Source organism: Zosterops lateralis (assembly GCF_965231275.1).
Source record: "Zosterops lateralis genome assembly, chromosome: 4".
In the NCBI taxonomy this organism is placed as follows: domain Eukaryota; kingdom Metazoa; phylum Chordata; class Aves; order Passeriformes; family Zosteropidae; genus Zosterops; species Zosterops lateralis.
Genome location: NC_139765.1, coordinates 43,232,199 through 43,304,287, shown reverse-complemented (window position 1 = coordinate 43,304,287; position 72,089 = coordinate 43,232,199). Strand labels below are relative to the sequence as shown.

The 72,089-nt window shown below is 38.3% G+C and overlaps 2 protein-coding genes across 3 annotated transcripts; one reads left to right on the top strand and one right to left on the bottom strand.

Annotated features, from left to right (window-relative positions):
* Positions 1 to 37,655: 37,655 nt before the first annotated feature.
* Positions 37,656 to 56,525, bottom strand: RPAP3 (RNA polymerase II associated protein 3). 2 transcript variants are annotated; one of them, XM_083858899.1, is made up of 17 exons: positions 56,471 to 56,525; positions 54,491 to 54,649; positions 53,775 to 53,915; positions 53,239 to 53,361; positions 51,929 to 52,056; positions 51,233 to 51,354; positions 50,836 to 50,906; positions 49,700 to 49,831; positions 48,191 to 48,318; positions 46,449 to 46,570; positions 44,985 to 45,055; positions 44,705 to 44,821; positions 42,779 to 42,987; positions 41,441 to 41,636; positions 40,727 to 40,824; positions 39,221 to 39,321; positions 37,656 to 38,144 (listed from the first exon to the last, which is right to left on the bottom strand). In XM_083858899.1, exons 2-17 carry the CDS (start codon positions 54,644 to 54,646, stop codon positions 38,053 to 38,055), a joined length of 2,007 nt encoding a protein of 668 aa, XP_083715025.1. In that variant the 5' UTR covers positions 54,647 to 54,649; positions 56,471 to 56,525; the 3' UTR covers positions 37,656 to 38,052. The 2 variants fall into 2 exon arrangements, with proteins under 2 accessions (XP_083715025.1, XP_083715026.1); XM_083858900.1 differs by lacking the exon at positions 56,471 to 56,525 and adding an exon at positions 56,085 to 56,148.
* Positions 56,526 to 56,594: 69 nt separating this feature from the next.
* Positions 56,595 to 62,700, top strand: ATP23 (ATP23 metallopeptidase and ATP synthase assembly factor homolog). Its single transcript, XM_083859517.1, has 6 exons — positions 56,595 to 56,817; positions 58,084 to 58,129; positions 58,237 to 58,318; positions 58,607 to 58,744; positions 61,122 to 61,205; positions 62,151 to 62,700. Exons 1-6 carry the CDS (start codon positions 56,634 to 56,636, stop codon positions 62,352 to 62,354), a joined length of 738 nt encoding a protein of 245 aa, XP_083715643.1. The 5' UTR covers positions 56,595 to 56,633; the 3' UTR covers positions 62,355 to 62,700.
* The last annotated feature ends 9,389 nt before the right edge of the window (positions 62,701 to 72,089 follow it).

Sequence of the window (72,089 nt, the reverse complement as noted above, 5' to 3'; positions counted from 1 at the left end):
AGGAAAAATGACTGTAGGGATCAAAAAGGCTCAGTTCCATAAACATTCTCGAAAGTTTAAAGAAAAAAAGCAGACATAGGAGATCTGGTTTCAGGGACTTTCATATACCCTCTGCATATATGCACTTAAGATTTTCCACATCTACTGGTTTAGTTCCTCTATATCTGTGTCAAATTTAAGCCACTTGGACATGTGATTCACTCTCACAATTAGAAAGCAGCTTTTTAAAGCTGCTTAATTATTAATGATCCAAAAATTCATAGAATAATAGCAATCTGAGTCAACACTCAGATTAATTACTCAGTTTAGTAATTTTTCATTCTTTAAAACAGAGGAGTGTGTGAAGGAATTACTCAGTGTGTTCTTTAGGACTGATAATAGACATCTCTATAATCCAATAAGCAGGCTTTGAATATGTGTCTGAACCTCTAATATTCAAGTCACTTTCTATTTGGTTTTGGCAGGACCATTGCTCAATTATGAGATGGATCTATGTCAGGAACTGTCCTCTCTTCCTGCCACTCCAAAATCAGAGTAGATGCTTCAGAAAATTTTTCCCACGCTGGAGTTTCTCTTTGTCAAAACAATTTTGAAAGAGTAGGAGGCAGAAGAAGTTTTGCTTGTGCTCAAATGCATTTTTCAATAATGAGAAGAGAGAGACAAGGAGAAGCATGTGTGATAAATATAGTTGGAAGACAAGTAAGAAAACATTAACCACCATTATGATGACATTTTATAGTGAACAGTGTAGGTAATGTATCCTTTCCTCACTGGACTCTTAGTTGGAGGAGTAAGGGTCACACAAGGGGAACTGCTGCTTTGTCAAGTTCTCCAAGTGTCAGCAATCCCAAAATACTGCATTTCAGTCTAGGATTCACCCCACTTAAATAAATTTGTTTAACTGGAAAGTGTTAAACCTTATCTAATTGCTTGCCACCGGTAGTTAATGAGGAGAGACAAACACTTTCAGTATGTGACCCATCGCATCCTACACCCAAGGGTCCAATGTAGAAGAGCTAAGTTTCATTCAAGAGTTGCCTGTCTCTCTAAATTGGAGACTTTCTAGAACATGTATGACTGTCTTAACCTCGACCACTCAATTTTAGAACTATAGCATTATATAGGATCCATGTTTGGTGTGCAAGTCAACAGACTGAAAAGTGTGGCACTGGAATTGTTGAAGCATTAAACATCAAACTGATTCCTTCAATTTTCCTTAGATTTTCTCAGAGCTTCAGTTTTATGGGTCATACATGGTTAAACAGATAAGAGCAAATTCACATGCCAGCAACTACTGTTTTCTTCATAGAACTGCTCCTCCCAGCATATGCTAGTGTCCCTTCAGGTTTCTAAACTATTTATTTTGAGTGTCTTGTTAACTCATGGCAACTACTTTGAAAGCTGAACTGTTATCACCCAACCTTTCAACCAGTCCATTTTAACTTTGTCCCATGATCCAACAGAATATCTCTATTTTGAAAACTTTTCAGATTTGTTTCCCACATTTGTGTGGGGTCATCTCCACGGGCCGCATTTTCCTTTAGGGTGTATCTGCCTGCTGCAGTATAGGGTCTTCCACAGGGTGCAATGGGGATATCAGCTACTGCCTTCCATGGGCTGCAGGGAGACAACCTGCATCACCCATAGTATTCTCTGTGGGCTGCAGGGGAATCTCTGCTCTGGCGTCTGGAGCACATCCTTGGTCACTGACCTTGGTGCCTGCAGGGTTGTTTCTCTAGCATTTCCTCACTCCTCTCTCTCACAACTGTTGCATAGCAATTTTAGTCTTTCCCATGTTATCCCAGAGGCACCATCAACATTTTTGATGGTCTCAGCTTTGGCCAACAGTGGGCCCATCTTGGAGATGCCTGAAACTGGTTCTGTGTGATGTGGGGGAAGCCACTTGTCTCTCTTCACCAAACCCACTTCTGCTGTTCTCCTTCACCCTCCTCCCCTGCCACACCAGGACAAGTAAACCCAATATAACTTCTAATATTATAAGGCTCTTGTGCTGGAAGTTAAGAGCAGCTGAGTATCTCTAAGATGTTAGATGGAAGTACTTTTCTGTGTTAGAATGATTCTGTGTTAGATTGATTGTAGCAGTCCTCACACTATATGCTGAAGAATATAGGGGAGTATTTGGTACCTGCTTTGAGAAACTTCAGTGTTAACACTGCCCACTGATTATTTTGCATACAGAAAATTGTTTTCAACAAGTCTGAATAAGTATTGTAAAATGATTTATTGCCTTCTCTCTGCACAAAAAACAAATGATCTCTCTTCTCTGGAAATCATCCCAGTCTTCTTCTTTGGCAGAAATTTTCACAAATAAACTTTAAGAAGGTGATAAGTGTTATTCCTTAGCAGGTAATGTTCTGGACTGCCTTATAGTAGTACTGGTAGATACGAGCTGATGTCCATGTGGGCCCTTATATTTACCATCCCTCAATGATAAGAACTTTCAGTTCAGTTGTAACAAATCTTAAAGAGGTCAAAGTAGGTGTCATTAGCTTATCCCATAGTATATCTAAGCATGACCTTGAACAAAGATGCAATTTGGGTCAAAATGATATTAAGATTTTTTACAAGACAAATTTGTCTTTTTTTTTTTTTTTTTTTTTTTTTTTTTTTTTTTATCTGCTAAAAATTTACAAATTTTAAATGCATGCTTGATTATAACATAGCTGATGATCATTACTGCTGGTGATGGTCATTAACTATACAACATTTTCTGGCTTACTCATAATTTTGGCATTCCCTATCTATTTGCAGGTACCAATTACTTTCTTAATGTAGTATCTTATTTTGCTGGTCAAGTGAATGTTGCACATTAGTGATCTGAATATAAGGATAAGTTAGGTGGTTTTGGTTTCCATTAGAATGTTTGTAGTCAACTGGTCATCAGGCAGTTCCTTGTGCGTAGTTAAAAAGTTCTATCTTCCTTGATTGAATAATACCATAACAATTGACAGCCCAAAATCAATGAAACCAATTAATATATACATAAATAGGTAAAATATTAAACATTAATTATTATTATTGTTGTTGATGATGTTATTATTATTTAATATAAATAAATAAATAAACAAACAAAAAATTCCAGCAGTTCATTTGCGTTTTTTTTTTTTTACCTTGGATATGCCTGCTTACATCATTATCACTCCATAAAGTCTCATATGCTAAATACCTTTTTACATAATAAAAAATAAATATTTACTTCTTCCTCAAGTTTGCACAGCTACTTTCTCTGACTGAAACCAACCAGTATGTAAGTATTGGTACTGTTTCTAGATAAGGCTGTGGAACCTGATGGACAAATTAATCTAGTTTAATGTAATGCAATTTGTAAAACTACAGTTGATGTAAATTAAAATTGCTTTGAAATCATGGGTTGATTACAAAAATATGGGATATTTTGCCTCCTTATGGAATTTCATAGAAAGATGTGAATTTTAGTTAATTCAAAGGTATAGCTCAAAATTATTTCCTAATGTAAAGCTGTATAGGATATTTTCATAATCTGTGACAAATGAAATACATCTTCCAGATCAATCAGACCTAATTCTGTATAAAAGTCAGAATATATTATCCTTTTTTATTGTTTGTTTGGATAAGTTGTATATTCAAAGATGTTGAATATACTTAGACTGAGCTCTTCTATCACTTGAATATAAGTGACAGACGTGCGCAGTTTTGTTTTGTCATGTGATGTCTTTGTAATTACTAATAAAGTAGTGTTTATTTATTCAGATTTGAATGAATAAACACTTATATTCAAGTTCTGTATTTCACTGATATGCCACAAATGCATAATGCATACACAGCATGAATTATCATCTGTGTTTGAGAGGGAGAAGTTTCATGATATTAATCTACTTTCTCTGAGTAAGAAGCTTTGCAATGTATACTATGCATAATCAGACCACTGTTTATCCTGCTGTGCATACCATCAGCAGTTTTAAAAGTTGCCAGTCAATGAGGTTTTCATTTGCCTCAAATATTTCATCTGCCTGTGTAGCCAGGAGACAAAAGGAAAGGAATATTTTGAGCAGCTCCATGTGTTTCCCTGTTCTTCTCACCCCACTTTTCAGCAGATAGATGGAATGGAACTATTCTTTGTCTAGTTATATTGTAGAAAAAGGCAGACTTGGGACTGGGCTGAGGGAGCTATGACTTTGCTAGCATTGAGCTTGTGAATGGATTATGGTGTCAGGAAATAGGAAAATGTTACCATTCCCACCCTTCACATTTTACTGACAGGAGTGTTTCACAGCACTCAAACTGTTCACAATGTGCTGAGGCTTGCAGGTCTAGATTGAAAATATTAGGGTTTTTTAACATCTAGATGGTTCCATAAATCTTGATGGGTTTTCATTTGCATGAAAATTCTAAAGAACCATCTAAATGATTTGTTATCAAATATTTCCATTTGCGCTCTACGGACTTGAATTTTGTGTTGTCACTCCAAGGGGAAGTCACCAGCCCCAGCAGCCCTGCAGCCAAGCTTTCTCGCAAAGATCACCAGCTACTGTTTTCTACCAGGAGGCCAAGAGTGCACATGGACACAGCACACCACTGAGGCACTGACTCTGATGATGAACCTGTCAGTAAGTGTTACTGGGTCAGATTATGACAAAGTAGTTGTGCCAGAAGGCAATAGCAGTTTGTGCTTCAGAATTCACAGGATCAACACATTTCTGTCCTGGATATTTGAATACTTATTTTGTATGTAAGAATTTCAGCATTTTTGTTTTGTTTCCACTTAGTGCATACTTATCATCATTAAAAATACTGTGAATAAGTGATTTGCCTTTAATAGAAAAGAATGTTGGAGTTGAGGCATTTAGGAGTTCTGCCAGGAGTGTGGATGCATGAAAAACACATTTCTAGCTGGTATATTTGTGATAATTACAGTTATGGTCCTACAATCTTATATCATGTAATTCTCCATGGAAAGTCAGTGATGAAATATTGTCAGTTAAAATTTCATTCATTTTTTTAAAAAGAAAAAAATCTTCCCCATGAAAAAATTCTGAATTTCTGAAAATATAAAATAAATCCCAAACTCTTTATAACAGTAAGCTTTTATTTTATATTCCTCAAGAGCACCAGCACTTTCTTGCACCTTTTGAAGTTAATGTTTAAAATGGTACTAAATATTCTTTTCTTTAGATTTTTTTTCATCCTGGATGTAGATAAACAGGTTTTACAATATCTCCTTTATCAGTACCTACATATCCTGGTGGATTTGACCCTATTGCCAAGTCTGATCCCTGGTGTAGAAAATTCTGTGTATTTGTACCATTACAATAGCCAGGAAATTAATGGAATTCAGATCTCCTATGTTCATCTTCTAAGCCTACAATACTAACTGTACCATACTCAACAATAATAATACAAAAAAGACAACCTATTTATCATTCTCTGAGATTTCTTTTTAGCAACCAAGCTCCTATACTAATAAATACAGCAAAATTTATTTGTTTCATTCCAGTGCTTCCATAATACAATTGTTTTTCTGAGCACATAGTGCAGCTATTGACTGGGCCTTAGGTTCCTATTGCATTTCTTGTCTGTCTTCATTGTTATCCAGTGCTGAGCTATATAGACACACGTACGGTTTCCTCCAAAGAAAAAAAGCTCTAAGGACTTAAATGGTAAGCCAAAGCTTGGTGTCAAATTATTTCTCCATGCCCCATCTCTATTACAGATGTACATGGTGTAGACTCAGTCTCAGCTCTGATTGCCTCTAGTGTCCTAGTGTAGGTCCAGGTTCCTGTTCAGGGAGCAGGTCACTCTGATCAGATCATTTACAACTGATCTTGTAAAACATGCACAGATTTATCCTGGAGGACCTATCCTCTTCTGGGGTTTTCCTAAGCCAAATACCCTGAAAATCAATTCCAGCAAACAGGCAGTAATAGAGATGGAAAATGACTGGGAGATAGCATTACACTCTTGTGACTGTTTTTAATTTTGTGCAGACAAGGCCAACTTGTGAGTGCAGTCAGTGTTTCAAAACATGCTTGAATATAAAGGTCTTGATATTCAGCACTCCTCCCTCTAACATGACAAGAAAAAAGACCTTGAACATCAAGGTCTTTGACTGAGAGAATGATTTTCATTCTTTTTAAAGAACTCCAGGTTTGAATCATCTGCTTGGAAAGCTCTCGTGAGCTCTCATGATAATTTTAGTGATTCTACTGAAGGTAAATAGTTCATGAGCACTGTTAAACTGACCTTTCTTATTAAGAAGAGATATTAACCCACTGTTTGATGGGTAGCATTATAGTGAGATTCTGTCTGGGAAAGTGTGTACATTTTGGAGACTGGTTGAAGTTTTTGGAAGGTTAGTATACCCACTCTCAAATTCAATAAACTTCAGTAATTTAGGTGTCTATCATAGTATGCCAATTTGGCAAAAATCATGCCTAGTCCATTATGCAAGCAAAACAATTTTTTTTGAAAGGTGAAAAAGCATTCACAAATAATACCCTATGAAAACGAACCATTGAAAAGCTGTCATGACAAAAAGCAGCCAGCCTGCCCTTTTTCTACCAGCTACTCTAACAAGGGGTAAAGGCTATGTTTAATGATGTGGAAAGTAGTTCTTAGTACCTCAGCATCACTGCCTTGGCTGTCAAAATAACCATTCATTTCTGTGGCTTGAAATGGACTCCATACAGCTTTTTATGAAAATGCTTTGAAAGCCAAGCATTGTTGCCTTGTGAGTTTATGGAATTCACATGGTAGCTTCAAAGAAGAATTATTTGAATTTGAACTGCATGAAACCCAATCTGGAATGAACATGATTCAGATAATCATAATCGTGATGATATAGAGAATTGGACATTACATACATTCTTGTACAACAAAACCACCCTGTTACTGCTATTCTTCCAGTATTAATCTGCAGCAGAGCAGTTTTTGCTGTAAGCACTGCTGTACTCTAGGGCTGACAATTTGGATGTGATTACAGTGTACAGGTCTTTAACACCATAATTGTCACGTGGTGCTTTGTGCTCCTGTAGCAGGCCTGCATGATACTGGCAGTGAGTAGAGACAATGGATATCCCATGGAAACTGAGTAACCTACCTATGTTATGCTGCTCCTACCGAATTCAGTGGCAGTGTTTCCATTGCCAATTATATCATTGTGAGCAGTATTGTGCCTGTCGGTGTGGGAAAAAAATGAGAGGCAAAGAAGAAAAGATCTGCATGAATCACAGACAAATTAGCTTCACAGTGTTTGATTTTAATAAAAGGTTGTTGGAAAAGGGAAGAAAGGTAAGGAATGTAATTTCACTGTGGTTAAACTGTTCTTGTCAATATAATTCCATCACATGAACTTCCTTTTGTATTAGAACATTAACAATTGTCTTGCTTGAGGTCTGCCTTCCTCTCCCTCTGGAACATCTGGCTCATCAGCTTAGGGATTGTGGCCTTTTGTGTCTGGCTTTGTGAAAAGCTACCTGGTGCTTCTGTGTTTGTTATTGCTGCTGTGTGAGCTGAGAAATGCCGTTGTCTCCACCTGTCATCCTCATTACCAGAGATCTGCCAGGTCAGACTTTCCTCATTAAGATACATCCCTTTCTTCCCCACTCTCTTCAAACTTTCCTTTCCTCAGATTTACAAATCTATGTACTCTCTCACACAGACAATATGTTTTCATATTTTGGTTCCTATTCTTTTACTGCAGTGATCTGCTGTCTGCTTTTGGCATCTGCCTTCCATCTGGGGGAACTGCTATTTTCGACGATGTACCTTTCAGGAATACAGAAGAGCTTACATGTACGACAGGACCATTTGTAAACCTATAGTTTTCTGTACTTATGATAAGCTGCTCCATATAATATGTGTGGAATTCCTATCTCATGCTAAATTAATGTAAAATGTAACTAAAAAGTAGAAATCAAGTCAGTGTTAGCGTTCAAGCTGGACTCATGTTTTGCATCTTTAGTTTCAGAGTTCCTTAATAACAAAATATCACAAAGGGAAGTTCAAAAGTACAGAGATAGCAGAAGTACAGTGATGTAGGAACTCAGAACAGATGAGATTTTAAAGAAGAACAAGATGCAATTCAAATGTGATTCTAATTCATGAAAATGGAAATTGCAACTCAAAAAGAATAGGCCAAAAGGTCAGAAATTCTTGGAGTTTCCTTTCCTACCTTCCTAGCTGTCAAGGTGTAGCACTTTAGAAATTTCTAGAACTTCTGGATATGAAGTATTATAAAAGAACAAAACAAGTATTTAATCTAATTTAATTAACTTTGAAGTGTTGATAAGGTACTATAGAGTCAAGATATGAAATATGGGATAATATTTTTAAAATACAATGTAATAGGTGCTATTATTTTCTTTTATTTCGTAATAGATTCCTAAATTTTATTGTAAATTTTGTATAGTCTATTTAGTAATTCAAATATTTGACTATCAAACGGGAAAAAATGAAGGAAAAAGAAAGGGAGAAATTGAAATTATTTATTTTATCTGAACTGTATGAAATTTCCATTTTAAAATATTCATTATAATAAAAATGTGACTTTGGAGATTTTTTGTACTTATTAAAAAATACAGATTAAGACAAATTCAGTAAAATCACTATGTTTAACATCATTTGTGCAATACTGTGTTATATAAAAACCAGTTATTTCTTTATGAAACTAAGTTAAAAGAAACATTCATCAAAACCACAAAGGTGCATGTTCTTATTCAAACCAAAGTCATGCACAGACTAAGGATTTTCCTGCATACTTGCTTGTGGGGGGCTTTGCCTTATTTCAGGAGTGTCTATTATTGCAGTTACATAATTTAACTCCAGGATTAAATTATTTCTCATGTTTTTTCTGAATTCCCTGGGATAGCCTTTTCTCTTGAAGACAAGTAGAAATGCCCACTAAGGCATGTTTACAGTAGTAGAAGTAAAATGGGAGTTTGGAGTAGGATGAACAGTAGTGAGCAAAGAGCTGTGTAAGTCCTGTAGGTGATGCTGTGGGGGAGAGAACAATGCAAAATGAACCACAAGAAGGGCAGACAGCTGCTAATAGGGACAATGAATGAAAAAAAACCAGGAGCGTGAGGGCTGGGGCTTCAGACATGGGTGTCAGAGGAGCCGGTGAACGATACTCAGCAAAGCACATCTGAGAACACCCACTCGTCCTAGAAGGCATCCATGGAGCTGGGGACATTGTACTGCTTGAAGGCATGACTAGCAAGAGAGAACAATTTTCTTTTAGAAAACCCCCTTCTGCATTGTGTTTCCTCCTCCAGGTGGCAGGAATGGCCAGTATAGACAAATCCAGGATGAGAAGATGGATTGTGTTGATTGGGCCTCTGATAGAGGAAAAAAGAGGTGAGAAGAAATGTTCCACCAAAGGCTCAGCAAGAGGATCTGGAGCAGTTGGAAGAGTGACAGTGACCAGAAACACTTGGAATACAAGTCTCTCATGGTCTACCTTTTGCCACAGAAGGCTCATGAGCCCATGGCGAGGGGGATGTGCCCGTGGCCACCCACCTTTGAAGGAAATTCCTGTATGTGCCACCCATGGCCTGAGGTCCAAGTAGAGGACGGCTCTGATGGGTCCATCACGCATGCCCCACACCTCTCCTCTCCTCCTCAGATGTCCCATCTCTTGGTGACTGGCAAAATATAAGGGTGAGAAAATGGAGGGACTGGAAGACTGTCGTCTTGATTTTTCAGCCTTCTGATGTTTACATTCTTGGACTGGAGCCTTCTCACGCATTGTAACATAAACAAAGTAGATTGTTTTCGCATTCCTCTCTGTGATGGACTTCTGGCTTGACCAGTGGGGTCAGAGAGGTGTCAGCCTCATCCCCCAATTGCTGGTATAAGTCCAAACCCTATTTAAACCCTAAACCCAAAATAAACTTCCTTCTTTCTTGTCTGACAACCTGAAGGTGTTTCATGTCTGTCTGGCAACAGAGGACAGACAGGAACAGATGATTATGGAGCCCAGTTTTGAGATGGTTGGGCTCTAAGTGAGACTGGCAAATTGAGGGGTATGCAGGACAGTGGACTGAGGAGAAGGTCTGGAGAACAAGGGCTGCCCTTTGACAGGACAGGGGGAAGCACAGGAGGCTCCTACAGCAGCAAACAAGGGGGCAGGCTACCGTGTGCACCAGTGGAGAGACAGAAAGCAAATACACTCTTTACCAAGGTGAAGGAAGAGATGAGGTCATTAGGAAGACAAGGCTGCCAAAGCTATCAAAAAATGTAGGATAGAGAGAAACAGAAACTCAGGACAAGTCTAGTGGGAATCTTTCAAGTTTCACAACTTTCATCCTGACCAAGAGTTGTGACAGAGCAGGACTTGGCTGGTTTTTATCGTGAGGGAAAACCAACTGAGCCCAGTGGTGTAACCTGAGATCAGAACAGTCAGAGCCTTCGCTCTTTAAGATGGGTTGCCTTTGTTCCAATGTTTTGCCTGAACATGAAACACAATCAAAATTCAAAATAAGCAGAAGCCCAAAAGCCTGCAAGGCTAATCCCAGGCTTTGACAATTTGTCCAGAGCAAATTCTCCCCAGACAATTCATGTGTTACCTCTCTGATTTAGTGACAAAACATGTTCAGCAGGATCCCCTCTGCTCCAAAATTAAATCCAAAGAGTGCAAAGATCATTCTTTCATCCCCTGCAAGGATCAGAGAATTGGCTGATGGCAAAATCTTTTTGAAGCAGGAGTTGGATGCAGCTGCACTGTGGACAGAGGAAGGGAAATTGTAATGATACAGCATGTTCATTAGCTTGTGAAAGAAAATGTAGGCCATGTTCTTAAACACTGTGGCAAAATCCAAGCATTCTCCATATCGGGGTTTCAAATTTTCATACCTACTCATGATTCACTGATGTAGAACTGACAGATAGATGCCTCTAGAAAGAGGCTTCAATTGCATCTATTCTCTCTCCCCTGAATAAATACATCTAGCAGCCACCACATGCTTCCTGAATCCACTTTTCCTATTTCTTTATTATACCGAGAACATAAAACAATACAGAGCATATTCTGTCACCAATAAGTGCTTTTCAGCCTTCAATTGACAGAACCTGACATTTATTTCCCATAAAAACCACTCTTGCATAATAACAAGCGGGCTTGGAAACCGTGACATTTTGTTGTGATTATTGCGGTAACTGCAGTATTTCAGAAAGACAGACTCTGTAACATGACGTGCCTGGCACTTACACTTGTGAACTGAACTGGACCTTCCATGGGAATTGGCTTTAGGTGACATGTAAAACTGGATGGAAACTGGATGTCTCATTTGCTCTGTGGGAGCTGTTATACCCTCAAAATGCTCAGGGAGCTTCTTGGTGCAAGGAGAGGTTCCCAGTGCCTTTAGGTAGAACACTGAGGACTGTTGTTTTCAATCTAGTATCCGAGATAGGATTGTAATTTTGGAGTTGATATCCAAATTGGGTAAATTTTACCTTAACTTTAGCCATTAAAAGTTAACCATCTCGTCTAATGTTTCTTAAGACTCACTTTTACTAGGCCAAGCTCTTCATGCATGGCACACACCATGCAATGCAGTTTAACTGTTTGGCTGCAGCTCTGCTGCTTCTAGAGATAAATTATTCTATGTCTCTCTGGCTGTTATTTCTCTGTGGTCAGATCCTACACAATCTGGAATAAAAATACTCTGCAGAGAAGGATCAAGCTAACATTAAAAAAATGTCCTGAAAAGTCTCACATACAAACTAGATAGGAATCTTGCTATGCTTTGTAAAAAATATATTGACAACCATTCTTAGGCAGATTTTATCTGTGTGATAGCTCAAGGAATCTAGAAACTTCACTTCAGGTTCCAGATGATGAAAGATATTATATTTCTGTTCATGTGGATTCATTTCATTGATTTACAGCATTATTTTTTAATCTCAAAGTTAATGTTCAAACAATTCCTCCTGCTCCCTTAATATCTAGAGTCTGAGAACAGCAATAATGAAAGTTTCATAGGGTCTTAATGAGCTAAATTGACCATTTCTTCTTGATGAGACAGTTCTGCAACCCATTTTATCTTCAGTTTGCAGAAGCTTATTAAACTAACTGGAAGATAGAGAAGACAGCTCCAAAATGCAAAGACAGACATGATTGTTCCCAGAGGAGAAGAGAGAAAATTCACAATATCTTCAGCCAAAATTCAGTGATATTCAGAGTTAGACTTTGATTCAGACCCACCTAGTTATTTCCAGAAAATCTTTGCTGGAATACTGATGAAGGTATCCCTTTGTAAAAAGCACAGTATTTTTCACTTAATTCCTTAGCAATTGATTAGCATTGTAGAAACTGTACACATAGTAACAATGGCTTCACAGAAGGGTAATTTCTATTATTGTGTATTACTTCCTTGGATCGAATGTTCCAGTTGTGTGGGCCACATCAGGCTAACAATACCCCAATTTTCTGAATTCAGTATTTTTTATTTACCATAATTGCCTTACCAGTAATTGATTTCTGTCAAGAACAGACGTCAGCTTCAGAAATTCTCCAGTCGTCATTGGTAGCCATTTCCTCAGAGTAGTCATTATCTTAGCAATAATGATGCTTAGCTCTTGGAAGAAAATTGAAATCTTTCTATGCATGTCAGTAAACTCATCAGATTCCTTTGTGAGTGATGAATAGTGTGGCTATTAAATCAGCATTTTTGCATAATATTGAAGCTTCCACATGTTGCCATAACAATTAACACCTCCTCCTAAAAATTACTTTTGAGGAAATTACCTCAGCACATTCAGTTACTCAAAAAGGAAAGAACATTTTGATGAGTCCAGAGTGTTTCTGTTTGGCACATACGTGATACCACATGCAAAGACAGTGATGGATTCCTTTGCTTTCTCTCTTTTAGAGTTCCCAGAGTCATTAAAATGTTAACTTAATACATGTTTATTCTGTACTCCTATCCACAGCACACAGTAAACTTAAATGCTGAATAGGTGGGAAGGGAAGGTGTTATTTTGGATCCATCTCAAGCAGTCTTCCATGACTGACACAAAGTCCTGTGATTAGTCTGAATAAGAAAATTCACTAGTAATTTTGTCCTTATAAAACAAGTAACTGCAGCTTTCTCCAGTGAGAAAATGCACTCTGAATTTGTACACGTCTTGTTCTCTGAGTCTCTTTGCGCACAGCTATTTAGCTGGTTCCTTCAGGATCCTTTGAGCCTGAGCAAAGCTATCCAACAGAGAGGGTTGCAGAGGTGCAAAGTGAAATCTTCAGCAAAGTCCATCAAATCTGGCTCATCACTTGAAAGGATGTTTATAAAGAGGAGACAAACATTTTTGGGATATTGCTTCAGATTTCTGCCATTACTCCTTGCCTCTTGTTTATTATGATTGACTGCTCCTCAAAAACGGTGGATTCAAACATTTTTCTCCCCCCAGATGCGCATAAGGCAGAATTAAGCTATGAGGCCTGGTAATGGGGTAATTTAGTTTGGAGAACTAGAAACTCTTGGGAATGTAGTTCAGATGTAAAAATGCTGCAGGACAAAATGTCAGAAGAGTTTGCTACTGTTTTGGCTGGGTCTTAGAGACTTCAGTCTCCTCCTGATCATCCATCTAGTTCTTGTACAAGAGACACCTGAGTTTTATGGAGCAAAAAAATCATTATATACAAAGACGTGACAAAATGGATTTCAGAAACATAGAAGCAACTATCTTCCCCTCTCTTTCTCTTCAGGAGTACTCCTAGGTATTTGCACAGCATCAACACAGAAGACAAGGCAAATCTGCAAGCAAAGACATGCTTTTTTCCAATTATGGAAAACATTTCATTTTTAATTTTTTTTTTTTTTTTTTTTTAGTACCATTAAGAACATGATAGCCATATCCAGTAAGTCTCTTGATAATTATTCATACTTTTTGCTGTTCCAATTACATAAATTAAATGCATGACATGACAAAGTCATATATTTGGAAGGTCTTTCAAATTAAGTATTGTTAGCAATGGGAGGTTGTTGATTATATTCCCACAGCTCAGCTAGGTCTAATTAGAGGGTTTTGCTGTTATGAGTATTCAGTCTTATGTAATTTGTTGAACCTCTGCTATGTCTTGAACATTTCTCAACTTCCACTAGCTGAAGAGCTTCTGATTTTTCACTTGTTATTCATAAATTGCTATGAGATTGCAATAACATTCAGTGGCAATTAGAAGGAGTTCGTGGATCAAAAATGATGACAAATGTAGACAAATTAGACATTGTTTACAGTTTTAAAAATGAACATACCAATATTAGTCTAGTCAATATTGTTTATAGAAAAATTATTTGCATACTACAAAAATCCCAATTTACAATAAGAGATGTTTTCCTGGGGCAAATGTATTCTATATAAATAGACAAAATAATTGCATATAAAATATGCCACCAAACAACATTTTCAACATGTGAGAATAAGTCAAGAGTAAACAATTCTCACAGAAGTCTAACAGCAGTGGTTCATTGTAATCAGCAAGTCAATTACTCAACATCACTGATGCTGACAATTAGTCTTTTGTCTTTTTTGCATCTGGTGCTTTTATCAAGATTCATTTAATCAAGAAGTTTGTCTAGATACTAAATTGTTTCCCTTCTTGCTTTATGTTGCAACTTGCATTATGGTCAAAAGATCCTAATTCTTTCATTTTTAAGGAACTCTACTTAAGATTGCATGATTTAAATAAGTATACAGATATATTAAAAATATACATAAATAAAAATTATATGTTTCTGTACACTTACTTTAAAGTAATTGATACTAGGAATATATCCCAGGATGTTATTTTAAATTGTTTTTGCCACAGATCTGAGTAAAATTCAATGCAGATTTGCATGACCAAAACCAAGTAGGTCTTGATTAAGTACCAGGTGTTGATCTCCTTCGTTATTCTGGGAAAGAGCATGACTATGAGTGACAGACTTAAGCTCATTATCAGTCCCAGTATTGTAAATTTTTATTTTCATTTTAATCAATGGCAAAACAGAAGAGCAATCCTTTAACATAAAGAGGTCTCCTCTCTTTTGCTTATAAAATTGTCTTTTCTCCCTGCTTCTTGAAAAATAATGATCACTTAGAAAATTAGTTATCCATGGTAGATTAATCAAAATATCTTTTGAAATTTTCACTAATTATATATAATTAAACGTGATTTTTAAATGCAGTATCAAAAATATTGAATAAAATGTTTTGACTCTAATTTTTTCCTATGGATTAAGAGAACTCAGATTTTGATATGGATTGTATTATACCAAGGAAATTGTTTGTCCAGTCTATTTTGCCAGTTCATAATCTGCAACACTTTTCAAAATAGCTATTTCTCACATCTGTTATTCTTCTAGAAGTGCTCCCTCAGTGCCACATGGCATTACCTTTTCAGTAAAAACATTTTCTGCACTTGGCCAAATTGTTTACAGCAGATGTCCAACAATGGTTGTAACCTGGGCCTCTCAAAATGTAACTTTTGAGTTCATATTGATCTTCACACAAAAAACTACCTTTCATGATCAAAAGTGCTGTGGTTTCCTTTGTAAGAAAGCAATTTATGCAATTTAAGGAGCTCAAGCAAAAATAAGCTTCTTTTAAAATAAACATATTGTTTGTAGGCCATAAAAGAAATAGAAATTGAAAGTCAATATTTTTTTTTTTTCTGTGAAATATCCTTGATGCCTCTTTTGCTAGCAACTGGAATTGTGGACTGAGATAGGAAATAAAAAAAGTGGAAAGAAATAGCTTCTGAGTAAGTCATGTCTCTCCAAATCCTATTTTTGTAGCAGAAAAATAACTTTTCCAGACACACCACATCCTTCTTCTGTTGTGACATTCTTAAGCATATTGGACAGAATAGGTGATATTTTTTTCAAGAGATAACACTCACTTGTAAAAAAAGAAATTAGAATAGAAAACAAAGAGGTCTGATAAGAAGTCTTGTTATTTGGCATTTTCCTATCACCTACCAGAATTCCCAGTAAGGTGCTATGCTGTTTTCGGACAGTATGGCTTGAGTTACCATGGGAAGAGCCATGGGCCATTCCTATAGCTTGGGTCTGTAGCCCTACATCTATAAATCTGCTTTAGTAAAATACCAGCAAGGAGGAAATGCTGTTAGACAGTGCTCCTGGCATGGTTTTAGTATAGACATGGTGATTTGTATTGTCCCAGGACAGCACCGAATGGAGCTGGCAATGGCAGCCTGCCAGTAGCCCCCCTAGGCTACTGGGGAAGAAGAGAATTTAGCTGTCACATTCCAGTGTCATCTGGCTGCATAGCAAACAGCAGTCTCCAGCACTGCAGCAACAGAATCATTGCTTCCACCCCTGGTATGCACCTGGAGTTTTAAACTGGTGGGCTCTGCCCAGTTCCCATTCAAGCTTCTGAATCCTACTCAACATAAATGGACATTTCCTATCCTTCATCATCACTCAAAGACAGTAAAAGTGAATTTTGTTTAATTTTCACCTCAAGAGGTGTACAGTCCTCAAAGGACAGAGCAAAACCCATAAAGTGAAAACACAAACAAACAAACAAAAAACACTGCCACCACCACCAAACAAAAACACCAACAAAAAACCCCAAACAAAAATGAAACCAAACCAAACCAAACAAACAAAAGCACAAACAAATAAACAAAAACACAACACACACACCCCCTGAAAAACCCCAAGACCAAACCAAGCACTTTGGCTATGCCATACTTGATTACAGTCCCTGCTGATGAGGAAGGGTAGATGGAAAGTACATTTCTCTTCCTTTAAGTGCTAAAAGTCCCCATTGGGCACTCTAAGGACCGAAGTATTATTGTGAAACCACCTCATATAGCAAGTGCAATTTTTAAGGGTCCAGAAGATAAAGTCTTGTCTTTTTTCTAAAAAAGATAAAAAAAGGGAAAATAATATTAGTTTTGTACTGACTAGCAGCTGTCAGCTCAAGGGTAACTTCTCATTACTAACTAATGTAACTTACTCTTTCAAAAAAATAGTGTAGCTATCTAGTTTTTTAATTAGGTCTGTGAATTGGGTCTGTGAAGTTTGCATTTGGTATTTCATGTCATTCTTTTCTCAGGCATGATTTTTTATGGAAAAGAGGAAATATCTTATGTATCTTGTGGGTATGGAAATGTGTGCTATTTCTTAGTCATGTTTAGACTAGACACATATCCCACATTAAAAATTTAATTCTTCCAGCATTGACATAAACAAACGTGGGAAATGTATTCCGGGTGATATAAGGAGATATTATTTTCAGGATTGTTCCCTTAAGAAGCTAATATGTGTCACATGAGACTGAAGAGGGTGTATGAAATGACTCATTTTCAGAGTTTGAAGGTTTAAAAATAAAATTATCTGGTTATCTGCGGACTTCATGAATAAAGACAAATACCTTGTAAAGTAGCAAAGCTTCCAAAGAGTGACTCCATTACTTAAAAAACTTCAGTGAAGTGCAGTGAGCTGACTTTATAATAAACAGAGTTTGTAAATTGAAACCTGACAAATGCACTTATAGAAGATGGAGGAAGATTTAAATATGACCTAATGAAATAATGTCTATGTTACAGTATCTCATACTGTATGAAAGCAATAGCCCATTGGGTAATGACAGCCTATTAGGGGAAAAACTGGCATTCTCTTTATCTTCACTTGCTCCAACAGTGTTAAACAAGGAGCTTGTTTAATACTGAGACAAAGCAGCTAAAATAAATCACAGTAGATGAGCATATCTTTGGCTGGAAAGGACTTGGATTTTGAATGAGCATATCTAGCATTAGCTGATACACATTGTGGGAGTGCAAGGATTAATAACTACAATTTTAGATAAAGAATCTTCCCTTAGATCAATCCATCTATTATGTAATGGCTCTTGATTGCTTTTTCAGTAGTTCATGTCATTATATACCAGAATAAATGCAATCCAACCTGCATGCTGATTTAACTCACTGCAAGAGCAACCAGCAAGTTGCACTGGAGTGATGGAGGGTTTCCTTCTCCTCCTCTGCTGCCAGCAGGTCTAGCATGGTACCAGACATTTCCTACCAGATGGGAAATAACTAGGGATCTCACCACTATTTTTCCTCTTTTTCCTTTCACTCTGTGAGTGTGGGTGGTGATTTGCAGGTTACAATGGTATGGCTGTGTTCTGTGGCTGTTTATTCACCGGCCCCTCTCACGGCCATGCCACCTCTATGGCAACGAGTGAACCGTGTGTGTAGCTCCTGACTGTCAGCCCACACAGCCACAGCAAAGCTCCTTATGGGCTGTATGAACATGACATTCTGTGGGCTGAAGAGCTTCAGGAGTTGCTCTGCATATAATGAGATGCTTCTGCTGAAAGGTAACTTAGTCTAATAACTCCTGGACAGCTTGAAGCTGCCCAGCATTATCTCAAGTCTTTTAGAAATAAGTTCTCCATCCTCTCCATACTCACAGGGGTATCACAAATGTTGGTGACATTTGTTTAACAGTTTGACAGGTCTGGTCATCTGGCTGGAAGGAGTTTGATAGCACATATAAGTTTTCTGGCTTCATTTCTCAATTTTACTATACTGACATCCAAATATATTTTGTGTTGGCACAGCAATACATTACTTGGGAGCAAACCTGCTCCCACTGAGACCATTAAAAATTCTAAGTTGTGGGGAATAACTCAGCAATGACATTTACTCCTTCAATAATGTGCTAAAGAAATTGCAATATGAAGACTGAAAATAACTTTCAAAAAGTCAAAGAAATGGCTATGGAATTGCTTAGGTGTTTTTAGCCAATGTTGCAGATTCTCCATCTAGAAAAAACACTGATCTTGCAGACAGTTTAAGGAAATAAGGTTTTAGTTTTAGCAGCATAATATTTCAGAATAATTTCTGTAAGGCTCCTTTCACAATTTTTTTTGTAAGAAATAATTTTGACATGAAAATAATAGACAGAAAAGGTGTCTCTGATATATTTTGAGGGCTGTTTATTTTATTCTGTTGTGTTAAAATTGCTCAAGAAGTGATCTGAAGGCATCACATAAAACACTTCAAATGGGTAAACTGTGTGTTGGTGAAGGGTAAGAGGTAAAAATCAGATCTGGTGACAAATATGAGCCCACTCTCTTGTTTTGTGGTCTGGTTTCTTTTTATACCATTTGATCTATGTCTGCTATTCCAAATTATGTTATTTTAATTAAGCAGAACTGTTCCATCAGAAAGCAGAGGCTTCTTAGCCTGTCTCACAATCCTCAGACCTAAAATAATTGAGGATAGCATGAGGACAGCAGGATGCTCTTCTAAAAATACTCTTATGAATGACTATCCTTGAGTGAGATTTTTCAATAATTACTATATTCCAGCACTAAGCATATGGAGATGTCTTAGTGAGAAATTTGCTCTTGTGAAGAAGGCTTGAACAAATGTATTCAGTTTCAGGTCTGGTTGGGGAGTAATGAATTGTCTGACCAGAGAAAAGATCCAGCCAGGGTGGGAAGTATGCAATGATGACCTTATTTTTTTCTCTATTTTTTTTTTCCTTTTTTTTTTTTTCTTTTACTCAATTGTTCTGAGGTGAGAGGAGTCACACATCACATGAAATCTCTCGACTACTCCCTGTTTCCTCTGAGGAAATTCAGTTTCCATGTCTCGTCTGATCACTGAACTATGAACCACCCTAGCAAACAGGGCAGAGAAACACGTTTCTCATCTCTTTTGTTAACTGCTCGTTTCAAACAGAAATCTCATTTCAGAGTAATTGAAGCTTTATTAAATGAAAGGAGGAGGAACAGTTAGACAGGTAGGATATTGACCTGGAAATTACAAGAAATTATTTTCAATCCCTACCTTCCAGGCCAGAGAAAAGATTTCAGCTTCTTCTCTACACTCCATCCATAGAAGATTGTGTGTTTGTCTTTGGTATGCCTGCGGGAAAACTGCTGTAGGTATCCAAGTCTGAATGAGGCTCATGGTGAGGAAACCAAACCTTCAAATGGAGGAGAAGGGGTGAGAACAGAACAGTTTTCATGGTCTTTTCTGTGGTTCCTGGGTACCCCTACCAACCCTTTCCAAGGTACTGAACAAGAAACCCTGAGTGGAAAAATATTGTAGTTTTTCTGATGCTAGCAGAGAACCCCAGTAAAGTACTGTCTTTTTCTGGGTTTGTTCATGGCATCTGTATGTCCTTTATTTGAAACAGAATGTGTGTGTCTTTCCAGTACTATTTTCCAACAGAGAGACTGAAGACAAACTTCTTGTTATACTGCTTGTTTTGTACTGTTTAGAGTTAGGGTTACTAGACCTGTGCCTGCAGTCTGACCTGTGTCACTTTTGTGCCACACTCAGTTTCCAAAAGATTAAGGAGACTTCCAAGGAGGAACAGAGCTATGCAAACAAAACTGGCTTTTGCAGTGCCCCCAAGAAAGATACAGAAAGGAGCCAAACAAGTCAAGGGTGATAATGGATTACTTGTAACAGCTTACACTTCAGCTTGAGCACTCCAAACTCAGAGTACTCAGCTTTCTCCTGAGCATAGCTGCTGCTATGGACTGTCTCCTGAATCCAGGAGCAGCTATTCAGAAACACCCCAGCCAGCCCCAGTCCAGCTCAACACATCCACATCCACACCCACATCTGTGTGGCACCGTGCAGTCAGATAGATTTCAGTCAGAGGACTGTGCCCATGCTAGTTGGCTGTTCTTGCCAGTGAAGATGATGGTTTGGGATGCAGAGACAATGCTACACATTTTTGGTGTTTGCCTGGTCTCTGCTAACACACTATCTGCTGTCCTGCCCTGCAGCTTGGTGTGGGCAAGGACACCAAGAGGTGGGTCTGGGAGCTAACCCCACCTGGAGAGACATAGCGATGGCTCTTAGTGTGGAGACAAGCCCAACACAGTTTAGATTAAAGGTCCATGATATATGTCAGCCCAAGCATTATGCTGCTGTGCATGGTGTGAACTAAGAGAAGTGTTTATAAAATAGGCCTTGCACTAGTCCTGAGGCTTTTAAGATTGAACACAATCGAATCTGCTTTCAACTTTATACCTTACTTAATTTCTCATCTTGTATTCTCACACAACAAAGTCAGTTATCTCAATAGTCTTTCTCAATCTAAATGATTCTGTGATTTTATGCTCCCTGAGAAGTAAATCTATATGCTAAATATCAAAATGTTGTGAAAATGGTGTTGCATGGAAACACTATAGAGTGCTGTGAAGCTCACCAAACTTGCCAAGACAGTTTAAAAATCACCAATAAGCACTTTGGGGAGATGAAAATAAGAGCTACTTAAGAGTTCATCAACCTACCCTAATAAAAACTAATATCAGCAAGATAAACTGTATTCCAGCTAGAGCTCAAGTACTGCTGGAACACAGGAAGTCATTTCAGAAATGGACTGGAATTTAGGAACCACAACCAAGGAGCAGGCAGTTCTCCCTCTCCTGCCACCTCCAGATCACATCTAGATGCTGTCATCTGCTCTGTCTGAATGTAATTATTGGTCTTGATACAGAGACAGGAATGATAAATCAAGTTTCCTGTATATGGCATGTCTCATGGGGTGATAGGAAAAACAAGGGCAGTCCTGAGGCACACAGCTGCAGCCTCAGTGGCTGAGATTTACTGGAATGAGGTGCAACTGTGGGAGGAAACTGAGAACCAGCTCCAGCCAGGTGTGATGATGGGCAGGTTATGTAATGGTGCACAACACAGAGATACACATATAGGCCTACAGTCAGACTTGCTGAAAGAAATTTGGCAGCTGCCTCCGACTCCCTGGGTCAGAGTGCTGTACTTACACACCTTTAAGAGTCAAGGTAGCACTTTTGGAATGTACTCATGTACCCGGTGACTGGCTTCTTTAAAAAGGTCTTCAAATTCCCCTTATAGTGAAAAAAAAATTAGATTAAACCAATATTGAATTCATATTGTTTATCACATGTAAGTAGAGATTAGAAAAATCAATTTATGTAGCAGTAAGTGAAAGTCCTCTGCCTATTTTTCATACTCAGTTGAAGACTAAATTTCACCCACAATCCCATATGCATTTTTGAAGGTGTGACAAGTAATGGTGGGCAAGGGGAGAAAGAAGCTGGATGTTTCAGTGCAGTGCAGTTTATAACCATTCTCCTCTTCTCACAATGGGTTACAATCAGTGGATGTACACAGAGCAGAGCACGCATTTTAACTGGGAGGGATGTGTTCTTGTTTCAATACATTTGTATGTGATTTTTTTTCAATGTGAACTGCAGTATATACCTAAGAGGTTAATCAAAAAGATGAAGTAATTTTAGCATCCATTCAGGAAATACTATGTTAATCACATATTTTTATTTACATTACAAAAACAAATTGTCTGAGACCTGACTTCAGGCAGTCAGAATTTCATATATTTGTTGCCGAGAGTCTAATAAAAAGATCAAAATTGGTTCTTTTTTTGTTGTTGTTGTTGTTCCACACCAGTTTATTTCCTCAAGGCAGTACCTGGTTCATATACTTAATACTTTGTATTTAAATCAATATTTTTGTTCCACTTACATTTGAAATCAAATATTTGAAGACTTGACCTATTCTTCTGGGCAAAATGATTGCTTCAGATGTCTCTATTAAAATATTAATGAAAATATAACATTTTCTTATAACTGTAACTTTTGTCTGCACTTTTGATTCTAATTAAAAACAGTAAATCTGTCAGAAAAATCTTATTGTATAACTCCAGAATCGTCATAAAATGGGAACATTTTATACCTTAATATTGTTTTCCAGAAATTCAACTTTAAAATAGGAAATTAAATAGTTTTAAAAGACATCATCATAAAGAATTCATGTTAGTCCTATTCTTAAGAGTTCATTAATAGTGGTTTTGTACACCAAATCACCCATGGGTTTTATTCAAAACTTTTTCCATTAATTTTATCTATCCAAGAGTACAATGAATTGAGGCAAAGTGGAAAAAGCCTAACGTATCTACAGTAGCCATACTCAGTGAGGTTTTAGATAATATTTTCAAAAAAACTTGAAGTAAACCATTAATTTTAAACAACTTCTCCTACAATGTTTGAGAGAAAAGGTGCTAGGAGGGATGAAACAACATAGTTGCTTCTCCTGCTACCTTGTCTGGTTGCTGCTATGTATTTATCATCTCTGACTCTGGAGAGTTTTTCAAAGCCAGAGGGGTAGATATGGAGCAATACTTTCCAGAAACTTGACATAAAATCATAGAATCATAGAATTATTATAGTTGGAAAAGAACTCCAAGATGATCAAGTGCAATCTTTGACAGAACACCACCATGTAAACTAAACCATGGCACGAAGAGCCACATCCAGTCATTTCTTGAATACTTCCAGGGACAGTCACTTCACTACTGCCATAGGCAGCCTTTTCCAATGCTTGATCACCCCCTCAGTGAAAAAATTCTTCATGAGTTCAAGTGAGTTACATTTACTTTTGAGGCACATCCCACTTTTGAGGCATCCACTTATTGTGGCCTTACCATTCAGACTACATCTCCTAAGTTTGGCTACAAGGAATTTTGCATTCTCCACATAAGGAAGTCTGGCTTCAAGAGGAGAAATGGAAACTTAATCTTGGCTTCATTAACTTCTCCTGTTTCTTTTTGTCTTTAGTGCAGATCTCTTACTGCAGGTGAGTGTTGTTGCCTTGTAGTCTGATATAAAAGGTGACTGGCAACAGAGATTTTTGATATAATCTTTGAGTGAAAGACTGTAATTCTCTGTTGTAAATCCAGGGAGGTCTAAGTACACTTATGGTAGTAAAGACATCTGCTCACTGTGCTATATTTGAGCTATATTGAGGCACTCCCACACATTGAAGATGGCTTTGATGCTGAGGTATTTTCTCTCTCTGATATAATTTATGTCTACACATGGATTCTTACTGTGCCAACAAACACATTGGACAACCCAAACTCTTTGCCTCCAGCACGTTTTAGTTTTTCATCAACCCTCTTCCTTTACTTTTTTGGAGATAGATGGAGGAATCTACACTGGGAATGTGGATTTTGTGCTACAGTGCAAGTGGAGACCTCAGTGATTTCACTAAGAAAATTATTTAACAGGTTTTCCAGAAGAGACCACCATACCTAGTAATTTGGGATTGGACCATCCAGATTGGAGGTCTGCCTGGAAGCTACTTGCATGTTCCTTTCCCCCTGAATCTGGGTTTTATTTCCACAGTGGGAGGGAATGATATGAGAGGAAAAGATTGTGATATGCATCCAAGTCAAAAGGTCAATATGCACATCAAGATTGGCTCTGATAAGTACAACTAATATTAAGGGAAGGGAATGTTCTAGCAGATGACACCATGTTTTGTTTTCCTCAGTTTTAGCATGGGACTTTACATAAGATAGATGGCTCACCTGCTGGATCTTGCTCCTACAGCAATCAATCCAGTATTTATACAGTTATAAACTAGTTATGAAACTTGTTCCCAGCAGCTGAAGAGAGGTCAAATTTTGTATCTTTGTATTCTAGCATATTTTTCCACATTTTTTTCAAAGCAGACAATTATCCAATGATCTAATCAGGTCATTCAAAGTTGAATTTTCAGAGGCATTTAGGACCCACCACCCAGGATATTCTAGAGCACTGGCTTGTGCTGTAAGGATAAAAAAGGCATCCGAACGAGGATTTTTCCCTTGGATGTTCATCCTCTGTGATCTTAGGGAGTGTGCAGGGGCACCAAGTTTCCTCTTGAGGTATGGTTAAACTAAAGGATTAAGCTCTGTTGGTAGGGAAGATGTACCCCAAACTGGCTTCAGCCTCCACTAAGGGTTGTGCAGCTCTATCCTCTCTGGGCTTTGGTGGTCAGCATGTACCCACTGTGAGGAACTTAAGCTGACTGTGAAAATTCAGTAGTGAAATTGATGCACTGAAGACATTTTACCTCATAGGTTGGAAGAGAAGATGTGCTACAATAATTTGTGTCCCAAATCCCCTTTGTGTTTTTGAACCTCCAAAAAGCCTCTCACTGTCATTATTTTATGTGGAGAAGCAAATAAGACTGAAGACTGTTTATATTCCTTCTACTGCTGAGAATACATGTATATCATACTCTTCAAATCCTCAACATGCTGCTGGACTTGCTGAATGTAAATTGCAATCATTTCAATAATTAAACCACAGAATTATTAAACAACTTGAGAGACTCCAAAAGGAATATTGTAATTTTAATGCCTCAGGATAAAAAGCTCTCCTAAATAAGAATGTGAAATAGCAGGAGTTGTGCTCATGAATGCAAGCTGTACAAGTCAAGATGTAGAACAGTTTGAAAAGGAAAAAGCCAGACTTTATTTTTACCTTAATTTGCATTCAAAGTCTGGGCTTTTGGGCACACTGTACTCTGCTCAGCCTGTTTTATTAATTTTATTACTGTTTTCATTATGCCAGTTTTTCTGGTGGTGCTTTTTTCTTTTTTCTTTTTTTTTTCAAGATTAGTTTTTATTTGAAATTTTTGTTTACGCTATGTATTTTTTCTGTATTTCTTGAAAAAGACTTAGAAAAAAGTTACAGGCTACAAATGTAATTATGAGGCTGGCATTCAGGTTGTTCTGACTGGACATTCCTCTCAGTGTGTTTATTTTCTACACCAGGTTTAATGTCGGCTTTTCCAGCACAGAAAGTCACAGTGTACTTGGTGTGATCACACAGGCTCAATCTCATCTTTGTCTTTTAATTTCCCTTTGGTGGAAGCTTTTCTATAAAGCTATTCATTGCTTTGCTTTTCTTCCATTAATGCTCACACATAAAAGAGCACTATGAGAAAAAAATCAGTGTTGCTCTAACCTTGTTTTTCTTTATGTCATGAACAAGACTGTAGTGTGAAGTCCAAAGAATCATGAAATATTAATGTTTGTCATGTTTTCACATGGTGTCTTTAACTGAGAAAAAGTGATGCTAAAGCCAGTGTGTGTGGCATATGCTGTTGGAAACTCTCAGCTGGTGAGGGGAATGGGTGACAGAGCTCTAAGCATGAAAGCAGGGTTTTCATTCAGTGTTTCACAAACTCGCTTTTGCATAGGAAGAATTGCTAGGATTTCAACAAATAGTGAGGTGTAGAAAAGGTCAGACACTGGACTGACAGCCAAAGAGAGGGTCCTGATCCTTTTTTATCCCCCACCATCCCTCACCTTCCACTCTTGCTGCTGCACAGCACATAAGATGTTCTCCATACAGAAGAGCAAGCACAGCCTGAGAAATGCTTTCTTCCAGGCTCTGTTTTGTGGACAATGTGCAAGAAGTGCAGAAATTTAGGAAGGGCATTTTTTGGCCTCATGCAGCTTCATTATTGCCACTTTCCATCAACCTTTGCCTATTTTATATAACATTTATTCTTGTAGCACGTCTGGTCTAAATGATGTGCATAATAGCTCAAGCCAGTTGAAGAAAACTCCTTCATGCAATAGAACTGTATTTGCTTCATTTGCCTTGAATAAAAAGCAGGGACTTTTACAAATCAAACATTCATTCTTTTTTGTCTCTGTTTAACAATGACTCACAACAACAATTTCATTTGGTGTTATATTAAAAGATTTTAATTTCTCCAAATAGAAGTCCATTTCTACTCTTTCTTTCTCAGTACTTTTATGTTAACACTGTAAAGAGTTCAACGTAGGATCTTTCACTGAAAATGCATAAAAAATAAGGAAATAGTGTGAATTAGATAATTTCTTCACAGTGCTCTCTTTTGCCTATTATGTTGCAGAACACAAAAGCACTGAAGAGCTATTTTGTTTTTGTATCCACCTGAAAAAAGAAAGGATGGAGATACAGATACATCTCATTTTCTGTTATTTCTCCCATTTTGCCTTTTCCCAGAAAGGAGTGCTCCTTACTCTCCATTTACAGTGCCTTTCCTTGTGAAGCTGCATGAACCTCCCATGCACCTCCAATTACACTAGCTCCCCATCTTCCTGCTGAGCTAGCTCTTCCCTGAAACATTTTCCCTCCACTCTGTCCTCAGACGCTTTTCTTTTTTCTTAAATGTGAATTTTTCGGGGAGTTTGGAGGGCCATGTCACAAGTCAGAGTAGGCACAGCTTCCTGAGAGGCCCCAGGAAGCCCCTGTCTTCCTGGCACCATCTCCCCTGTGTTTCTCCTAGCAAGGTACTCACTCATGGCTGTCGTGTCTGAGCACTGCTGCTCTTGCTGCTTCCAGGCTTGATTTTAATTGCACAGCTCCAGCAACTCTCCAAAGGGCCACTCAATGGAGCTGCTCTCAACCTGACTGACATGAGGAGATGTGCTGCGTTTGGCTCAGCTGGAAGTGGATTTTTCCATGTCTTTTAAGGTACTTTCACAATGCTCAAGGTTTGTTCATTAGGGAAACGTTATGGCTCATAGGCACAGTTAATTAGTACTTATGAATAAAAGAAAAGTAGGAAGGAAAATTAGAGCAGTAAGAACAACAAAAACAAAATAAATTAAAAAAAAAAAAAAAAACCACAAACAATGAAGGTCTACTGAAGCAAGACACTCCAAAATTAATTAAAAATATATTGATGCTGTAGATTTGACAGTGATTTTTTCATTCCCAGTCTAACATAAAGCAAATACACACTGGCATGTGGTCCAGCTGAACCAGTACACACATATAAGTGTGTGCATGTCTGTCAGATGACCCTCTGGTGCCAAACAGCCAGGAAACAGAGGAGAACTTCAATAGGGAGAGCAGGGTGACTGGGCACGGCTGTCACTGATGCTATCAAGAAATTTATAAAACCCAGCTGAGGAAGGACCTTTAGTTTCATTTTACTTTCCTCCCTGTGGCTGCCACTCAGCTAGGTGTTTTTGAAAACTGTATTATGAAAAGCTCAAAAGCATGAACTGTGCTGCAGAGAGGCTGCCCTCTTGATGGTTAAATGCAGGCACCAAAAATCTTTCTGGAAAAAAGCTACAGTGTTTCAAACAAACCATCCATGTTTGGAAGATAAATACATTCCAGGCCTGGATTGTACAAGGCAAGAAATTTGGTGAAGCTTGTAACTAAATATGAATATACCATCATATGAAAAATACACAAATGGACTGTTTAAAGCTAAGTATCACTTTGGGCATTACTGGCAATTTGAGTCTTTTGAGTCCTTGACTTTGCCATCCTACTTCTATTCTTTTAAAAAGAAGGATTGTTTCCTTGGCTGTGTTCAAACATCATCAGTAGGCTCAGCGTAGCCAATGCATCTTATTTATCCATAAATCAACACACTTTACATTGAGAAATGAATTGGTGGTCAGAAGAAATCTGCATCAGCTAGTGTGGCATCTTGAGGATTCTGGGATAAATCAGGGCAGAAAGAACAAGGAGCTGTGGCTTGCTCTTTCTGTCAGAGCAGAAAGCTGTGGCTCTCTACTGACTTTTTTATTGCCTTTGAATAGCACCAGTGAGACATTTCAGGAAAGAAAATCTTCCCTTTGGCTAACAGTTGGCCACTCCTATCTCTTTATCTTGGCATTCACATCTTCCCTACAAGCCTAACCCTCTTGTGCTGCTCTTTAATACCAACAGTCACGTCCCAAGACATGTTACCTCTGGAAGACCGATTTCCAGTTGGTGCCCTAGCTGTCTGGTATCAGTTTCCCCTGATACTGGACTTTAGGCAATTCCATGAAGTTTCAAAATTTACTGTCACAATATCTCTTGCTGGTAGGTCGAGTAAGCAGGGGAATCAAGATTCTCATTTTTAGCATTAGATAAAAGAGGAAAAAGCAACCAGGATCATAAATGACATGTCAGATGATCCAGGACTGGGTGATAGGAAAACAATGCCAGGATGAGACTGAAATAATTGAAGAGTCAAAGGTTTTCTTTGCTGCCAGAAATAATTCAGTGAAGATAAAGGCCTTGTGCTCTCTTTCCCTCACAGCATTTCCTTTCTCCCAAGCTGAGTCAGATTCAGAGCTTGTCAAATAAATTAAACAAATCAAATATAGTTCTTAGCTTTCCCTTCACAAAATTCCCTTCATAAATAGTCCATGGATTTTCTTGAATCATTATGCCAGCTGTATAATTAGGAAGGAAAAAGGGTATTTCATGTAAATTTAATGAAATATAATCTTCAATAAGTAGCCCTCTTAGCTGTAACATGAGCCCAAAAGTTGCTCTATTGTTTTTCATTCAAATTCTCAGTTTCCATCTGGCTCCTGCCAAAATCCTCTTCCACCAAGAATTTCAGTGTACCTTCCTTTGCCTTGACTCTAATGCAGACCACAAGCTGCCTCTCCCATTAGAAGCAAACATTTTAACCTTCTCCTGCCAGCAAGGAGCATCTCATCTTTACATTTGGGTAACAGTCTCCTAATTATCTCCAAAAGCCTCAGATGTTCCATCTGAGTTGGTCAGAGCATGATGCTAATAACACCAGGGTCTTGGCCTCAATCCGCATATTGGCTATTTGCTTAAGAGCCCTTGGCCCAGTGAGAGTAACAACAGTCTTTGAGTTCTCAGAGTCCAATGGACACTTCTGGGCTGGCTCCAAGCCAATTACAATGAGAAATCCACAGAACTTTCCCGCTAAACTTCCTAACATGTCTAAAGGTAAACTGAAACTCTTTCCCTATTTGGAAGCACCTGCTGGAGGTGTAGGGATTGCATCACCATAGGTCCCTTCCAACTCAGACTTTTCTGTGATTCTGTGATAAATTTCACAGGTGACAATCTGCTTCTAGTGCAGGAGTGATAGCACACAAGTACAGGTATGATGACAAAAAAAATCTAAATCTTGAACTTACAGGACAACTGATTTCCAGGTAGGAACTTGCCTGAGACATGAGGCTGTGCACAAAAGTGAGACAATTCTCAACACAATTCTCAACATGAGGCAATTCCTTAAAATCATGGAATATAATGATGGGCAGCTTGGATTCATCACTCACCTCATTGCCCAGTTTCCCTTCTTTTCCCAAGGACTGATTAGTCCAACTGTGCCTGTGGCCTGTAATAAAACTCTAAAACTGCATGTAGCAGTGCTCCTGTAGGCTTCATAATGCAGCTGTTTTTTCCTGAGTTTTAGAGGCACATGGACTTTGGCACATGTCTTTGGCAACGTCCCAGCTGATGCTCATCAATTTGGAAATATCTTGTTAAGTTTTGAAATTTGTCAGTGTGCATTACAGTACATGAGGGAATCTTGTACACAAGGATATTTCAGGTGCCTGAAAATACTCTTTGGTCTATTATTCTGATTTAATTTCACCATTCAAAACATCCTCCTTGCTCTGGCAAACACATATTGTATTCAGTCAGGAACTAGCACTGACAGCACAGGCAGGCTGAAGGATGACAAATGATCAGGGAATTAGCAGGGGAAAGTAATGAAGATTAGAACAAACTCTGTTTATGCATTAGGCAACTGAGAATGATAAACTCCCTTTATCAACCTCTTTAGTGTGAGATCTGAAGATGAAGAGCCATACATTGTAACCCCAGGTAGCTGAACAGGAACAAACAAGCCCCCTCAATCAGCCTCTGAGCACAGCAGCTGATCCCTGTGATATTTTGCATTGGCATTACTGCAGTTGGAGGAAGGAGTCTTATGAAAGCAGTTGAGATTGGAGCTCTGGCTGTGTGCTACCATGGCTTCCCATCTCTACCAACACAAACCTGGTAGGAATACAGTCAAAGCCTGGCTGGTTTAGATGCAGCATGTGGGCATTCTTATTGAGCCAAATTTCTTTGTGTCTCAAGCAGCAGAGGTGTCCTGATAAAGTCCAGTCATTGGGAGCACTGACTGCAGGAATCTGTCCACAGTATACATGGCTTCACATAAATCTAGCATGTGACAGGCACAAGCATGAAAAGACAAAGACTAGGACAAAATGTAATTCTGAGAGGAAAACTAGTGGAAATTACAAAAAAAGGGTTAGTGGAGTTTGTTCTCCTGTTCATAGCTTCTGAAAATCCTGTGTTAAAAACATTCATCAGTTTTTAGATTTCCTGAAGTAGAGAGAAATGTTGAGACTGAAATTCTGAAAGCTTGAAAAAATATGCTGATCTTGAGTCTTGTGAAAGGGAAATTCACTTTTCCTTCACTGAGTTCTTGGATTATATGGATCACTCTGCATCTGCATCCCAGATGATGGGATGTGTCAGATGATGGAACTGCCTCCATGAGAGCTCGGAGAGATGTCCATCATCTTGCCCCTGTCAGCTTAGGGCATGTCTTGTATAATGTTTTTACCCACCTTTTGAAAAAAACCACACACTTTCACTTAAATACTGCATTTAGTATGAAGTAACCCACTGATAGCCTGGCTAATTTTCACAACCACCAGAATCCAATCACAAAAAGCAAAGAAATCTGAACACTAAGGACAGAATTGGACCCCTCAAGGCTCATATGCTACATGGTGTTACACAGAGGCTCCAGTGTACAGCAGTAGCTCTTTACTTTTTATTTCAAACATCTGAACTTTGGGCTATTTTAGAAACACTTAGTTTTTTTACTTTTCAGTGAAGGCTCTGGAGTGTAGTTTTCTCAAGTCAGCAAGGCGTTACTGATTCTTCCAGAAGTGATAGCAATCCATTATAAACCACTGTTTCAACACCATAGATCATCCTCTGCTAGAAGGCCCCAGAAATGGATCTGGGTCTTTGATGGTTTCTGACACCTTGTAAGACATGACAGCTGCCTCCCACATCACTGTAGCTGAGCCAGGTATGGTTCATCAGAAGGGATGAATACCTTCAGGGGAGTTTACCCGACACCTGAGCCTGTTGGGTAAAGGATATTGACATGATAAAAAGCATCACCCCACTCTCACAGGATCTGTTCCTCTTATGTCTTTTCCCTCACCTGGCTCAAAATCCAGCTTGTTGTTAAACAGAAGTTGGTCTGCCCTGGTCATTCTCTGGTGATGGATAGCAGCCTCTCAGTCTCTTGTAGGTCAGAAGTTGCCCCATAACAAACAAAACCCTCCCTCTCCTTCCCTTTGGTTGGGGGATGCAAACCTGGCCTCAGCAAAGCACCCTTGCAATTGGCCAATTGTTTGAGCCAGTAACAAGCAACATTTCAGTCTCTCATGGGGCTTTTTGTGGGTGTCCTCACTTACACTGATCTGATGCTGAGCTCATTGTGGAAGACCTGTCTCAATAAGGGGCCACAAAACAGAACCTAAATAGAGAGCATTACTCTATCTTATCAGGCATCAGGATAAGGGAGACTCTTGTATATTCAATTGTTGTTTAATGTAACACTATTCATGCTTCATGGTACATTTCTTGCTTTAAAAACCAGGTACACTCACTTAGGACAAAGAACCAAGTGTATCTTTTATGCTGCCATCTTAAAGTTCATTAATGCAGGAACTGCTAGCAGAGAGACTGGAAGGTCTGAAGTTTGAAGAAAACACTACTCTCTCCCATTATTAAGAAAGCAAAAGACTTGGAAGTATTCAACCACAACTGAACTCAGCCATCACTTGAATAAAAAAAAAATAAAAAAATAAAAAAATAAAAAAAAAAAAAAAAAAAAAAAAAAAAAAGAAAAAAGAAAAAAGGAATTTTCTTGGTTTTTATGCTGTATTTGCTTCAGTTTATAAAGTCAGACCTTTTGAATGGAGTATTTCTCCAAAATGGAGACTGAAGAAGCAAGGATATCAGAAAGAACTTTCAGAAGCAAAAAGCTTTGAGCAGAAATATTTAGAAACTAAAAGAGGCCTTCAAATGACACTTTCAGAAGCTGAGTTGCTTGCAACTAATGACAGGAGAGGGAAGGCAGTGAAGAATACAATGTTTTGAACAGAAAGGGCACAGTGAAAATGAAGACATTCAGACAGGGAATCCGCACATAATGACAGATGTAACAAGAAAGATCTGATACAAATGGTTTATGTGAAATGGTACAAAGAAAAAATGACAGATGCATATAACTCACAAAGCTTTACTATTTCAATCAGTCTGAACTGCATGCTTAAGGCACAATAGTGAAAAATACACTTCTACCTTTTATCCCAAAAGCTGTACTTTCCCTAAGCCTAACCAGCAAAGAAAATAAAGTCAGATCACTCACTAATGTAATTCCAGGTCATTTGGCAGACTTGCATGAAGACTTCATTCCAGCTTAGGATGTGTTCCTTAGAGGTCAGGCTAGTTTCCTGCTCTCTCAAGAATAATCGCTAACAAAGGATTTTGCAGGACAAAATCCTTTGTGTCCTCTGAATAACACAACCCTTAGAGATACACCTTAAGGAAGTTAAAAAAGCATCATGCAAAAATAGCAAAAATAGAATGCAATTCAAAACTAATTGTTCTCTAAGACATGAGAAAGAGTGTCTTGAAGCTGCTCCAAAAGAAAAGCTACAGGGTGAATCTTACTTTGGGCAAAGTAAGAGTCAATAAATGTGCAGCCCTATGCTATTATTAAGGTCTTTTTGCTATTTCTAGAAAAGCACCAATTTACTGGAAACAAACAAAAGCAAGTGGCAGAACAGATTGGCACAGACTCCTTGCCCCACAGTTGCCACTACATGGGACACAGGTGAAGGAGAGCAAAGAGGATGTATATTTAATGCTTCACACTCTTGGATTCTAATACTAACAGTAGAGCAATCCCAAGCAGCCTAGACACAACAGCACCTAAACACAACTTTGAAAGCTTCATTTCCTTCATCTTCTCTCTACTTCCTCTGTTGTAACATCACTCATTAAGGTTTCACAGGAGGAAAATTAAAGGGCTGAAAAGGGTACACCAGAGTTGGCAGTTACCAAATAATATCAAGATAACAAGCTCAAATTATGGCGGTATTTGAGAAAGAAAGGATTGCAAGTGTAAAAAGGGAGCAACCTGAACAACAAAGAGATCTTCAATGAGCTCAAAAGAGAAAAGCATATAAGTAATGGAAATGAGGACAGATTAATAATTATTAAGTAGCAGTAACAAGAAAACACAGAACCACAAGAGGAAAATAAAATAAGCAGTTGATGGGATTCAAGAACAGACTTCACTGTTCAGTGCACCAGCATTAAAACAAACAAAAAAATGCCCTCAACAATGGAAATGTTAGTCATGCAAGATGGAAGAAAACAACTGACAGCTGATGACACTGGTAATGAACTGTTCAGTATCTGCTTCCATTTCAGTATTCCCTAATGGTGGCACCTACAAGCAACTGTATTCACATCACTGACAAAGATCTCTGCCTACTAAAGAAGAATGAGCTAGAACCTAAGTTTCCTGGAACTGATGTTCACAGGTTCTCTGGACCCCACAGACTTATACTCTAAATACCAAAAACTGGTATATTAACCTTATATTAATATTAAAATTATTTAAAAAATATATAAATAAAATTATTTTTAAAGTAGCTTCAAAAGCAACAGTAGTTGATGTGAGAATTGGCAAACTGAAATGTCTATTTTTAAATAAATCAACAAGGAAGATGAGAAGCAGCAAGAACTTCTTGAGCAGTATCACAACCATTACTTTTCAGTCCTAAAAAATCTTTTGGAACAAGTACTCAAATTATATTCATTTATGCTTTTCACAGTAACTAACACAAGTATTACCAAGTACAAGTTATGTTAAAACCTTTTTTTTTGACAGTAGTGTAATGAAAAAGCAGTAAATCAAATACTTTCATCCTGATGTGTGATTGTCATGCGACATCCTTATAAGCAAGACAAACACAGCTCAGATTAAACAATTACTTTATGAATGCAGAGCTACTCAGAATTGCTGGAAAGCAAAAAAAAATTTACTATCAAAAGGGAAAGCTGTAAGGATGTTCTGCAGAAGTAAGTCCTAGGATAAGTTCCCTCAATATTCTAAGAACTTTGGTTATGGAATCAATAGACAATATGGAGTTTGACTGTCTCAGAGATCAATATTCAAATTAAAAAAAAATATATGGAAAAATTAGAGAGTTATCTAGAAAAACATAACTTAATACTGGTAAGTGAAAGAATCATGCAAAACTCAAGCCTGAATCCATCACTACAGCAAACATGATTGACATTTTTGACACTTTGAATGCTGTAACATAGCAAAGGGCTATGATGTATTTCACAATTTAACTGCTTCACACTATTTATGTAAATTTTTTTCTCCAACACAATAGAGTTATAACCATATAACCACTGTAGAGTGTGTTGGATCAAAAACAAACAAACAAACAAACAAACAAACAAACAAACAAACAAAAACAAAAACAAACAAACAAAACCAAAACAAAACAAAAAAAACCCCCAAAAAAACAAAAACAAAAAAACCACACCAACCACCCAAAAAACCCAAAAAAACCCCCAAAACAAAACAAAAAAAAACAAAACCAAAGAAAAAATCCGCTTCTCTCTCCAAAAGGGATTTTTTACATGATTCACATCTATGAATCTTCTGGATGTTTTATCAAACCCTGTAATTCAGAAATTTGGCAGTGTTTAACAATTTAAAAGGGAAAAACACTGCCATCTCCTGGAACAGGGGGAGCTGGCAGTTCTTTGAATACCTGCATCTCCAACTTACAGTGTTTTCTATCCACTTAAAATTAACTTCAGATGTTGCATTTAAAAATAAGAGCAAAAGTCTACAGTAGCATAGCATCTGCAAGATTAATCTTGGCAGCCTAAGTTCAGTAGAAACCTAAAAACAGGTCTATTCATCCACTTCACCAAGTTCTACGTGCTTGAAAAGCTTCATCAGCCCTCCTCAACATGCATAAATCCTGAACAGAAATCTCTGTAAAAGTACCAGTTTGGACAAAATCCAACCATGTGACAGTTTATTTTCATTAAGAGCATAGCACAGTGGAGTTATAGGTAACTCCTGGCCTACAGTTTCAAATCTTTCTGCCATTATCTTGCTTTTATTATTTCTATCACCTGTTTTCATTAAACAGCTTTCAAAAACCAGCCTTTGAGAATGCCCCAAATGCTTCATTACTATAACCTAGTGTGGCAGTGCATGAAGGACTCTAATAGTTTATCTCCATTTGCATGGTGTGTTGTTCATTAGTTTTATTGTACAGTGGTCTGTTCTATGTACCCCCTCCCTGTTTCTCCCAGTTGGTTTCCCTCATGTTCCATTAACTGTCAAGCATAAGTTATGTAACCCTCTGGTCCTGCCAGTCACTCTGGGGCCTCACCCCATGCCTGGAATGTTCCAGGAGAGGCTCCAGGTGATTGGTCAGAATCCAGGGGTCCCCCTCCCAGTTTCATTTGTTTGGTTATCATGTATGATTGTCACTCCCTAAGCCACTCCCAGTTTTGTCCTCATTGGTCCCTTGCTCTACCCTCCCCTGAGGTCCTCCCCCTTTAAAAGCTGATGCACCAAGTGCTCGGGGGTCTCTCCTGAGGCACGATCCTGGGTGCTGGAATAAACCTCAGTTGTCCCTCCGAGAGTCCCGTTCCTCATTTCTACTGCGCCATGGCTGCAGCTCTGCTCTCTAGGCTAAAAAACCCCAGTGTTGCTGTGGTGCCAGGGCGGGCCGGTGTGAGCATCAGTGAGACAACCCCAACAACCTAGTCAAGCAAATACCTCTGCTCTACACTGAACTACTTGTACCAGTCCATAGGAAGGTACACTATTATCTACAAAATCTGTACCTATAAAATTATCAGGTAACTACTCCATCCCCTACCATTTTTGAGTTACAGCAGTATCCCCAATACCTTATCAGAAGTGCTTTACAATAAGGGGAACAAATAGGCCATTATCAGTTACTACAGTATTGTATACGTTACTAGTAGTAACAATTCTTACTGTAGGCAGCCTGCAAGCAGTGGGCTTATATAAGGGCTCTTCCAGTCCCTCAGTAGCACTGTCTGCCTTGGTGCTCAGGTCCAGGGCTAATCTGAAGCTACCTTAGGAGTCCAGTGCTAATGCCACTCCTGTCAATTGCTACCAGGCCTGAGGATGCAGCTCAGCTAATATTTTTTTAAACTGGATTATATCTGAACTAGGACATAAGGTAGCTGCAAATGTTTTAAGGTTAGTTTTCTAATACTGACTACATAGAAAATGACATTTACACTTTTTCCTACTAATCCATGTTGGGAATTTGAAACCTTTTTGAATGCTACAGCTATTTAATAGTTTTTCCTGAAAAAAATGCACAACTACCAACCCAAAACTTTCAGAGAAGCATCAGTACAGCACAAGAGCAGAATGAGGATGAAAGCAAACTGGCAGGATATTAGCATGTGTGGGATGGAAGAGCCAGCAGGTAAGCTTACACACCACTTGGATGCTACAGTTAGAGTATACTTGACAAGTGCTGTTATTTCCTCCTGGTGATGTGAGCAGTACAAATAATTTCCTATGCCTCATGCTCACTCTTATTTCATAATTTCATTTAATTTCATGTTTTGCCACCTTCTACTGTTGAGGTATTTTGCTTAGCCTCCTGAATCACCTTAAGGGGTTTACACAGAAGGGAACAACTGACCCACAAGGATGAAATTTCACCAGATTGTTTTAAAAGTACTCTTTGAAAGAAGACAGAAAGTGTTTTTCTTTAAATTTTTAGTTTAATTCTACAGTATTTGTCTTTCTTTTATTCTGCAATCAGCTACCAATGCTAAAACTCCACTTTTAGATAAACTTAGGTTAAAAAATTTGGAATTTTGTTGCCATCATACTTCAGGTTCACTCTGCACAGTACAATTTCTGATGTGATGAATCTTTACAGAAGAGTGATTTTAGGCACCTTAATAAAAAAAATCCTTAAAAATACACTATCTTCAATTCAACAGTCAGTTTATTTTTTAAAATAAAAAAACCCCATGCATAATTCTAATATACAGACTTTGATTCTTACTAAAGACATGTTTATAAATATTTCTTTATTTTAATAAAGATCTCTATCTACAGTCCAGATCCTGAATGACAATCTGCCCAACTGTTTTTCAAGAAAACAGATTTCACTGAAGAAAATGTAGCTCCATATTGTTTCAGGTACTGGAAAACAAGTGTACTGCATAACTAAATAATGGTCTCTTCAGGCACTTGCCATTTGGCTAACCCAAGTTAAGAGTTTCATTATTTATAAAAAGCAACAAAATTGCAGTCGTTATAGCCTTCTTAGATAATTTCCACAAGAAAAAAGGTGCAAATCCAGACATTTGTCAGCCATCTTGCTAAGAGACAATGCCGTATTTCTTCTCCAATCCTTCAACAGAAGCATCTTTTAATCCCATGTGGTTCACATGATTGAATAATACCTGTGTAACTGAAAAAGAAAACACCATCATGAACTGTTATTTTTGTGAGTCACATTCTTAAGGTTAATTAGTCCAATTCTTTCTTTGGTGAGAGCAAAGAGCATATGGATTATACAGCTGAAATACAAATACATTTTTAAACTACTGGGAGAATGAACAAAAGTAGCAAAGCAAAACTCTCACTTTGTTTCGATGCCCAGGAGCTGCCTAACAACACTTCCTAAAAGGTGCATAATCCAGGCAACAGACAGCTTGTAGTTTCTTTACCATCTTGACACTACGCCACTACATGCAGAAGACAAATGTTAATGGTGATGGCAGATAAAGCCTACATCAGGTAAAGGATGAATGACATTTGTAAGAGGCACTGCACTTCAGTAAGTCAAATTATTTTATTTTAAGGAGACTCACATTTCAAAATTTTTAAAGTATAATGGTTATTAGTGAAACTCAGCTGTAGATAGTAAATTTAAATTTACATGTTTCCAGAGAAACGTTTTGCTTGTGTCTCACTATATAGCCTGTCTGGTGTGCTAAATAAAGAAAGTCTGACACAAAACTCAATTTTATAAACCATGAATTCAGGCCAACATCGACACAAATTGCAAACTTATGTGAGTGATGCCTCCAGAACAGGAGAGACAACCAGGCTGAGTGCTTTAGAGATGTTTGCACTATTTTGCCAACAGAAAAGTCAGGATTCGTCAAGAAATAGCTGTAAATAGTGGAAACTGTATAGTCTGGATGTCTTGGATCTCAGATGTAGGATTTCATACAAATTCATAAATTTGTAACATTACCAGCTACAAACTGACAAGCTGGCAAAGCTTATTTTATCAGAATAAAATGCAGTGGTATTACTGATTAAAATAAGAGGATTTAGCTGTAGTTTTCTAGTCTAAATAGTCAAAGGATTAAGAAAAAATATATGACATTCATATTAACTTCTAGAACAATAAAAAGCTAGACAACTAAAGTGATTATTACATGGAATAAAAAAGAATAGTGTTAAGATTTACATATTTTTTGCCAGATTCTACAGTAGCACAAAGTAAGTTTACAAAGACACTACCAAATTACTTACTTTTTTTTTCTGAACCTGACATAAACATTACTGCCATATCAAATCTTTTTAATTCAGAGAGCCTCTGGAGGATTTCAAGGATGAGTGATGGGTCCTCTTTCCTGAAGAAGATTATTACAAATATAAAAATAACCATTGTTGATTAGAAATATTCAGTAGCTTCAAGCAAAATCGAAGAATTCAGGAACAAGAAATTAAAGGACCAGAATAGAATTCCTTTCTCTTTCATATTCACTATCTTTGTCTTTCCTGTTCATTTGTCCATTCACAAAGCAAAACGTCAATATCCAGAAACCTTTATGGAGTTACTATTGTTCTACTGAGCAAGAGTGAAGAAATACAAAAACCTAGACCGATGCAAACTGACTGCTGGTCATGTACAGAATACCTACACATGATTTAATGCCTACACCTGGCCGTAACATCACTACTTTTATATGGATCAGCTACTGGGAAAGGAAGCAGCATCTGTGGCCATAGGAAGCTCTTTAAAAAGAGCCAATTACAGCTGCTTTAATTTTCATCCACACAAAAAATTCCTAGATTGTGTTCATTTTACATTTTTTTGGTCAACAGTAAACAGGCACTGCCTTTGTTACAAATACTAACAAACAGCGTTATTCTTTCATAACTTCACATTTCTTTTGGAGGGAGATACCTTACTCTTACCAGCAAACAATTTCAGCTTCCTATTCTTTTTACATTCTATCATCAAAAGCAGGACTGTAAGTCTCAGACAACATTTTCACCCATTTGATGGATATTTTACGTTTTAAGGAAACTGAGGGAAAGGCAAACATTGATTTACGCTTGCTTATCTCCATAAAACAACACCAAAAAGCATCGAGTGTGTGCTTCTCAGGCAGTGTAATTCAGAAAAGCAGCACACTGCATCTGACAGCCAAAATGAACTTTAGGACTTAAATGGTATCACGGACACAAATTTCAAAAATAACTTGACAGGTCCTGTCTTATCAGAATCTCAGTCTCCAATATATATTTGCTACAGGCAATTGTAAAATACTAGCAGATAATTAAGTCTGCATGCATCACAATAAGTGTGGCATAGAACCAAAACCCTCTGAATTTCTCAGCTTTAGAAAGTTAAAATAGATGACAATGTGTAATGCTATGTGCTCTCAGAAAACACACACAGTAATATGAACAAAAGTTATTTCATACAGACTAATGTGATTTTCTAGTGCTCTTTATTAAAGCACAATTCAACAACACTGAGTAAAAGTATTTTTTCACTTCTTCTCTACCTGATTTTTCATGACAAGTTTCACTTCTTAAGAAACAACTACTGAGTAATTCCAATGATTTCATTATGGTCATGTAATGCTGTGCGCTGGAAACAACTTTGTAAGCCCGAGGATGGGACTAGAGAGAACATAAAAAACCCCCAAACACAAACCAAAAACCCAGCCTTCCCCTACCAAAAAACCCCCCAAACCTTTCAGAAAAGCAATAGGCAATGTAAAACAAAGGAGGAGTTAAACTTACTCAATGTAGAAGTCATGTAGAATTTTCAGGATCTGGTTAAACAAGTCTGGGTCTAAGGATTTCTGAAACAGCTTTGCATAAAGCGAGGGCTCTATTTGCTATGGAAAAAATTTAAAAGTTCATTTTAAACCAAAAACCACAACTGAGTCATGAGAATTACATGTGCATTTTCAGAAGGTCATGGACAATGCTGAAGTGCATGAAAGCAAATAAGCCAAATCACACAATCTGACATCAAACAAAAATTTTTGTTTGTTTGTGTTTTTTTGAAACAGTAATTTCTAACTTCTCTTAAAAAATTCTAAGTGATTGTTTTTTTCAAAATATATGTAAGTACATGTACACATTAAGTAGATTGCTGTTTCAAGCATTTGCTCAGTTTAAAAATGTTGCTGTCTAGTTACCTTAGAAGCATTCACTTGAAGAATTAGAATTTAATAGAGCTACTAATGTATTTAAGTCTTTAAAGAACAATGGCCCTATATTTAAACAAAAATAAAGAGACTGTACTTAAAGCAAATAAAAAAGGTGCAGATTAAGAAAAACTTAAATGTACATCAGACTACTTACTGTTATGTGAAGACAATTAAGAAAAGGGACTATTGTACACCTGAGACACTCTAAACATAGCTATCCCTTCCCCCTAAGGGTGCTGTTTCTTCAACTAATGTTGAAGAAGCTCTCCCAACACTGTTGATACTCTATGTTTCATACCTTCAGGTACAAGTACATGTTTTCAGGGCAGTCTTTCAACTTCCTGAAGTCAGATTCAAGCTGGAAAGAATTTGCAGGAATGGGAGGAACTGGAGAAGCAGACATAAATGACCTTCTGATGTCTTTTTCTCTCTGTTTGCTTTCAGAAAAAGACGGACGCAATGTTGATGAAATTCCTTTCACATTTACAGGCAGCCTGCAAAGGTATTTTGAAATACATAATCAAATCAAATTTTAAGGAAATTCTACAGTGAGACCTAACTGGAGATCCTTCCATTTATTAAAAGCTAAAACACTGAAAACTCTTTTAAAAAGAATGTCCTTTAGTTTAAACAGGTATTTTAAAATTCCTTTAAAATTATACAAGCTTTATATCTGATTCACCTTTTCTAAAAAAACACATCTGCAAATACTTAAATTTACTCAGCCTCTCTACTTTGTTTCTGGAAATAACTGCATTTTATAGTAAGTTTCTCCCATACATACCTGCCAAAAAAACCCCCACCACATTATCTGCAATTTCATAATGCACAACAGTAACAAAACGAAACGCATAAACCAGTTTCAAACACTGATATGAGTAAATCTATTTTTTGTCCTATAATTGGTCATTTAAGACCATTGATTTTTTTCAAAATTAAGAAATGGCCAAGAATATACTTTTTTCTTCAACACTTCACAGTAAATCCATCTAACTGAGCTAGAAAAGGTGGGTGGGAGCAGGGTTTCTCATGGAAATGCTTTGGTAAAGATTCTTTCTATTAACAGAATGAGGCAGTGTCAATGCAGTGGACAATGAGTTCTAAGACTGCCCAATGATAACACTTCTGTACTTCAGCTTAGTTTCAGCAAGACAGACTTGAGTTTGTCTAACTAACACAATGTGACATAGAAACAGAGCACATCTGAAGCTACAACCTGCCTCAGCAGAGGAATAGTAGTGACACTCATCTGCTCCTCTTCTCTCACACAACTGGGGTGCAAAGAATGCCTGAACTCTGTTCAAAATGTCTTCTAAAAAACTACAAATAAAAGTTGTAAAAACAGCTGAGAAGATGGAGTGCCCAAGCCAGAAAGAGTACAGCATGCAGGGAAATATGAATTCCTTTATATTTGCAATGTAAGACTGAGTTTTCCATCTGACACTAAACAGATCATATTTGTCTCAACCACTGTGTGGTCAAAGAGGCACATGTGCAGTTTCTTTCAACATTTCCTTTCTAATTCAGAATCTCCAAAGTATCTTCAATACCTCACCACATGCAGACATCTGGAAATGAAGGTTACATTTCAACTACATTTACCTTTTTAAGAGAGGATCAGAATTATTATACTTACTGCAATAGTGATGTATCACTGATTTCTTCTATTTTCAAGTGCTTTGCTTTTGGAGTATCAACGGTAGTCAACAGATCATCCTGATCTAGAGTTTCTGTTTCTTCAACACTCACTGAATTCCTCCAGTTATTGACTAAAGTAGTGCTGGGCAAGTCACCATCTGATGTATCATCATCAACTTCTTCAATCTCTATTCTTCGCAATGGCTTCTAAACAGAGCACAGACTTCATGTCACACATGGACTCAACATGTGTTTGAACAGATGCCAGACACAGCTGTGTGTAACTTAGAATAATTGTATGATAACCAGTTACCTCTGTAGTGCTGCACAGAGAGGACATTTTCCATAAAGGTAAATGGCAAAACCAGGAAACGATAAAATTATACATGAAGCCTGAGATGGTAAATTATTGCTTTATCCTCATAAACCAATACAGCCTTACCCTAGCAGGTCTTCGTAAGCAGTCTGTTTTCTGTTTTAATAATTAAAAATGTATACTTTTTTCCCACTAAGGTTGAAAAAGCAAGATCTATTGTATATTTTGTCCCATTATGTGGTCAAGCTTTGCAATTAAGCAAAACAAACAAACAAACAAAAATAAAATCAAACATCACAGGCCTTGGCCCACAACTTACAATTTTGATATAAGTATCTGTAACTCAACCTTGCAGACTGACCAAATTACATACATCCTAAGGTAATTAATTCCATCATACACTAAAATGCTTTAGTTTATTTAATCTCTACATGATCCCATTATTTTTGACCATCATTTAGTGCCACCATCACAGATCTTAGAAAAATAGCTCTCATCACTTCTTACTTTAGAACTTAATTTCCTGAACATGAACAGAGAATGCATTGCTCTAGAAATAGAGGTAAATGCACGTGATTAAACATACTCAACAATTTAGACTACTAAAAGCACAGATGTTTCATCTACACTTATTCTACCTTAACAGAATAGCAAGAGGAATACAACCAACCTAGCATCTTCATTTAATTTAGCAGCTGAATCGAACACTTATTAAATATAACTGACCACGGTATTTCAGCTACTTCACAATAAATTCATTTATGTTTAAAGAAATAATGTTTCTAGTTATAGAGAGGACATAATACTCCCCCCTCGCAAAGGATCAAAATAATCACACATTTTCTACTGAAACGACCCATCTGAATTATATTTTTATGAGGGTAAACAAAGGTTTTCAAACAGCATGAGTGCATACACATACAAAGTACAAGCACTCTTTGTATTTACACAACTCATTGCTGGATGTTTAAAGATTAAATGTATTAAAAGAGGAAACCTAATACACAAAGAAAGCTAGTATTACATTTTTTCATCTATAACCCATTCATCTAACTATAACCACTGATAATTCATGATCCAAATACATTACTTATTGAAAACCAATATCCAGGTGTCCTGCAGTTTACATGGATGAAAATGCATGCTCAAAGCTCTTTGGAAAGCAGCCCTACATGACAGCAGCATATGATGAAAGTAGGTAACGTGTCTTATAACCACAATGGCTGCTGTAAAAACTGTAAACAGCAGTAGAAATGAAGGAAAGTTTACCCAGAGCTTCTTAACTCTCCCATTTACTCTCAACTGCAATGTTACTGTGTCACAAGACAAGGTTTTGTGGCTGCCTGTCTATTCCACATTCTAAATGTATGCATACACCATGTTTGCTGAGGGTGGTACTGCAGCCTGAATGCTTACAGCACCACTGCTGTGAACTTCAGCATTTCCATGTGTGTATACGGTCTTGAAAATATCAAAAGACTATTTATAAATTTTTGGCTTTCCACAGGCAAGGTTATCTCTCAGGGGTTAGTCTACAATACAGAATGTAGATTTTAACTATAAGCTCTACTTTTCCCATCATTATAGAAAGCAATTCACATAACTTACTGTTGATTTAATCTGTAATGGATTATCAATCATTTTCACTATATTTTTAATTTCCTCTTCTTTAATCAATACTGCAGGATATTCTTGGTGAGTCCGCTGCTCTTTCTCAGCTAATTCCTGAAAAATAATGGCAAGTTGTCCAAAAGATCAGGTGTTTCATGAATAAATACAAAGTATGTTAAAAACAATATAATAAAGAATAAAAACCTTCTAGTACTCTAGCCTTACAAAAAACTCCCAAACAAACAAAACCCCACTGTACCCGAATAATCATACATACATTCCTTATTTTCGTCAGTTCATTTATTGCTTGTTTATTTCCAGGTTCCAGCTTCAGAACAGCTTCAAAATCTGAGTGGAAAACAACACATAAACTGTAGATATTTCAAGTTACAACATACATGTGGCAGATTTTTAAACCTTCTATTTTCCTTTCATAGCTCCAAAAATAATTAAAGGCAGGTAAGTAACAGAATGGGCAAGGCTGGAAGGCCAGTAGGCCATCTGGCCCAACCTCCCTGCTCAAGCAGGTTCATCCTGGAGTGCAATGCACAGGATGGATCCAGACAGTTCTTGAGTATCTCCAGCAAGAGAGAATCCACAATCTCTCTGGGCAATCTGTTCCAGTGCTTAATCACCTGCACAATAAAGAAGTTCTTCCTCATACTCAGGTGGAACTCCCTGTGCATCAGTTTCTGTCCATTGGCCTCTTGTCCTCCTGCTTAGAACCACCAAGCAGAGCCTGGCTCCATCCTCTTGACACCTTCCCTTCAGATACTGATAGACACTGGTGAGGTCATCGCTCAGTCATCTTTTCTTGAGGCTGAACAGGCACAGCTCTCAGCCTTTCCCATAAGAGAGATGCTCCATTCCTCTGGTCATCTTTGTCACCCTCTGTGGGACCCACTCCAGGAGCTCCATGTCCCTCTTGCACTGAGGAGCCAGAACTGGACACGGCACTCCAGATGTGCCTCACCAGGACTGAGTGGAGGGGCAGGATCACCTCCCTGGCCCTGCTGGAAATGCGCTTCCTAAAGCAGCCCAAAATTCCATTAGCCTTCCTTGGCCACAAGGGCACTGCTGGCTCATGGAGAACTTGTTGTCCACCATGCCCTTCTCCCAGCAGGTCAGCCCCAAGCCTTTGCTGGTGCAGGGGTTATTCTTCCCCATGTGCAGGACCCTGCATTTGCCTTTTCTCTCCAATCTGTCAAGGTCCTTCTGGAATGCTCACAAGCCCTCTGGGGTACTGGCCACTCCTCCAAGCTTTGTGTCATCACTTAACTTGCTGAGGAGGCATTTGCCCCTTTATCAAGTCACTGATGAACAAGTTAAACCACAATTGGCCCAGTATTGAACCTTGAGGGACACCACTCTGTGTCAAGTTGGAGGCCTGTCACTGATTAACTGTCTGGGTTCTGTTCATCAGACAGTTCTCAATCTACCTCACTGTTCCCTTATAAATCATCCTAATGCCCTTATCATGACCTACCTTTTCAAAGAACTTTTCAAGCTATTCCTTACTACTTATCATAAACAGCAACAGCTGTAATTTCACACAAAACTCTCTTCCCATTATGTGGGCACCAACACAAGAGTTTTCTATATATATTCAGTGAAATTCAACAGAAACTGCTTAATTCTTAACTTTTGCACCGATAATCTCAGTAAGTCAGAACAAAAAAAGATCAAGATGTCCTTATACTGATCTCTTACTTGCCACATTTAGGCTAATTCAAAATCATACCTTGAATAGCCTCCTTTAGCTTTCCAAGAGCAACTCTGGCAGCTCCTCTTCTGGCAAAAGCTTTAGAATAGGAAGCATCTAAAAGCAGAGCTTGTGTGCAGTCATCTTCTGCCTCTTTGTACCTCAGCAAAAGCATAGTACAAAATTAATAATCAGTTTCAAGAGGCCGTTTCAACTGAAAAGAGCTACCCAAAACAATTAAAATATAAAATATCATTACCTACATACATAAACACATCACTGTGCTAAAACGAGAATTAAAAAACTCCCATAAAATATGGTTTCTCAGCACTTTGAAATTTAAGCTGTATCTTTTGGTATCTCATAACAAAGTGCTGGCTCTTTCTAGCATTACAAAAATTCACATCCTCTGTAAAGAAGAAAAAACACTTAAAGCTTGTCAGAGCAGAGTCCACTTTAAAAATTCAATAAAAGCCTTAAAATGGAAGTTAGTACCATGGCTTTGTACTTCTGAAAATCAGAAATACCATTATAAACAAAGAAAACACATCAGAGAGAAGCAAGTACACATGAGCATAAATTTCTCTACATTTGGAATTCTGTGACTTGTCCATAACTATTTCAGAACGAGAATTCAGAATATCCTTGCATTAATGTAATTTGCTTAATTTTAAGATTAAATTTCCTCATCTCACTTATATTGTTATGTTAGATCACAATTCCACTAGGTGCTTATTAAAGTATTTTCATTCATTCCTCTTCTCCATGTTCAAATTATCATTAAATTTATGCAAATTTATTTTTATTTGCTGTTCTCATCAGTACTAGCGGTTTGTAAGAATACCAATGGGCTTTTCTTGCATTTTATGTTTGGTCCTCTTTCAAATGTAAATACCCATGATACAAGATTTATCATACAGAATCAATTTTCTTGCTTCGTCATTCAATTAAAGTATCGCTTCCTCTGAATCTCACAGAAGATTATTTGCATTCTGACGTCCTTTAAATTACAGGTGTTGTGTCAGAAATACTATCCATGCAACCTATCTTATCCTAATCTGAGATCAATATACTGTCTATACAGATACTCAGCCATGTCATGTTAAAACAGATGACCAACATAACCCTCTGCTCTCTGCTTCTCATGCTACCAGCTTACAAGTTTAAAATTACCACACCGTCCCAGAGTCAAAAGAAGTTCTCACCTAGAAATTGTCCATATGGAACTTATCTAACTTGCTGGAAAGCATGACTGCCCCTATAGTTTCTGGGTTATGTGGATAAAACTTAAGTAAAAATAAACAAGCGACACATAAATGCCTCTATCAGTGAAGTTAAAAAAAAATTTTAAAAAGGTGACAATTCCCAGAAAAAGCTTTATTCATTCCCCCCAAAGTCAGAAGCTATAATCCACTTCTTTTTACAGTACAGCATTTAGTAGCTGACTGGGTTTCATAGTCAAAGACAAAGCTTTGGGCAGTTCCTTTCAGAAAAGTGAATATATGAATTTTGTACACATAAAAGAACAAAAATCCAACAAAAACAATTCTTTCATACTGGTGCTATTTTATTCTCTCAGAACTCGCTTCCTCCAAATTGCATTTGAAGATCACACATACAGATTTGTTCCCTCCCCTTTACTGCCTTAAATGTGATTTATTCTATAGTGAATTCTAACAAAAATGAGAAGGAGTGACAGTAACTCAGGTGAAAATCTGCTGGATCATAATTCTTCCTGATTCATAACAAACAAACAATACAGCATGTGCAATTCCACTTACTTCTCAATCTTTAAGTAGGCCATGGCTCTGTTGGCTGGCAGTAGTGCATTGGTGCCATCTGCTGCGATACCACGGGTGTAACATTCTATCGCAGCCTCGTACTTCCCTTCTTTGAAATAACCGTTACCCTGGAATATTTAGGTCAGAAAAAAACAAGCATTGAGAAAATCTAGTGCAATGAACTTTTTCTTATCCTTTTTTGCAGAGTCAGTCACAATGTTACGAAGATGAATTGCAAAGGACACCCACATTAGGGCAGACAGTCACAGGTTATTTCTTCTTATCTAAGTTTGGAGGTAGAACACAAAAAGTATTTTAATAGTTTCTAGTACTTCAAGGATAAAACCAACTTTGCTATATGCATAGTGCTAATGCAGAATTTTAAGTCTGCAACTTGTTATTTAACTTCATGCTTGATGTGCAGGGTAACCTACCCTGTACCTCATGAATTTAAACATAAGCTGAACGTTTACAATTCTCCTTTCAAGATGACTCTTTGCACTTCACAAACTCATCTTTATCTTGCTCCATAAAACTTATCCTCAAATATTACTTGGGTCCAAATGTTGCTGTTGTTTTCTAATTTATGCTCCATACAAGAAAATTACACTACTTTTTTATTTGTTTCTGGGGGACTAAAATTACCTTTTGCTTCTCAGTACTAATTTGAAGCTGCACATCTTCTATGCTACTACTCTACTGACTGACAAAAAACCAGAAAGGCCGTAATTCAGACTTGACAAGGATCCATGTTGACAGGAACAAGCCTGCATTGAGTCAGCTCTGCTACCAATGAAGTGGTGCATTAGAGTGAAATTTCTCTTCTGAGACCTAAAGGAACTCTTGTTCCTTAAAGCATACTTTAATTCTTGACTAATTACTTCTTACAAACCAGTGTAACAAACCTGAATAATGTTAAGTCAGAAGTTACATAGCTAGGTTAAATGAACAGAAAAATTTTGGTTTACTTGGTAATGTTATTTATTTCTTGAAAGAGTGGTGAGAAGAGAGAAATCAGTAAGCCAAACATGAGTCAAGATTATGTATCCAGAAATACATTTTTACTATCATTGTTGCTTGCAGCCCCAAAGTCCTTTTTATAACTGCTATTCATCATGTAATCAGAAGGTTGAAAACAAGAAATAGTCCACAACTCCCCTTGGACAAGGAACCATCAAGATGCTTATAATAATGGAGAATTATATATTTTGTAAAGTGTGGTTTAAGTTCTACTTGTCTTACCACATATCTGAAATTTTGCATATACATTTTGGGCTGTAAAAGCTACCTTTTATAATTATTCCTCCTGATAAACCCAAACAGAACTCAATGTTCCATTCACCTTCCCTAGAGGCCAAAAAGGGAAACATTTAAGGTAACATCAAGGACATTCCATGTATGAAGTTCAAGGCAGTATCAAGTTTAATTTATATATTGTTGTAACTAACAGCACAACCCAACCCTTTTCTTTGCTAGGTTTCTCCTGTTCCACCAGAACCTGTGACCTACCAGATCTTTCTCTGCAATTGCCTTCTGTTTGAGCTGCTGGTCTTCAATGCGCTGCTTCTCTTCATCTGCTAATCCTGTTTTGACTGTATCTTCAAACTCATTCTCTTCTGAATTTTCTTTTGATGACAGAGCCTGTAAAAACAAGTTTTTCCCTTCAGTAAGTATTTCCCCATTTAAACGTTTTCAGAACATAAATTACAATTATTTCTTAACTTTTAAGATAAAAAAATCTGCCAAGCTTTTTAACAGAAGTGCCTTTATTGTAAATTAAATGCAAATTTAAGAGACAATTTAAAAACAAATTGAAATTGTTTCTTGAAAACGTGTTTCTATGAGAGACTGAAGAATAATGCTTGGTAAATAAAAAGTATGTAACTTCTGAAGCACAGTGTAAAATGATTCATAGAGCCTTCAATAAAACCCTTGTATACAATCCAATTCACATATCATTTATTTCTTCAGTTACTAGAGACTGCATCTTCATTCTGAAAATAAAATTTTCAAGCATTTTCAAAAATACAGTTGAAGAGGTGTAACTAAATTCATACAGAAGTGACAGGTCATCTTATATTTACAAAAGTTATCATAATTTAACATTCTCCTCTCTGTCATGAAAGGGATCTAACTTGCACTAGAGTATTTTGTTCTTTCCTTAGAACAACTTTCTGTTATGGTTGACCACAGCATTCAGTGGGACTACAAGCAGGCTAGCAATGCAGTTTTATAGCCAAGAGAACATGAGGGTCCCTCATGTGCTGTGCTACCTTATACCAAGGTACTATGCATGATTGAAAAAAGCATTAACACAGGAGGTAGAAAATGGGGGAAAATTGAAAAATCAACCAAGCAACACACGAAAACCCAGCCAACCAATGAAAACCAAACAACAAAAAATCCAAAAAATGCCAGATGGTGCATGCATGCAGTCTTAGTCTGCGATCCACTCTTACACTGGTATTTACATATGTGTGAGTTTCTCCAAAAGAAACTCCATTAAACATTCTGACCTCAGTGAACTTCAGATGCCAAAACAGGCATGTGAGAATTTGTTCAATCAGTTCTTGCTATAAAAATTGACACAAATATAAACTAGACATAGTGCATTAATTTATGTTAGGGCCTATTAATCTTATTACCTGATTGATTTTCTTCAGTTCATTTTTTGCTTCAAAGTTGTTTGCGTCCAGCTCCAAAACTTTTTCATAATCTATCAGAAGACCAGAAAAATATGTTTCAGGTAGGAAGCACAGACCACTAAGCAGAGCATTCTTTTGAGATAAACTTTTTTGTAGTTACCCAAGAAGTCCAAGGTATTTCAAGGAATATATTACTCTAAAACAGTATTATTCCAGACCTAACAACAGATACGGCTATCATTTGGACTTGTTACTTGAATTTTACCTTGCCAGAAGAACATGCAACATGGTATTTCATTTCTTTGTTTATAGGAAATGAAAATTAAATTCCTACATCAAAGAAGCAGATCACACAAGTTTGTATGTATTTCAAGCAAAGAATTTAAAAAAGACCCACCTTCTTTAGCACCTTGAAGATTTTTCAAAGCAAAGCGAGCGGCCCCTCTTCTCGCATAAGCCTTTATGTAATTTCTATCTAAAGCAAGTGCTAAATTGCAGTCAGATTCTGCAACAGAAAACCTACCAAAAAATATAAATGAGTAGTTTGGACACATCTAGGTAACAAATCCCAAAACTTACTGAAGTTTATCTTATTCTGAGCCTCTCCAGGTTCTTCGTAACATGGAAATCTTACATGGTTCAGAAGAGGCACAAACCAAGTATTTACACATTCCTTGATTCCGAATACATTAAAACAAAAAAGGAATACAGCAGTCAAGAATCTCCACTGCTGCAGAGAGAATGACCAATTCCCCTGTATCCCTTCTTCACCACAAACTAATCAAAGCCTTAGAAACAGAGCTCACTGAAAGGCAATTTAACTCTCTCTTCCTCTTTCAAGTTTTACATTGTAACACAGAAGATGGTGAACTGCAAGTGCGCAAGCCAAGGAAAAACTGATGAGGGAGACTACCAGATTGCTTCTCCTGGCAATTCCTATTTTACTTTGAAACTAGATGGCAGAATGCAACAATGGCCTTACACAGACTGCATCACAGCATGATGTATAAATCAAGAATTAAAATTAGACCAAAAATCTGAAGGTAGCATTTCAAGTATGAAAATATCACAGATTTAACAATGCACATCTTACTTTTTCATTCTATAAAAAGCTGATGCTCTGTTTGTGGGCAATACTGGATTGTATGGATCAGAATGCATCCCTCTAGTATAGCATTTTATAGCTTCATCAAAGTTTCCTTGTTTAAAGTAGTTATTACCCTGTGAATAGAAAAAAGCATTTTCAGCAAGTTATTGTACACTGGTAGACACATTGCTAATTAAAAACCCTAAAAAATGGAAGCATTTTAGAAATGATGAAATATTTTTTATTCAAAATTTCTCATGAAGTACTGCTTTACCATGAAATATGTCTTCTAACTAACATATTCTAAGTGCACCACATTAAATATTTTTCATGAAATATTCTATAACATGGGTCTATAAAATATTCATTTTCAGTATCTCTAGGTCATTTCCAGAAACCTGTAACAAGCACATATATAGGTACTTAAATTACTGATTTTTTTTTAAGCTTTTAGTAACTAGGTTTGGCATCTTTGCTTTCCAAGTCAACATTCTCACTTCTGCCTCCTCTGGGACACAACTTTTATCTCATGCACCCTCAACGACCTCACTGCAACCAAGATAATAATGGCCAAAGATACCTCAACTTCTCAGTTGATTACACATCAAGGAATTCCCACAGCAGCAGGAATACAACACAAATATCACCCAGGTATGCAATTTAAAACAACCAACCCACCAATCCCACAAAAACCCAAACCAAAGCTAGAACTACTGAAGTCAATATTGACTGACAGATGGGTTAGGTGATTGCTTACAAAGAAATTTATCAAAAACACAGAAGCTGCTACACAACTTACCCTCTTTCTCATGGCAATGAAGCCTGAGATAGGGTAGGTTATAGAAAGAGACCTATGAGGTAAAACTGAACCAGTATGAACTTGCCATTATTAAAGCAAAGCACTTCACCCATCATTTCCAGATGTACTGGCATCACAAAGGGAGGATTTGTAAGTTCTTCTGGATTTAGTTTGGGGCATTCAGATGTGTTCTGGTAAAAACAGTTTGCTCTATATAGCAACTCTATACAGACATTCAAGTTCTCAAAGTAAAACATCACCAATACATTTGTCATCACGAGCACACATTAATTAGGATCTGCCTGCTCGCTGCTACTGACAATGAGAATGAATAGAACCGCAGTGAGAACTTTCTATTTTGGAACAGTGGCCAGGGAAAGAGACAGAAAGACTTCCAAATAGGTAATTATTTTACCAGATGTGTGGTCTCAGTGGATGATCTTTAAAATGAAAATTGCAAATACTCCTATACCCAAATTGCTACTTCACCAATAATAAACATCTATAATTTTATAACCTTTTCCTTCTCTGCAAGAGCCTTTTCAGCATCTACATGAATTCCATCTTCTTCAGAGTCTGATTCTGGAGATACAGAATCATGAGTACTATCTTCTTTGTCAAGTTCTTCAAGTATTTTATCCTGGAATCAGAAAAAAAATTCAAACTGTCGTCTTCATTATAATTTAACAGTGCAAAATAATACAAGCAAGACTGTATTAATGTGTCCTCCAATACTGACTGTTGTGTTTAGTCTTATATTCTACTATAATTATGACATTTTAATAGGCCTATTGTTAAAACAAATTTTTTCCCCTTAAACTCAAATTCAATCTGCTGGATGAAAGCAGTCAGTAGAAAACCAAGTATTTATCAATATTCAAAATATTAAATGTGTAACCTTTTTGGGAGAAAGCTACCCTACGTTCATACAGTACCCAGCACAGTAAGATACTGACAGGTGAACTGAATTCTCAGCACTGTAATAAAATCTTATTTAATACAGAATCAACTGGGGACAGGACTCAAGACAACAAAGAAAATCTTAAGACTCACCACATCAAGTTTTCCCCATGCTTCATAATCGTAAGACTTGATCTTGTTTTTCTTGTTTTCCTCAGAGGTTATCTTGGAAGGGACTTTATTTTTGCTTTTCTTCTTTTTCTTAAAAGCCTTGTTCCGAATTGGTGGCAAGTTCTAAATTGAATTAAGTAATTTATTATAACACAGATGTGTGAAAATCACTTGCACTGAAGAATTTACAGCACCTGTATCTAGACTAGGGGCTAGTTTTATTTTAGAAATCCATCCAGCAAGCTGTTCTCATGAGCTCTACAAAACCACTAAGAACAAGCACAAATCTTTCAACACATAATAGTAAATATTACATGTATGATATGAAACTGAGTTTTAGAAGGCAACTCTCTTCAGAGTATCACTGAAGAATCACTTCAGTATAGTAAACATCAGCAGTAAATTAGGAATACTGATGCTGCAAGCAAATATTTTCACAGATCTACCCAGAACCGATAAAAATTTAAGTGGCCTCATCACCTTCAGAGGCTACTGCTCCATAGCTCCGTTGGTGGTGCAGTTTACAGAGGAATCTCTGGTTTACTTTAGGTGAAGAACACATCATGGGTTAATTAATTCATAGCTTCTGTTCAGATACTTTAAGTCAACAAATGTAATTTTTCTAACACAAAATGTAATTATTATAAACACTATCACGGTATGAATAGCTGACTTGATATTGGTCTTGTGTTTTTTACCTCTTCTGGGACCCCACTCTGTTTCCTGAGTTCAGAATCCACTTCTTTAATATCTTTTTCCCAGCTCTCCAATTCTCTCATAAAATCCTGCAGCTCTTCAGCATTTTGCTTCATTTGCAGCTGCAGTTCTACTGCTTTACTTGGTGCACTCATCATAATCTGCCAAAATTTGAGAAAAAAAGCCTTCTAAAAAAGAAGTTGGAAGTATGTAGTGAAGGAAGCTAGAAGTCTGACTTACATGCCAGTCAGACTTCTCAATGGCATAGTAGGAACATTAAACACTAAGAAACTAAGTAGAAACATATTTAAAATGTCTTTGAAAAGATGAAGGTAAGTCATATTATTCAGATAAAACAAAGTAGATAATACAAACCAGCAAGTTATGTTTTCTAAACTAAATATAAGTTAAAGCATCCAACAAGTCAATGGTAATCCTGAAATAGTAAGCAAAGTCCTAAAAGAGTGTTTAATAATTATTAACACTTGACTGTCTTCACAAATTTTGTTGTCCCAATTTCGTTGTCTTATGTGAAAGAAGTTTTATTACCATAAAAATACCAAGTCACAATTAAAAAGTAACTTAAAAAAATCTTGATTACAATTCAGAAAGAAACCCCGTGTTTGTACAGTTCATAGCACAAAAATCTGAAAGGATTAAGAAAACATGTTTTGAAAACAATCATGATTAAGTAACTCATGATTAGCTAAATAAACTCAGACAAAGAATTATGAATGGTTGGTAACAACAACCTCTTGCAAGCTTCAGGATCTGTCACAAGCCTCATGGAAGTATAAATAAGCTATCTGTAGAGATACTACACATGAAGTTTTTAAGGAAGAAAAAGGTCTGTGCTATTTAACATGCCTTATTTAACATTATTTTTCACACCTGTGCAATAACCTAGTAGCACAAGAATATAAAAATTTATGAGCCAAACAAAGCTAATGATTTCTATGGTACAATCTGCTGTACATAATTACAGACAAGGGTCTCAAAGAGATGGAAAAATACACTCCGTGATTGCTACTGAACTAATGGTACCAAAGCAGAAATGTTTTTACATGCATAGGAGTAAGCAGCTGAGCAGACACCCTGCTACACTAAGTTGTGTTTCTCCCCAGCTTATACACAGGTGCTGACATGATTATCCCGAGTCATGTATTAGGTCTATTCGAAACAAAACAGAAAGAAACTTTCAGTGAATCCAAAAATACATAGCTTTCATCACATTGGCAATTAAAGAGCTTAGTATGTTTTTTCCACCTTCAACGGCTATCCCATACCAAATTACGACTGTAATAGTCACTCTCTTAATTTCATGCAACTTGGGCATGGACACATCAAATATTCCATACAGCCTAGTATTTCTAGGTAGCTGGAACAAGATACTTTAAAAGACGCAAAGAAATACTTGCTGCGCTTTTCTTTTTTCTATCTCTGACTAAAAGTTTTCTCACGCATGCGAAAATCTAACATGAAAATCTGGCTGCTTGTTCTCTGCCACTCTAAAGCATCCTGCTCAAGTGTATAAAGTTAAACTACTCCGTTATCCACTAGCCGTTTACAACTTAGCAACGACCTTAATCCACGCACCGACAGCAGCCTCTGCAGCACAGCTCTTACACCCGTCAGGGCACTTTTATTCCAATTTCAACGCTGAGCCCTCCCAACACCCGAAGGCTGATGGTTCCAGCGATTCCCCCGGAGCGGCGGCACCCCCCGGCGGGGCCGGCAGCCCAGGCCCGCCCCGGAGCGGGTCCCGAGGCCGCGCCGCGGGAGGCCCCGGGCGGAGCAGCCCCTTTGAGCGCCAACACCCACAAGTTACAAGCGAGGCCTTGACTCCAGCAGGGGGTCCTCCGCCTCGCCTCACTACCTCGCGCGGCCAAGCCACCCGTGGACGACAGGGACGGGGATGGGCTGCGGGACGGCGCCGCCGGGGCCGCGCACACCCGGCTCGTCCCGCCCCGCCGCGGCCTCACCTGCGCCTCGCGCGGCTCCTCCGCCGCCCGGCCGCTCCCAGGGTGCAGCGCGGCCCCGGCGCCTGGAGGCCACGGCGCCTGCGCGCGCGGCCCCTCCACGTGTCGGGAGCGGAGGCGGCGATTGGCCCGGCCCGGCCCCGGCCCCCGGACGGTGCTGCCCGAGATGGGGGAAGGCGAGCCTGACCCGCCGCCCGCTGCTGAGAAGAAAGGGACGGAGGAGGAGGAGGATGATTTTGGCTACCGGCTCTTCCCGGACCGGAATAAGAAGCCACAGAGTTTCCTGGTCCGCAGCCTCTTCACCTTCCACAATAAGTGCCAGCTGATGCTGAGGCTGACCCTGGAAACGAGTAAGCGCCCCCCCGTCCCCCGCGGGCCCGGCGGCGGTGCCGGGGCGGAACCCGGGCTGGCCGCTGTCGGCGGTGACCTTGTGCCGCGGTCCCGAGCAGGGCGCTGCCCTCCTGCCCTCCTGCCGCAGCCCCACCGCGGCCGCCGGACCGGGCCCAGCCAGGGGCGGGTTGACACCGGTGCTTTAGGAACACGCTGGGTTTGGTTAAGACGAAATACGATTTTGAAAGGCTGAGAGAGTTTTTTTGTTTGGTTGGTTGGTTTGGTTTGGTTTGGTTTTTTCTTATAAGGAGGTTCTCTTCTTTTTTTGTTCTGAGAAATTAGGATGATTTGTCAGTTTCTGTGCATTCGTGCCCTTTTCACTGTTTGATGTGGACTGTGAGTGTTAACAGCAAACGATGGTCACTATAGGCCGCTCTATTTATGTTCATTAAATAAAACAATGTAACAAAGTAATAAAACAATGTCAGGAATGACTTGATTCCTGCACAGCTTTTACTTTGTATCCTGGGCTACATCAAAAGGACCATGGCCAGCAGGTCAAGGGAGGTCATTCTCCCCATCTATTCTGCTCTCCTGGGACCCCACCCATAGTGCTGCATCCAGCTCTAGTGCCCCCAGCATAAGAAGAACATGGAGCTGTTGGAGTGAGTCCAGAGCAGGGCCATCAAGTTGACAAGGAGGCGGGAGCACCTCCCTTATGAAGACAGACTGAGAAAGTTGGGGCTGTTCAGCCTGGAGAAGAGGCCTCAGAGCAACCTTCCAGTGTCTGAAGGGGCCAACGTGGAAGTCAGACAGAGACTGCTTAACAGGAATTGCAGTGATAGGTGATGGGTTCAAACTGCAACAGGGTGAATTCAGGCTAGATATACAGAAGAATTTTTTTACTGTGAAGGTGGTGAGGCACTGGGACAGTTGCCCAGAGAAGTTGTGGTTGCACCATCCCTGGGAGTGCTCCAAGGCCCAGTTACATGGGGCTGTGAGGTTCCTGGTCAAGTGGAACATGTCCTTGCCCAGGGCAGGGGGATTGGGACTAGATTATCTCTAAGGTCCCTTCTGACTCCAACTGTTCTGTGATTCTATATCATGTAGTCTGATTTGGAACAGATGCCAGTTGCATTGCAATAAGATTAATACTGCAAAGTATAAATTTGCATATATAGAGCTTTTCTTGCTTGTTTTTTGTTCCTCGATTGTCTTTATATTTTGTTTATAGATGTTTTCAAAACTTTTGTCTAGAGAAATTGATTGCAGCAATGTTTTTCTAGATCCATATGCTCGACTTCTCCTTGAGGCTCTGAAGCAATCTGGTTGGTATGTGAAGTTATTTGTCTTGTTCTGTGTAGTAACATCACTGTGATAAGTAGTGACTGAAGTTTTTCAAATTCTTTTCTGTAACTTTGTTTGTCTGGGCCTTTCAGCACTGTCTTCAATGACCGGCACTTTTCTTGTGAAAACTGTGATGGCTGTGTCAGTGGAGGTTTTGATTCTGCCACATCTCAGGTAGGTGCTGGACTTAGTCCCCTTTCAATGGACTGCAATTTTTTTTAGTGTTTTGTTGCTAGGATTAAATCTACCAATACTGATACCAGAGTTAATAATGAAAACAAGATAAATGAAAGATGATCCATGGTATTGGAACTAGTACACTTCAGTATCATAAGACTGTTGATGTTGAAAAACACCAATCCAAAGACCCTAAATGCTCTCAGTGGTGTGTGCTGTGTCTCTGAGAAGTAAGAGAGGTGTTGAAACTTAGTGAAAAGACTACCTATATCTCTTCTTCTGCAGATTGTTCTGTGTCAGAACAACATTCGGCAGCAATCCCATATGAACCGAGTGGTCACACATGAATTGATTCATGCGTTTGATCACTGCCGTGCACATGTTGACTGGTTTAAAAATGTCAAACACTTAGCATGTTCAGAGGTAAGTTAAAATGCCTCTAATATTGTCATTTTGTTAATTACTGCTGGTTATTAGGGTTGCTTTGTGTTATATGGTCTGTTACAGATAATTCATTTGTTTTAATCCTGTTAATACATTTTGTCCTTTCTGTCAGGTCAACCTAGATAGTTTTGTTCAGAAAACAAATATTTAGTTTCCACTAATATTATTAAGTTAATGTCATACTAAGTAGAATGTGATCACTGTGAGTGTAAGAAGTGGTTATTGATAAATGAGAAAGTAGCTAGAGGTGAAAACACATTCACACATTAATCATATGCTTATAGAATTCTTTTTATCACATCCAAGTCTTGGCATGTTGAGTAGTTATTACAGTAACACTTTCGTTAGGGTTTTTTTTTTTTATTAACAACAAACTTGTCTTTTCTTGTAACATTCATTTTTTGAGTAATTGTGGTATTGCTGCTCGTACACTGTAGTTATGAATCCATCACCATTGGAGGGGGTTCTGAGCGATGTGGTCTAGTGGAAGGTGTCCCCGCCCATGGCAGGGAGATTAGCAACAGATGATCTTTAAGGCCCCCTTACAACCCAAGCCATTCTATGAATCTGTGGTTTCAGAGTACATTTGAGTATTAAAGGCCTTAATCCTTGATGCTTTAGGAGGTGAAATTAAATCGAGCACAGGCTGGGAAGGATTTCTCTTTTTGTGTGATACAGGTGTTGTGCGTATGAATCTGCATGCTCTTATTTGATTTCTCATGTAATGCATATCATTTGGTCACAGAAAAGCTCATCCCAGGCTGAGCTTCACTCCTTCATTTCTGATTCTTCTATTTCCTTCCCTGCCAAGTAGCACAGAGGGCCAGGCAGTATGAGCTGTGATCAGTTCATAACACTTTGTCTCTACTTCTCCTTCATCCTTGCACTCTTTCCCTGGTCCAGCTTGAGGTCCTTCCCACAGGATACAGTCCTTTGTGAGCTGCTTCAACATGAGTTTTTCCTTTGAGCTGTTGTTCTTCAGGACCTGCTCCAACTTGAGTTCATTTCTCAGCATACAGTCTTTCAGGAATGGAGTGCTCCAGCATAGGTCCCCCAAGGCCCACAGTTCCTCACAGAAAATGCATGGGCTCCTGCGTGGGCTCTCTGTGGGCTGCTGCTTTTTTCAGGGCAGGTTTGTCTCTTGTGTCATGACATCTTCCTTGGACTGCAGTGTGGATATCTGCTCTACTGTGTTCTTTCACAGACTGCAGGGAGCCAGCCTCTGTCTCTGTGGTCTTCTCCACAAGTGGCCAGGGAATGTCCTCTGATGCCTGCAGCACCTCCTCCTCATCCTTCCTCACTGTCTTGGTGACTGTTGGGCTGTTTCCCTCACATTTTCATCACTCTTCTGTCTCACAGCTGCCCTCTAGTTTTTTTTATCCTTTTTAAAACGTGTCGTCACAGAGATACAACCAGAACCACTAAAAACCAGTTTAAAAAATCTGCATCTGACACAGGGACAGCCACTTCTTTGGTCTCACAGGAGTCACCCTGGCAGGCCTCTCACTGCCAACATTTTGTTGTGTAAACTCAATACAATAATTGTGAATTATTTACTATCATCTACTTTATTTTTTTGTCCAAGCATTTACACAGTGCAGAATAAAGTATGTGAACCCTAAACATAAGTTTTATATAAATCAAGATTGTGCATGTTCTTGCTCTTGTCAAGATTATTTGTTCACTTCAGGTCTTTTGATGACTTAATCGTATGGTATTTACATTTTTTGTTGACAGCTTTTTTATTCTTATTTTTTGGTATTTTCTGTGCATTTATTTTCATTCTGATACTTAATTACAGGAAATAAGGATTTACTTACATTTCCTAACAGACCATGTAGGGTATAGAATATTTAATAGACAAAGGAAATTCTAGGGTACAGGACAAGACAGTTAAGCTAAAACATACATGCTCATTTAAATGTAGCTTTTTGCAAAACACATGGGTATTCTGGTATTGCATCTGTAGTCTTTGAAAGATACCTGCCTTTCTTCCTGACTCTTGTAATAGATTCGGATATAGATTGGGGAGAATAGTACTTTCCATGTTCTTGTAGCAGTTTGTATATATACATGCACACATACATATAATCTCTGCTGCTCATTGATTTAAACTTTAGGGATATGTGAGATGTGGTTCCTGAAGAAACTGGAAGGTTGTTGTAATTCACTGAGACTGAGATGAATGTCAAGGGTATGGTAGTAACAGGTACTTAAGAAGTTAAAGTAGCCTCGGGAATGTCCTCTACCAGCAGTCACCAGAAATACACTGAAGAAAAGCATTTGTTGCAACTTTTTTTACTTTGTATATTAATGTGTTTCTCTGATCTTGTGACTTATTTATTTTTCTCAATAGATTCGAGCTGCTAATCTCAGTGGAGACTGTACTTTGATGAATGAAATAGCCAGGTTTAAATTTGGATTGAAAGGGCATCATCAGGTAAAGACTGTGGATGTTAAAATCTAATAATTTGTTATGAGCCATCTTTACCTACTGGGTCTCAGCATACTTTCATAACTGAAAACTTTAGCAAAAGAAATAAATGCTGTGGGCTTGCTGTTTCCTCTTAAGTAATGCTTAATAATCAATGTTAGGCTTTTTTTTCCCCACCTTTTGGTATTCTTTTGGAGTGAAATCCCTGAATATTTAGTCATGTTTTAAAGCATTAGCACTGACAATGGATGGCTAATAAAACCAAACAAGAAGTAGGGCTTGCAGGAAATGTAGTGGAAATACCTTGTCCACTTATAAGTAGGTAACACTCTTTTTAAGCCTTTGAAAACTGAAGGAAGCAAAAGGAGAAGATTTCTAAATAATGTGTTAAGTCTTGTAGGAATTAGTTTTTGTAAATAGTGGTGAAGTCTGCAGATTGAGACCCAAATAGTTGCTCATGTTAGAGTGGCAGTTAGATTGTAGATGATGTTTACATATTTTTTCATCTTTTGGTAAAAAAACTGTAAAAAAAAGTTAGCATAAAGAGGGGTATCAAAATGAAGGCCAGTAGAGAAGCCATCCCTTTGTTTTACAGCATTTCAGTTTATAAAGAACCTGACTGGTATTTGTGTCTGTTTCTTTCTGACATTTTTCTTTTGTGTCCAGGTCAAGTTTTACAAATACTTAATACCTACAAAAATCCCAAATTGTATTTTAATTCCTGTTCTTAGGAATATCTTTTAATTATTTCATGGTTTATGTGTACATGGAAAACTAAAGCACATAATTTACGTAGGATGGAACTAAAACATACTTTAATGCTTATTACAGGCACTGTTTGACTTTTCTTTCATAAAAAATTATTGCCTATACAATAGGAGTTAATATTTGACAAAATCTGGAAAAAAACTGTGCTAATAATGACAGATTTTTTTTTTTTTCTTACTTTAGACTTGTGTACGAGACAGAGCAATCCGTTCCATTCTGGCTGTTAGAAAAGTTAGCAAAGAAACAGCGGAAAAAGCTGTGGATGAAGTTTTTGATGCCTGCTTCAATGATCTGGAACCTTTTGGTAGAATCCCACACAGCAAAGCAGATGCAAGACGTGCTTACAAAGACTTTCAGAACAGAGATCGCTATACTGCTAATTTGTAAGGGAGGGGAAAAGCCACGTGAGAAGTTACATAAATACCTGATTATTCCATAAGATCTGGAGTTATAGTCTATGCCCACAGTGCTGGTGGAAAGGGCAAATCTGTCAAATGTATCGATTAATTTTTTAGACATCTTTCATGAGTCAACTTCTGTGGAAGTAAGTGGGGTGAGTGAACAAGACTAAAAATGGTGTTTCCTCACCTGTTATTCCAGAAAGATAATTTAGTATGCCAAATCACTTGTCAAATACAATTCAATGTGCTTTTAATTTTTTCACTCTGACTGACTAGGACATGGTTTCTGAAAATTTCGTTGTCACTGAATAAATCTTTTCATAAAATCTTTATATTTTTGCTATCTTCAATATACAGTCATGAACTTGATAATCTTCATCACTCTATTTTAAAAGCTGGACACCTGAACTACAGCTCTATACTCTAGATTTAATAACTATGGCTAAACCCAAAATTTAGTAACTAAATTTAATAATTTGCTTTTGAGCACCTCCTGAAATTCTTGGGTGCTTTGCATTTCCAGTGGTGGGAAAACTTTTGTAACTTGAGTCCTTTATGCCCTGAATTGCTGCTCAGGTCCTGATTGTCTCTGGTAGTGGTGTACTGGGTATGATGATCAATGTTCTGATCAACACCTCCTGTTCTGTGTCCCAATACATTTTGTGACAACAGGACTGTCAAATGTATGAAGCTTTTTCAGTCAATACAAAACTGAGATTTGGCTGTGGTGGGGCAGCAGACTCTGGTTGGACTTGAGCTGGAGTGAGGGGCTGAACTGCTCAGGTAAGCATTACTACTGACAGTGGATGGCTAATAAAACCAAACAAGAAGCAGGGGTTGCAGGACATGTAGAGGAAATACCCTATCCACTATAAGTGCGTAACACTCTTTTTTAAAAGTCTTTGAAAACTGAAGGAAGGAAAAGGAGAAGATTTCTTAATAATCATGTGTAAGGTAAGGAAATATCAGCACATGCACCAATTTCAAGTGCCTGACATGCTACAGCTGAAAGGGGGAGGTGCCCCCAAGAACCTCCAGAATTTGGCAGCTTTTGACCAGACCCTTGTTTGACTGCAGCCTTGGGCTCCTGCAGTCCACCTATTTATTTCTTGTGCCTACAACATTTTGAATCTGACCATCATGCCTGGGATTCCACCTAATTTCCTCCTGGGAAGTATTCAGTCATGTGATAAGTCTCCAGCTCAGTCCTGCTTCTAAGGTGCCTGAAGATGACAACAGTGTGGTGCCTTTTCCTGATCAGCAGCAAACACTGAGAAGATTTAAACCTAAGCGCAGTCCTCACAAAGGACAAAGCAGAATACACACAAAATGCCTGAGAGAGCTGATCAAACCTGAATTGCCTGAGTTCTGTGTGGGTTAGACTATGTGTGGGCTGCATTTATTTCCAGGTATAGCATAATTGATACCTACATTACATGTAGGTAATTACATTCCTAAGGAACCATTACTTCTGGGGCTAAGCATTAATGCAGGTGCCTCAGAAAGTCATCCCAGTTGTACTGGAGAAAGTTAGGTCTCAACTAAGATTCTTCAAACCTGTGCTTTCAGTAGTTTTACAGAATTTCAAATGGAGATTTCAAAATCTTATTTTCCTGGGGTAATTCATCAGTGACTGACATAAACTTATGGATGAATATCTGAAGAGAAAAGCATGGGTATAATAACCTAGATACTATGGAGAAAATTACACATTGAATTCTAGGCTTCCCATATTCCATGAAGTCTGTATAGACCTGCAGTTTCCCAAATCCCCAGAGGCTCAGAGATGCCTTGAAATCAGCATAATAGTATGTGCTAATATTCCCTTAACCTTTACTGCTCTTCAAGTCGCCGTTTTAGTCAGTATCATGCTGGATGATGTATCATGCTGGATTTTTTATACTTCTGACGTATATTCTGACAGATAATTCCTTCCCTTCTTTATACCTCATTAACCAAAGTTCTGCTTTAATGAATGTGTGTGTTTGCATTTATATTGTAATTTGACCAATACATAGTTTGAACATACACATTTGTCTTCTCTCTGGGAAAAGCTTTATCAAGTCTACTTAAAAATGAAAAATATAGCAAAATAAACTGGAAGACGCAAGCATATAAGCTGCTTCTTTCTTTTTTTTTTTAACATTTTTGATAGGTGAACATGATGAAAATCTTGGAAAGAAAGTATTCCAGAGATATCTGCAAGAAATATTGCTAATAAAGAGAACATTGAGCTATATAAATAAATCATTATTAACATATGTGTGCATATCACTAGGAAACAGTTGGAGACCGTTTTGGGCACTATAATCAAAAAATACTTGATTTTGGAATTCTTAGAGAAGTAAGGAGAGAACTCAGCAGAACTGGTTCCTTGGCCTTCCTCAGAGGGCAGATTTGTCTTGTTGAGGAGTTTAGTTGCCAGGGTACCTTGGAGGCAGTCCTGAAAGACAAAGGAGTCTAGGAAGGCTGGACATTCTTCAGGAAGGAAATTGTCAAGGGGCCGGAGCAGGCCAGCCTGACCAGACAGAGCTTTGGCTGGAACTCAGGGAAAAAAGGAGAGTTGAAAATCAGGCCAGGCAGCTCAGGAGGGTTACAGGGATGCCATGAGGTTTTGCAGCAAGAAAATTAGAAGGGCCAAAGCCGAATTAGAACTTAATCTGCCTACTGTGTAAAGGACAATAAAAGTGTTTCGATAAATACCTTTATTACAAAAGGAGGGCTAAGGAGACTCTTGATCCTTTTTTGGATGGGAGAGGAAACACAGTAACAAAGAATAAGGAAGAGGCTGAGGTACTCAATGCCTTTTTTGTCTCAGTCTTCAGTAGTAAGACCAATTGTTATCTGACAACTCAGCCCTCTGAGCTGGGAGACAGGTGCAGGGAGCAGAATGAAGCCCTCATAATCCAAGGGGAAGTGGTCAGTGACCTGCTACACCACTTAGACAGACACAAGTTCCTGGGGCTGTATGGCATCCAAGCACGGGGACTGAGGGAGCAGGCAGAAGTGCTCACTGAACTATCTTCCATCATTTATCAGCAGTCATGGTCTAATGGGGAGGTCACAGTTGACTGGAGGTTAGCAAATGTGATGTCCAGTTACAAGTAGGGTTAAAAAGATCCAGGGAACTAGAGGCCTGTCAGTCTGGCCTTTGGGTTGGGGAAGGTCATGGAGCAGATAATCTTGAGTGCCATCACATGGCACATACAGGACAACCAGGGGATCAGGCCCAGTCAGCATGGTTTACGAAAGGCAGGTCCTTCTTGACCTATCTGATCTCCTTCTGCAACAGGGTGACCTGTTGTAATGACCTAGTGGATGCAGTCTATATGGACTTTGGTAAAGCCTTTGACTCTGTCTCTCACAACATTCTCCTGGAGGAACTGTCTTCTCTTGGCTTGGATAGGTGCAACTGGGTGGGTGGCTGGACCCAGAGAATGGTTGTGAATGGTGCTACATCCAGGTGGCTGTGGATCATTTGTGATGTTCCCCAAGGTTCAGTATTGGGGCCAGTCCTGTGTAATATCTTTATTGATGATCAGGATGAGGCAATCAAGTGCACCCTCCAAGTTTGCAGGTGACACCAAGCTGGGTGTTGAGGTGTTGGAGGGTAGGAAAGCTCTGCAGAGGGATCTAGTCAGGCTGGAACAAGGTCAGTGGTATGATGTTCACAAAGGTGAAGACCCAGGTCCTGCCTGTGGGTCACAATAGCCCTGTGCAGCACTACAGGCTGGGAGAAGAGTGTCTGGAAAGGTGAAGCTGGGGGTGTTGGTTGACAGTTGTCTGAACAGGAGCCAGTGTGTGCCCAGGTGGCCAAGAAGGCCAATGGCACCTGGCCTGTATCAGGAATAGTGAGGCCAGCAGGGCCAGGGTAATGATCATTGTACTGTACTCAGCACTGGTGAGGCCACGTCTTGAATCCTGTGTTCAGTTTTGAGCCCCTCACTACAAGTGCTAGAGCATGTTCAGAAAAGGGAAATAGGGCTGGTGAAGCATCTAGAGCACCAGTCATATCAAAAGCAGTTGAAGAAATTTGCGTTCTTTACCTTGAAGAAAAGGGGGCCTGGGGGAGACTTTATCTCTCTCTACAACTACCTGAATGCAGGTTGTACCCAGGTGGGACTTGGTCTCTTTCACCAAATGAAAGTGACAGGACAAGAGAAAACAACCTCAAGTTGTGTCAGGAGAGGTTTAGATTGGATATTGGGAGATACTGCTTCATGGAAAGGGTTGTTAAGCATTGGAACAGGCTGCCCAGGGCAATGGCTGAATCACCATCTCTGAAAGTATTTATAAGACACATAGATGTCAATTTAGTGGTGGACTTGACATTGCTAGGTTAACAGTTGGACTTAATGACCTTTCCAAAGCAAATGATTCTTTGATTCTATGTAATAATGTCTATGAAAGAAAATTGCATATCCAGAAAAAGTCAATTTAAGTAACAGATACTTTTCTGTTATACCAAGTCAAATTATAATGGCAGAATATATCCACAGCAAGTCGCCAGAAAGCAATCAGGACAGTCTGATAGGCTTCTTCTCTTTCCCTGAGAAAAGGAGGGACAATAATTACATGGAACTTTTCACACACTGTTTATCAATTCGAGCAATCATTTCATTGCTTCAGGTGCAATTTTAATCTGCATGCTTTTTTCTCATCAAGGCAGAGGTTAAAAAAAATGAGTAAAAATTCCATGCAAATAGGAAAAATTTGTGAATAGATTAAACAGCAGAGGGAGCTGAAGGACTGTGGAACAGCATGCTGCTGTGGAAAATCAGCTGCAGACTATACACAGCTGTTCTTCAGCGAGCTGTTCACCCGGTTTAAATTTCTGTTTTAGTCAAACTTGTATAACTTTAATATTAAAAGAAGTCAAAAATTAAGCCATATTTCCATCACCTTTTTTTTTTCTGTTTCTGAGGAATATTTGCTTCTTTTAGAAGACCACTTCAAAACATGTATGGAAATACTTTTGCCATCTGTGCTGTTTTGGAGTGTGATTGTGTTCATACCTAGATAAATGCTGGGATGCGTGTGGCAGGTCAAAACGTTAAACTGTAATGACCCATCATTGGTAATCACAATCATGCAAATTACATTAGCTTAATTCCTTATTCCTCATGCCTGAATTTTCACAAGATTATAGTTTTTTCTCTTAAATATGAAAGATGTTCAAGTTTTGACCAAAAGAAAAGAGCATAATTGTCCAAATAGTAAAGATATATAATTTTACATAGAAGAGAAATTTAATAAAGAGCCTTCAGGTATTTTATTTCTGCTAGAGAGGAAGCGTTAGCTGTGACATACCTCACTGAATAGCTCCTTGGCAGGATTCTTTTAAAATTTGTAGCACTTAGCTCTTAGTTACATGGATGTATGCCAGTTACCACAGGAGCCTTCATATATTAATTGTAGCTTTTTAAAATGGTTTTATGGACCATAAGAATTTTAAGTGAAAACAACAAATATCATCAGTAAACAGAAAAATCCAACTCTGAAATATGGAAAAGTTCGGGAATTTTCAGGGCATGGTCAGGGAGTCTTATCTCTTGTTAGATCTGAAGAATTCAGCATCAGGAGGTTATTATCCAGTGGATATCCACCCAAATTACCTAACAGACATTCACCCTTTAGCCTGCCTGTATGTCTGATTAAAAAGAAAACTTGAGAACAATTTTTATTTTTTCTGTTTGTTTGTTGGTTTGATTTTTTTTTTTTTTTTTTTTTTTTTGTTTTTTGAGGGTTTTAGCTGTTTTTGTAGCTCTTTAATGGATCATGAGAAAATAATTCAGAGCTCAGGAGAGAATTAAACCATTACTCTCACTTTCCTTGAGAAAAAGTAGGAAAGTAGAAAAAAGGAGAAGATGAAAGTAGGGAATAGGAGAAGAATGGCATACACAAAAGCACTCTGTGCTGCTGAGTAAGGAACCAATATATGAAGAGAGATCTTGGCTTTACCCCTTTTCTAAGCAAGAAGTTCTGAAATGCTTGCTGGTTTTACACCCATGTTCTCCACTCACAGACATCCTCTGGGGAAAGGGCTGTAAACAAGGCAGTCTGTGTAACATCATGTGTAACATCATGATGGCTGCAGGGGCAGCAGGAAGCCTCTGGTATCCAGGCACTTTGGTCAATTCCCCTCACTCCTTCCAAGTGCAAAGTGGAGCCCTTAAGGGCACCTTTTCCACCCCCAGAATGTTTCACAGTTGAATGATTTTCTTTCATCTCCATTTTTTTTCCTCCTGTTTTCTCCTTGTTTGAGGGAATTACTTCCCCATGAACACATTACACCTCTTTCCTACTCAAATTCCTCCTATGCATGTGTATAATGAAAGTGTTTTAAGATTGCTTAAAGAAATGCCAGCAAAGGCATCAGTAAGAACAGGTTTAATATAAAAGTGACAGCATGACAAAGTTTGTTGGAAAGGTTTACTCTACTACTTACTAGATGGTTAAGGCCCACCAAGGAAAAGCAACAACAAAGAAAGCAGAGTCAATCAGTCCAAACCATAAGGGCCCAATAGCACTTAAGAGCATTTGAATTTGATAGTACTTAAACTTAACAACATTTAACCTAATTTGCATCATAACTTAAACCACTTGGCAAGGAATTCATATAGGGTTTACTATATCACAACAGGAATTTACTTTCAGGCCTTACTTGCAAATCAAAAGTACCTAAGAATCAAGGAGAGAAGCATTTCTCCCACACTTGATATGCATGCTTGCATGCACACAGACATAAAGAGCCTGTACAAGGTACCTGTGAAAAATCACCCTCAAAGGTAGTGGAACATTCACTTCAGACGCTTTTCATCTTGTCAGTGGATGAAGGGTTGAGCCTCAGTGAGTGGGAGTGCCAGATCTATTGTTATTTGGCAATCCTTTGGGTACAGCAAACCTGAGAGATGTTCTGCTCAGAGGGGGATTGCTGGTCACAGGATGCTGTGGTCCAGGACAGCTCAAAGGGTCTCCTTTTAGACCACTGTTTATAGGGCCACAAAACACTCAGCTTTAGTCATAGCAATGTTTCATCTTGGCTGCACTTCAGATTGGAAACTTTCTTTGAAAGTATGAAGAAAAATATCATTCCACTTGGGTTGTTACTCAGGCAAAAATAGTTTCCAAGGTTGTTCAAAAACAAAGGGAGGAGCTCATTAGGCAGCACAAGTTCCTGGGAGCAGATGGTATTTCTGGTAGGCTCAACAATTGCTCATCCCAGATGCTGTTGGTCAGGGCTGAGGCTTGACAAGCATTTCTCAGATGATATTGAGGTCTGGAGGTAGGGGGATGCACCACCACAGTATGCATGTGCAAGTAAAGGATGGCCTTTCTTCTTTTCCTTTCATTAGTAGTTACCTCCTCCTTCTCCCACTGTGCATCTCCAACGCACACAAGGGAGAGAGTAAATGAAATTTTATTTGGGGAATGAATCTGCTGTTACATGTATAAGAACAATGGGCAATTCTTTGAAGCATCCTCTTTTAATTTCCACCTTCTAATGCCACAGCACTGGATTTTACTCTGATAGCATCTATCTGGTCTGGTGGGAGTCAGCTGGGAGTTCCCAGGATCAGACTGTGAATGAGTAGTTGAATCCGCTTCCCCAGGTCCTATTTTACAGAGCTTCCTTCTCACTTCTGGTCATATGCCCATGAATTAACCTAGATACCTGTAGGCATCTTGACTGTGTCTCTCTCACTTCTCCTGTGCCCCAGCTCCTGCTACTGTCCTTCTCTGCTCCTCAGCTGCCCTCACACTCCCTGCATCCATGCCAAACTGTTGTTGGTGCCAGCTGGTGTCTCACCACATTTTAGTCTCTTGATTTGACACTTTACTGGAATGCACTTGGGAAACCATTGGGGAATATGTTTCTTTGCCATAGGAACCATGGCAGGGAATGGGGATTACCTGTCAGACCTCATGCTGATACTGAATTGAATTTCTGTCAGGACTGAATATTCATTCAAGGGAACTGGAGCATTCCTTGGTATCACAGAATATATATTACCCTCAGGTTTCACGCCTTCTGCCTTAGACCTTCTGGTACGAGGAGTAGGAGACTAATTACCTGTAGGACTGGGAATACAAGAAAAGAAGGTCACAGGTACATATCTACATCTTGCGTTTTTCTGATTGCTGAGTAAAAGCAGACTTAAAAGGACAACTTTAATACAACAATCCTTTCCTGCTCTTTGGATGCCTTCAGTGGAGTGAATTTTTCTACCAGCCACTAACTGAAGTGGACTGGATATTATGTCAGCCCTTTCTGGTTCCTGTATACCTCTGCTTACTCCATGCAAAGCAAACAAACCAAGGGTGCCCCCTTCCTTCTCTTTACAAGACCCATACTCTGACATAATATCCTCCACAAGGTGAGAAATCTAGGTTCAAACATTGAGGACTTTCGTTCAGAAAGAAAGTGATGGTCTGTGTTTCAGACACATGGGCTCAGGAAAGCCTTCCTGGGTTCAGTCAATGAACCTTGGATGGCTGAGTCTTTGATGCATTTAGGCTTTTAGAAGTCATACTGTTCACAGGACTTTTAAAAATGCCCATCTAACATAGCAAATGCACTTTTCTGAAGATATTTTCTAGAAATCTGCTCACCCCATTCAATGAGGCTGAGCATGTAACTTCTACACTGCATATATTGCTTAAGGCATCTACTGCATGAGCAGTTCTACAATGTTAACATGGGGAAAAAATGGTAAATTTTAGCACTTTCTTTAACATTTCTTTTAGAGTTCACTTTAGGAAGTATTATGTTTAGAAAGTATTAGTATTAGTTTAGGTTGCTTTTGTCTTGGCATGTTGGCCTTTGTAGATGTTTTTTGAGACACGTAACTGTCATCATTTATGACATCCTTAATGTAAGCAATCTAATGCCAATCCAAATGCTGACATAAAAGGCAACAGATCTGGTCCCAGAGGTTGGGTGTCTGAGAACAGATGGTTCTATGTTGTCCAAGGGTGATTGAAGCACCTGTGGAGGAACTTTAAGAAAACACCAGGCTAACAGATTTTCCTATTCAAAATCACCCTTTCCTGTGGTGACCCTCTTTATTGCTTCTTCAAGACTCTTGGACATGCTCCTTACCTCCTAAGAGTCTCATCAAACTGCTGTCCAGTCTCTGCACCCCTTTCAGCAGCAGTGGTTGTAGCAGCTATCCATCTTCAGGCACATTTGCTTCTACCTGAGAAATTCTTAAAGTAGTGCTTAGAGTAAACCTCCCTCTTGTACAATCTTTGTTGCAGCACTGGAGATGTCTATGAAAACCAGCATCTCTACAGTTATGTTAACTACTGTGTAGAAGTCTTTTAGAGATCCAGATTTTGTCTAAATATCTCCTGAAATTTATTTTCCCTATTTTTCTTTGTTTGTTCTGTTTTGATTTGTGGTGAGATTTTTTGGTGGTGGGTCTTTTTGGTGGTTTTTTTTATTTTTTATTTTTTTTTTTTTTTTTGGGGGGGGGGGTTGTGTTTGTTTTTTTTTTTTAAATTGTTTTTGTGGGTTGTTTTTTTTTTTTTTTTTTTTTTTTTTTTTTTTTTTTTGTATTTGTTTTTTGTTTGTTTTTTTTTTACAGAACCCTTGTCCTCTTCAGCTGTAGCCCCCTAAAGAAAACTCTAAAGGAATGAGTGAGAGAAGGGATTTGGGGAGAAATTACTTATTTCTGGCCTTGTAAACTGTGCCAGGGAAAAAGCCCAAACATTTTTA

Coding starts and splice junctions, on each gene's coding strand:
- RPAP3 (XM_083858899.1), bottom strand. CDS start 54,646: ATGATGAGTGCACCAAGTAAAGCAGTAGAACTGCAGCTGCAAATGAAG. Junction 51,355..51,928: donor GCTTTTTATAGAATGAAAAA/GTAAGATGTGCA, acceptor ATTTTTTGGTAG/GTTTTCTGTTGCAGAATCTG. Junction 40,825..41,440: donor ACATGTACTTGTACCTGAAG/GTATGAAACATA, acceptor TTTTTTCCATAG/CAAATAGAGCCCTCGCTTTA.
- ATP23 (XM_083859517.1), top strand. CDS start 56,634: ATGGGGGAAGGCGAGCCTGACCCGCCGCCCGCTGCTGAGAAGAAAGGG. Junction 56,818..58,083: donor GAGGCTGACCCTGGAAACGA/GTAAGCGCCCCC, acceptor ATGTTTTTCTAG/ATCCATATGCTCGACTTCTC. Junction 61,206..62,150: donor GATTGAAAGGGCATCATCAG/GTAAAGACTGTG, acceptor TTCTTACTTTAG/ACTTGTGTACGAGACAGAGC.